This window comes from Haemaphysalis longicornis, unplaced genomic scaffold (assembly GCF_048455015.1).
Source record: "Haemaphysalis longicornis isolate Haplotype H1 unplaced genomic scaffold, Haemaphysalis longicornis Haplotype H1 scaffold_9, whole genome shotgun sequence".
Classification (NCBI taxonomy): domain Eukaryota; kingdom Metazoa; phylum Arthropoda; class Arachnida; order Ixodida; family Ixodidae; genus Haemaphysalis; species Haemaphysalis longicornis.
The window spans coordinates 78,121,687-78,193,032 of NW_027526460.1; the positions used below are offsets into that span (position 1 = coordinate 78,121,687).

General features: G+C 47.7%; 4 protein-coding genes across 4 annotated transcripts in view; 1 reads left to right on the forward strand and 3 right to left on the reverse strand.

The window, feature by feature from the left end:
* LOC144153272 (uncharacterized) overlaps window positions 1–12,550 on the reverse strand; it is a 25,201-nt gene extending 12,651 nt beyond the window's left edge. Inside the window, exons 1-7 of the mRNA XM_077684924.1 lie at window positions 12,459–12,550; window positions 8,493–8,560; window positions 7,616–7,777; window positions 4,155–4,280; window positions 3,116–3,209; window positions 2,788–2,996; window positions 621–945 (exon numbers count right to left, since the gene is read on the reverse strand). Of these exons, the coding sequence (XP_077541050.1) occupies window positions 621–945; window positions 2,788–2,996; window positions 3,116–3,209; window positions 4,155–4,280; window positions 7,616–7,777; window positions 8,493–8,560; window positions 12,459–12,550 (1,076 nt within the window). The remainder of the gene's footprint in view (window positions 1–620; window positions 946–2,787; window positions 2,997–3,115; window positions 3,210–4,154; window positions 4,281–7,615; window positions 7,778–8,492; window positions 8,561–12,458) is intronic.
* Window positions 12,551–23,498: 10,948 nt separating this feature from the next.
* LOC144153273 (uncharacterized) lies at window positions 23,499–24,735 on the reverse strand. The gene has a single exon (XM_077684925.1). The coding sequence runs from the start codon at window positions 24,717–24,719 to the stop codon at window positions 23,499–23,501; it is 1,221 nt and encodes a 406-aa protein (XP_077541051.1). The 5' UTR covers window positions 24,720–24,735.
* A 3,690-nt stretch (window positions 24,736–28,425) lies between these two features.
* LOC144153274 (uncharacterized) lies at window positions 28,426–50,460 on the forward strand. The gene is made up of 5 exons (XM_077684926.1): window positions 28,426–28,896; window positions 35,999–36,092; window positions 37,536–37,902; window positions 41,048–41,409; window positions 49,323–50,460. The coding sequence occupies exons 1-5, from the start codon at window positions 28,527–28,529 to the stop codon at window positions 49,471–49,473; spliced, it is 1,344 nt and encodes a 447-aa protein (XP_077541052.1). The 5' UTR covers window positions 28,426–28,526; the 3' UTR covers window positions 49,474–50,460.
* A 7,717-nt stretch (window positions 50,461–58,177) lies between these two features.
* LOC144153275 (uncharacterized) overlaps window positions 58,178–71,346 on the reverse strand; it is a 66,466-nt gene continuing 53,297 nt past the window's right edge. The window contains exons 7-9 of the mRNA XM_077684927.1: window positions 66,676–66,852; window positions 62,574–62,699; window positions 58,178–58,426 (exon numbers count right to left, since the gene is read on the reverse strand). Coding sequence (XP_077541053.1) covers window positions 58,178–58,426; window positions 62,574–62,699; window positions 66,676–66,852 — 552 coding nt within the window. The remainder of the gene's footprint in view (window positions 58,427–62,573; window positions 62,700–66,675; window positions 66,853–71,346) is intronic.

Consider the following 71,346-nt stretch of genomic DNA (forward strand, 5'->3'; position numbering starts at 1 on the left):
TTCTGCTTTGTTTTTGTGGATTTATTTTAAAGTTGCTATCTAAAAGCGTTCATTGCTGCAACTGAAGGAAAACTGGCCAACAGCCGCTACCGCTACATGGCCTTAGTGACGTAATCCGAGCCGTCGAAGAGCGTCAAGACCGGGAAAGAAAGAACTATCTTTTGAGGGAGTTTACAAGTTATCTGATGGGCATAGAGCAGTAATTTTTGGCTGAGGCACTTTGCGACTCCCTAATTTAAGTGCTGGGTTTGTTGGGTGAATGCGTTCTGCAAGCATTTAAGATTTCAAAAAAAGTTGAAAAAAGTGTTCCGGGGTCTCTTTAAAGTAAGATAGCTAGTTGGGCGATTTGGTGCGGGTTCATGGCACAACTACCACGCGAAAGACAAGACACAAAAGGAAGATAACAATACATGCGCTGACTCTCAATTGAATTTTTTTTTGAAAGTGCTTATTTTCAAGAATCATTTGCTTATGGTATAGTTAGAGCAACTTGTCGAATAAATTCTCAGTTGACAGCAAGCGCATTAGCTGTTTATCTTCCTTTAGTGTCTTGTCTTTCGTGCTGTAGTTATACCATTAACTGGAACAGCAGCCACAAATTAAGTTTGGGCATCCAGTACCTGTTGACTGAGATAGGCGCCACGGCTGCGCCAGACGAGTGCTCTCGCTGGACTTCCGGGTGACGGGATGCCGCTTCGATCTCCTCTCGGTGCGCCAGTTGCGCGTCTCCCGGAAGTGCTGGCTTCGTGTCGTACGCCGAAGAAACGACTTCCACGGGCCGGAAGTCATCGTTGTCAACAGTGGGACTCGCTTGGACCACGAGTCCGTCGGTGGGGGATCGCTCAGCCCATGCTGTCTGGGTATCCATGGCACCCACCATGATCTGGTTCTGCCTGGAGCGTACGTCATCAACCACCTCTCCTCCGGGAGGCGGCGCCTGTTCCTCTGGTAGCAAAAAAAGAAACAAACAAAAAAACCCAGGTCGGTCATACGCTGTAGGGAGAGGGGATAGGCGCTTGAAGCAGTTAAGGCCTTAGCACCTATGCTAATCAAATTACTTGGGTGTGGTAGCTGGTAGATAAGCGCCAGAAGGAGATTTGCGTGTTAGACGAGCAGAGGGAGCAGCAACGAATTGTATATGAAGATAGCTGACTTTACATTAACCCTGACAGTCTTAGTTTCTCCGGGATTGTTCGTTACTCGGGCGCTCATCATCATAATACCCTCAATTACCTGCACATGCCATCTCAAATGAACCCAAAAGAATTGACCATGACGCTGCTTGCTACGTGCTCAAGATAAAGTTGATTTCTCTCCGTGAGATACACACGTGAGGTATGCTCTAAGGAGGGGTGACTTGTTTTTTTTAGCATCCGTGAAGGTCCGAAAGTCTTTGGCTGCCAGAGGGGAATTCCAGCTAACCCGCTGCCGCAGTCACTTCCGTCATTCCTAAACTCACACGTATACCGCATACCGATTATAAAAAAAAACAGTGCTCGGACCTTCAAGGCCCGCTCTTCACGCCAGTGGACGAGGTGGCGGTACGCCTTGAGCAGAGGGAATATGATTCCTCTCATGAGCATAACAGAAATGACGTTCGTGATGAGTGCGAAAAGTCACTGTTCCGTCTTAGGAAATGGGTTTTAATAGCTCGCGTGCGTCAAAAAACATTGGTTGATTCCTCTGCCATGGGAATCAGTAAAACACGAAATTGAAATTTGCAGCGAAATCTGCAGCGAAATGAGCATGATTTGGGGGTCGGCGGCTGTCTTGTGGGTGTGCTTGGCGAGCGACGTCTTGCTGGCGGGTCACTTCGGCAAAGGTGTACGACGTCATTTCCGTGACCGATTTGACGCCAGTGAAATCTCGATGTACCCCGGCATAAAACCCGTTCATGTGAAAATAGAAAACCCGAAAACGGACAACCCTAACTATAACGTTCTCTTTAGTACTAAAGATTGCTTCCCCGCAAAAACACCAAGTGTGCAGGGGTGCCCCATTTACAGGCTGGTGGCTTCGTTGGGCTGCGTCATTTCCATGGTGAATCTGGGTGTATCCAGGCATAAAACACTTCGTATTAAAAACCTTTATGTTCTCATAGTCCAGTCACAGTAACGATGCTGTTCAATAGACCTGACTTAACGTGGGCTACCCGTAACGTTTGCGGAAAAACGCAAGGCGACAGTACTCGGCAGTGGGGTTCTTGAGAAAGGACTTGCCGCTCGAAGCTATGAATGCGAAACCGGGTCTCGTCACCGCCCATTTGTGGAAACGCGTGGTTTTTACATTTTTTTAAAAAGCCACTAATGCTACCTGTTTAAGACTTAAAGCTTCTAGGCGCTGCTTTGAGATTTGCCGGCAGCTATGTCACCACAGGTTTTGTATTCAGGGAACGTGCTTACCCGGCTCCCGTTACGCCACGACACCTGATGCGGTTCCAGTAATTGAGAGTTACAGCAGAGCAGAGAACCGGTCCCGGTACGGTACCCGATAGCCGACCAGCGCCACTGCACACGCGCAGAGGGGGAGGGACCGGTTGGGTGCATGCATAGGTGCACCGACCATGTACTGGAAGCCGTACCCGGAGCGCTTCTCCGCTCTTCTATAACTCTTTAATATGTCTTTGCGATGTTATTCCCATTTACTATGGCTTATACGCATAAAAGAATAGCTGTGGCGAAGCTTTCTCATCGTTTTGACTGATTTCTCCAACTCGAATTGACTCCGCAACTGACTTTTGATAATCAGCGGTGCTCCCTCTCAATCATCGTGTGACAACGGACCTACCCACAGGTGTAGGTTCAAGCTGCAGCTTCTGTTCGAGCGAGCCCTGGTAGCCCACAGCAGGGCCCAAGGGTGATGTCTTGGGCTGCAGCCGGGCCGCTGAGGACGTGGCATCCACGCCTCCCTTGGCCCCAGACCAAGAGCGCCGGCAGGCACCGGTGCCGCCCTCCGATATTTCGTCCTCATCCATGGCGTCTTCATCCTTGCGATACCTGCGATCCCCAGGCCACCAAGGAGACTTTGTTTGCACGGAGGTCGCCATCGCGATGACGGGAGAGGGACGGGTGTCCTGCCGTGGAGGGTATCTTGACGCGACACAGCTCCCTCTTACCGTGTGACGAAGACGGTACACGTCATCAGGAGCAAGATGGCGAACAGGAAAGCCAGCGGAGAGAGCCACGTTGACTTCGCGGGAGGCGGGACCTCTGCGTGAAGTTTCGCCGTAGTTAGACGCTCGATTGGAACGCCATTTACGCAAGGCAACTGAGCACGATGGGCGACGGGTGTATTTAGAAAGAACAGGAGAAAACCGGAGCTAAGCCCATTGACAGGATTTGGAAAGCGCCGCTCCCCGCTACTCAGAAATGTCGTTGGTGGTCTCTTGTGGGGTAAAGTTTAGCCCTTTACGTTGGCCCTGGTTAATGCTTAGTCCTTAAAGAATAAATCAAATAAGCTTGCAAGCATCTGCTGGTTCGAAACTTATACAAGTGAACAGAAAAGTGAACAGTCTGGCTCGGAATGTAGCGTGCTGGGACTAGGCTTCCGATGGGCAATTAGAATGATGCGAGTGATTTTGAAAAAAAAAATACAGGGGTGTAAGGCTCAAACGGATTGAAGAATAAAGCAACAAGAAGCTTTAAGAAACCGACAGCTGATGTTTTCTGCCTCTGCGCTCTTTAAGTGTTTTCACTCAAACGTACAACACGGACCCTGTAAGCGTTGCTCTACTATTAATAGGGGGGATATTTTTCTTCTCATATGAGTTTCTCTTAGGGCGCAGGATCCACTTTATTGTTCCTACAACGCACATCAATGCACACGTCAGGAAAATAAAGTAACTCTTAATTTGCGAATCAATGGAATCATGAAAGGTACAGGGATGTACGGTCAGGACACGTGTACGTTATGCCACAGCGTGTCATTTCTCTTGACTGGTTCACCGTTCATTGGTTGACAGGTCCAATGTTAGCTATGGTATTTTGCCATTGCTGCCGTCGCAGGCCAGGGTTGTATGATACAGGAACAAAATTTCTGGACGCGTACTTAACGATTCAAGGAAGAGACGCTCGTGACTGCAACAGCTTACCCTATGGGTTCGTTGTACTACAATATAACACGAAGAGCAAATAAGGTATTGCAACTATACGAACCATTTTGAGGAGGCTTGCAGCTGCCGTCTGCCTGGAAGACATTCGGCGGCACGCATTGACACTGCTTCTCGATGCACACGAAGAACGGTTTGCCGCAGTCCGTGTTCTGCTGGCAACCTTGCTGTTCTGCGCGTGCAGAAGAACGGGGACGGAAAAGCTACGCGTCAAAAATTTGCGCGGTAAGGGCAAAGCACTTTATGGACTCGCCTTGTCGTTGTAGCCCGCTGTCACAACGTCACGCGACCGCCGGAATCAGGCGGCGCCGCGAGGTAACGGACCCAAGTAAAGCCCCATGGCGTACCGTAACGGCGTAACACAGAGGCTTCGAAAACCAAGCGGTTTATATAGACATAACCATTCGAAACTCCTAAACCGCTGTCTCTAGTCATACATCTCCCCGTTGTTTAGCGTAGAAAAAACTGCAGGTTTATTTGAGGCAAAATCTGTGTATATAACCGCAAGCTCCCGCGTCCGTTGAGTGAGGAACGCAGATTCGGTTTGTTTTGTAGCGCAAGGTGCACTGCGCTACCTCGGGTAGTCTTCGCAGGGTGACCAGTTTTGCCCTTGAGCGCTAGAGGTTGAGGGCAAACCACAGCCCCTTCCGCAAACGCCCGGCATGGAGCAGCGGCCCGATAACGGGGAGGGATAGGCGGAAGGGGAGGGATAGGAGAGGAGGGAAAGGATACGTGCCGGAAACAACGCGCGGGACGTGGAGGAGGAAGGCGAGAGGCCTCCGCCGCAGCGATAAGCGTGAGCCACGAAGGAAGGCTACGTGCGGCGCAGAACCCTGTGTGATATAGGAAGACGAACATCCAGCGGTGGTCCCTTGTAGAGCGACGTGGCTTAAACAACGCCGTGAGGCGAAAAGAGGAAAAACGCTACTGCTCGGGACAGCTTCGCTACCTTCAAGTCTTACGCATTGGTGTGTGCTTCCTTTATTTTTTTTTACGATAGTAAGCGAACAAAGTGGCCGCCAAAAGCGACTCGTTCCAGACTGCGCAGTAAGGCGCCGTCAAGGGTGAGATCCCGCTCGCGCTGTTCCAGGCAGGCGGCGCACGAGCACTGCGAATTCTGGAAATTTGAATTGCGTTGTACAAACCTCCGTTCAATTCATCGAAAGAGCAGTGAGACATGGCGGCGAAGAGCGTGATGGGTGGCAGCAGTGGGCGGATAACGGCGCCAAAGCCCATTATGGCGAATAACCGCTCCGCACTTCCGTCGGCTTTTACATTAAGTGGAATGGTTCTAATTTTTTGTAGGTTCTCCTTCCTGATAGACATGCGCCGAAATAAAGGATTATATAAACAAAGTTAAGACGTTTATGATATGCCCTCACAAATTTTCTTTGTGGCTTGGAGTTTCTGAACACAGAATGGTCGATTTGAAACTCCGTGTATAGCGGCCACCACCACCATTACAACCACCAACACCACCATCATCATCATGATATTCCTTATCAGCTTGTTTATGTCCACTTCAGTACGACGGCCCCTCCCAACGATTTCTAGCCCCGTCTAACATTGGTAGGCCGAATCTGTTCTCTCTCCCCGAACTTTTGTTATTCACCGCTCCAAACGTGCTTCTGTTTCATTTTCGCTGAACTGGCACCCACTTTGTCAAAGGGACCCTGAAACACTTTTTTCAACCTCTTTCGAAATGTTATCTGCTTGCAGAACGTACTCAGCCAACACATCTAGTACTAAGATTAGAGGCTCGCAGGTAGCTCAGACAAAAATCACTGATCTGTGCCCACCAGAAAATTTAGAAATTTGCTCAAAAGATTTTTCTCTCATTCCTGGCCTCTCCGTTTTTAGACCGCTGGAATTACGTCATTACGGCGGGGTAGAAACTATTGACCCTCTTTTCTTCAGTTGCAGCAATGAACGCCTTCAACAGCCACTTTGAGAATTAGGTCAGAAAGGCAAAGCAGAAACGGAAGGCGTATCGTCTGCGTCGAGCAAATCACGCAGTGCCGCTCCGGGCTGGCGATTATAACTATAGATTTTGCAGTGCTTCCAGACCAGGAGGGGGAAGATGTTTATTGGAAGTGCTGCAAAGTCCCTTTAAAGAATGGTCCCCTTGTACATTGTACGCATAATATGTACGGCCCAAGCCGAGTTCTTTTATTTAATTCAAACTAGAATGTGGTCCACAGTATAGCCGACCAAATAGCCGATGTCGTACGCCTGCGTCAGCCCAAAAACTCGATGTCCGGCAGGATGTCTTCACCGCAGCGGTCCAGAACGACCAATTCAGGCTACCAAGTGGGCGAATTTGGCGAATTACGTGACCGAGCACTCAATGCGCGTGCAAAAGGGCATTCACAGCTTGCGTGTTGTCCCTGCAGACATGCCCTTTTTTTATTCAAATCATATGTTGGGCTTTGTCATTCGTCGAATTTCCCCACTTGGCCCCCTGACTTGGTCGTTCTGGAGCATGGTGGTGAAGACGACCTACGGGGACTTCTTAGAGTGCGTTTTACTTGGGTACCTCTGAGACCACCGTTGGAACAGTTTGTTATTTTTGCCTGGTTCTGGAAGACATTTAATAAACTTGCAAGATCGGAAGCTTGGGCGAGTTGGTAATACGTTGCAGTTGTGGGAAGCGCAAACTAACACGTAGACAAGAGAAGAAACAAAAAAAAATTACATAGACGACATGAAGCGCTTCTATCAACAGATTTTTTTTAGGGGCTGGGGCTCTTGGCGTCTCCTGTCGTTGTCGTCGTCCTAATCGTTGTTTCATGTAAACATGGTACTAAAACATCCGGACACTTTTTTACGCCTCGCGCTGGAGCGCTTCGTAACGCGTACTAAAAAGAACATGGGGACACTCGTTTACGCCGCGCGCTAGAAAGCTTCGTGCTTCAAAGACAAAAGACCTGTACACCAAAGCTGTATACCTCTACAACACCCCCCCCCCCCTGGCTCCATCTCCGTTGGCAAAAACACCAAGGCGCCAAGAATACACTTATACAATGCATGATTCGCCCCTCCCGAGGTTTCACGTCAGTGTAGATGGCCCGGGATTTTCTTTCGAAACAACACCGCTTATGTACACTAGCATGTTCGTCACGTAAAACAAGGACTTAATATCGCCGAGACTTAAAACATAGCCTTAAAAATACATTGCCAGTTGGAACACTAAGTCATTTGCATCTGTTAGCCACGAGTCGATAGATAGTGCAGTTCTTGTGTTAACAGTGACACAGAAGGAACGCTTACACACTGGTCACCTAACCTATGAATTTCCGCCGCTTCTATAATTCTTTGGGTGGTCTGATATCTGTGACTTCATAAAACCCTGCACTGTTCAAAACGTAGTCTGCAGCGGCACCGGAGGCAGCGCAAGCCCAAATGGCCACTAGCAGCATTTGATACGTTGTTGTGTTCGCGTAGCTTTTAATAAGGTCGAATGAGTTCGCGCAGATTTACCGAAAACGCGGCGCTTTTATAGCTTACCGGGAGGCTGGCACTGGCCCTGGGAGTCCTTGTTTGGCTTGTCGGGCGGGCAGCGGCAGTGCCCAGCCGCGTCGTTCGGCTTGCGCGCGCATACCCGACCGGTCTTTCGGTCGCAGTCGAGATCGTCCTGGCACTGTTCTTCCCGGTTCTCGCCGAAAAAGTCTGCGTGGCAAGAGATCATCAATCACTCAACGCTAAGCAAAGCAATTTGAGGGCTAGTTAGTTTTTTTGCTTGGTAGAATAAAATGCGCAAAAAAGACGGTACGAAGAGAACTACGTCGATGGATATAGAGTAACAGACAGACAGAAAGACAGACAGAGAGACAGACAGACAGACAGACAGACAGACAGACAGACAGACAGACAGACAGACAGACAGACAGACAGACAGACAGACAGATATGGACATTAGGACAGGCATAGTAATACTGGCAGACAGAAAAGACACCACGTCGAGGGATATAAAGTAGGAATCATTTAAGAGATGTTGAAACGCTTTTGCGCAGATCGGGCCTGGTTACTTGTGCGATCCTACACCGTATAAACCTTTCCTTCAGCTAATCTTCATGAAGATCAGAGCATGTTCTAGGCTCTCTTGCGCATGCGCAGTTTCATCTTGCTGTCGGATGCGCAAATTGTAGGGCTGCTAGCACAGTCCACTGATAAAATGGAAGCTCCAAGGACAAAGGAAAAAACGGTTGATATAACAGCCATAACTGAGACCTAACGATGCACTTAACAGCGCGGGATACCTCCATTAGTGCAAGGGCATCTCTGCAGAAAGGTACGTTGTATAGGTTTTTTTGCGCGACTATAGTAGCATTTATAAACGAGACTACAGGAAGGAAAAAAAACGCCCACGCCCAATAATCCTTACCAAAACGTTCAGGGTCTCGTTCAAGATGAGATTGCGCTTGTTCTGGTAGGGGTAACCCGATTTGTGGCCTGCAAAAGTAAAAAGCAAGGCATGGCGGAAATTGAAAGAAACTACTCGAGGTTTGCCGACGAGGATTACGAGTGTGTGATGAATTCATTTCTGTATATGTTTACCAAAAACTTTTCCCCTCCACTGTGTTTTTCAAGGGTGTTTTTTAAAGCGTGTTAGTTTTTTTTTCGCTTTTCCTTCTATTTTCTGGGGGAACTGCTGCTGTCGTTTTCTCACATGATGCTTCGATCACCCTTATCTTACACTAGATGAAGCAGGGCTCCCGTACTGCACCCGGGGACAGGGATAGGGAAGCGCCTATCTGCACAGGGCCCCTGGAAGCCCCATACTGCAAAATGATTTACACTCTTATAACTAACACCCTTACACCCTATCAGAAAACAAACAGCACTTTTTGACAAACTATGTAACGATAAAACTCTCTTTTTAAAAGGGTGTATTTTGCTTTTGCTAAGGTGTAAGGGTGTTATAAAAACACATTTAAGGGTGTTTTCCTCTGTTTTTATTGCTAGGGTGTCAATAATTGTAGGTTATGATTTACGCCGTTAAGGGTGGGAATCGTTTAACAGTGAAGGTCCCGTCTGTCAAGTTCTCTGCCCTTGGAACTGGTGGTATCGTCTCCGGGAAGACTGAGACGTTGTACGCTTCTCGTTGCGTCTCGTGTTTCTTGATTCACTCGACACGCCTCACCTACACATGCCGATTAGGGCAAGCTCTCCTACTGAGCAGAATGACATACGCCACGCCGTACCTTAACCTTCAGCAGCACGAAACCACCAAGCTTGATGCCTTAATTCGCAAGGCCTACAAGACGGCACTCAGCCTGCCCACCTATACATCAAATGATAAATTGCTAAAGTTGGGACTACATAACACCCTTGCTGAGCACATTTATGCACAACGCGCCTCTCAACTGCGAAGGCTAGCCCCCACCCCAGCAGGCCAGGCAGTGCTCCAAGCGCTGGGTTGACCATCACCGAATCATGCGGAGCAGCCCCAACGCCTCCCGCCTACCATCAGGACAAGACTGCGCGTTACTCCCATACCACAGCATATGCACCCCACCTACAACCGAGGCCGGCGGAAGGCACGAGTCCGTTGCATCAATAAGAAATATGAAGCCGACCCTCAGGTTCGTTACACAGGCGTCGCCCATGACCTCACATCAACCCGCACCACTCTTGTCGCTGTCAACTCCACAGGACAGATTGCAACAGCGGCTACATACCGCTTATGCAAGGTCGACACTGCCGATGCCCTAGCAATCGCCCACGCCGCAACAACCCACTCAAGCCTTCACTCCCTAACAATCATAGTGTTTTGAACAATAGTGTTTTCAAGAGGTCGAAATTTTGAGTGCAGTTGGCGTTTAATTAATGTGAAGAGGCACATCTTGGAAGCCAACCCAGAGTGTACGTTGGCGACGAATAGCTCGATTAAAAAAAGCAGTACTGATGATATACAATCCCGGCCCGTCTGTTGATAAGGAACAGTGATCTTTCATCTCACTCAACACTAGTGTTAGGAGGCAGTGAGGAGTGGCATCATTGTCTCTCTCTTTGCTATGATGAGTTCTGGATTGAGAACTGCCAGTGTGTGATCTTAAAAATGATCTGGAGCTTAGACGCACGGCTAAATCATTTGACAGGTACGCAGCCACGCTTCTAGCATCAATTGTGGGACAAAAGCCGACGAAGATATCAAAGCATGACGAACTAAAAGGTTCACGAGCGTGGCTGAAACAGTTTTTGAACTGGCACATTCGGCGAGGACAGTAATCTTCCGTACCGAAAAATGTCTGTGGTCCTTATACGCGGTGTCTCCCTGTTTGAAAGCTGTCGGCACAGCCTTAAACGTCTGGAAAATCCTAAAAATCGTACTGTGGTTTTTTAGTTTCATGATACCCGCGCTAATCGGACGTCACGTAGCCAACAAAGCAACTGATATAAACTTTCTGTTCGAGGCCTCTTTGCTGACCCCTTGGTGCAAGGGATTAGCCCAATCAAGCCATGGGTTCTCTCCCTGCGCACCATTTGTCCATCTTACATTGTCTAACAGACAGTGTTTGCCAGAAGGTAGTGTAGATCTATTATCACGGCAACCATGAGAATTAGTATCAGAAATTGCTCACTGTAGTCGCCTCTGATTGGCTAAACACGTCACCCGAAGATTCTCTGGAACAAATATTCCATAAAATCTCGTTTGTACAGCTCCTCCTGTTGGGCTGTGGTATAGTGCTTGCTTTTTAACACGAAGGCCCAGGTTCGAGTCCGGCATTGATGAAGATTTGTTTTTCAAAGCTTTCGCAATGTTTTCGCTCATCGTGACTTTGCTTTTTTATTCTGGTTATTACTATATCAAGAGATTGACGCACATGGCTTCTAGAATGGGTTGGATCAGGTTTAATATAGGTTGTGTTATGTGTCGTTGGGCTGGGTTAGGTTAGGTTAGGTTAGGTTGGGCTGGAGTTATGTAGGTGATGATACGTTCGATTAGGTTGCGTTAGGTTCGGTTAAGTTATGTTAGGTTACGTTGGGCGATATTTCTATTCAGTGAATTTTGGGCCAGCCACCATTTAAGAAACTGCCGTGAGAATTTCCCGGAGGTAATTCTCACGGCTGCCGGGAGATTAGAGTCAGCTCTGCCAGAAGGACAGTGACAACAGTATCCTCTGCCAACGGACGGAAAGTGTGGCAGTCTGGTAGTCGCTTCAGCCTCCAAACAGGCGTTTTCTGTGCACTTGCAGACGATGCACTACTGTGAATCTAGCGTAATCATAGAGTTTCTTAGTAAGTATACTAGAGAGGAAACTGCGCCTCATAAGCCATGTCGTCGTGGGGGTTCATTGGAAGACTCCCTTTTTGGTTTGGGCTTGGCATGACAACTGGATTCTTAAGCGGTTTTTGGGATTTGCTTTCTTCACTATGCATTAACACGTTTACGAGCTACAAGGAAGTCGAAATCCTCCCGTTTCTGTTGTATCCACGTTCAGTGAAACAGCAGGCAGTGCGTGATCGCACCTGACGTTGCTCATGCCGAAGTCGAAGGACGTATGACTGAGCGGGTAATATGCCGTCGCGAAATTTGTAGCCGACGAAAAGAAGAAACAAAACGTACTTCGACGAAGACAAGATACGGCAGATACGGGCGCTTGTATGCGTCCTATCTTGTCATCGTCCACGACTGTTTAACGCCACGTTTTCATTTTTCTTGTTAAACTAGCTGGCAGTCGTGGTGCACCGGTTCACCGCGAAGGCAAGGTTTTCATAGGCACACTCAAAAAACTTTCGAAACTCTTCAAACAACTTATTATTTGAAATAATGGTAAAATTAATAAAATCAGTCTCTAATGAGTTACCCCCAAATATTAACATTGTTCGTAACTACAACCTTGGCCTGCGGAATACAGGCACAACCGTTCCGGCAAAAAAGACGCTTTACTTCTTTATTCCTTAGTTTTAAACAGCCTGTTTTTATTTTCCACTTACATAATTGCACACTATTCTTCGCGTTTTTGTGGCACTTTGTTTAAATTTGCGGTCACAAACGTTTCAATCCAAGCCAATGATGAAACTAAGGCGAGCGCGATGTATAATGGCGGCCCATGACGACACAGACGACCTTGATGTGAGCCGCATAGACACTAGCGCCAGATTCCTCTCTAGTATATACTGTAAGAAACTCTATGAGCGTATTACACTGAAACGGTCATAGAATGACCTTAGGCACTGGTAGATATAGTTGCTTTCGCCGGACATGTTATCATTATAGATGCGCACGCCAATAGCCGCGGGTGAGCATTTACGCGCTCAGCATTGAAGTCGTATGCGGCGCTTCCCGGTAAATGAGGAGACGCCACAGTAACCATCATGTATCCTTTCGGACTTCGAAACTCACCTCTGCTGTTCAGGGGAGACTTGCGCCTGGGCGAGAGCGCCGGCCGCAGCGAGGCAAGCGAGGGCCACGGCGGGCCAGCCGGCCCAGCGCATCGCTGAGCGGACCGGGGCTCGCCGTCTTCCACTATGATGAAACCCCCTTCAGCCGATCCTTGTCGTCTTCGCTCTCCGGAGCGTGGTGGTAGTGGTACCAGTGAAATGGCTCATGCCCACTCAGGGGGATTGGGCTGGAAATGGGCGACTTGCCGAAAAAAATTATGTGATTTTTGAAGGGAAAGAAAAATATTTAAATATTATAATGGCTTAGCAGTGGATGACTGGAGAAATAAAAGTAAGGAGATTAGAGAAAGAAATAAATAAAGGTAAAAACGAACACCATTGAATGAAAATTGGAAGTAAGCATCACGAAGAAAGAATGTGGTACAGACGAAGCAGTGAGCTTGGCGCGCATATACTTGGCAGGGGAATCCAGCAGGGCCAAATGATATCTAACACGCAGACGACCTGATTCCAGGATGAATGAGTGCAACGCACGGCAAAGATCCCCGTTGCAGAATCTCAGTTCCTTCGCCCCGAATGACAAAATCAGTGTAGAAGACTGTAGCAGTGTAGCAGTGTATCACTGTAGCAGTGTTGCAGGAGGTGTAGCCGGCTGCATGTGCCTTCTACGTACTCTCGTCTGATAGAGGAGAACCGTCGACAGGAGAAGAAGAAATGGTCGGTCGTTTCCGGTTCATTGCAGAAAGCGCATAACGACGACAGGACCAGATTAGAGCGGTGCAAGTAATAATTTAAATTTGGCACGCGACAGCGAAAGCTAGTGGGGGTGACTTCGCAAGCTCGCGGCTGGCTTATGCTGCACTTCCATACGTACCGGAGGTGTTCGAGCTCCGAGTCTTCGTAAGCAGAATAAGGCAGACTTTGATGTAAGCACAGCCTACGGAAGCGAGCCGAAGTTATGAGGGAAATGGGTGGCAGAACCTCCACTACTCGACCGCCCAATGCCATTCCCGCCAGAGCATCCGCCGATTCGTTAAACCAGATACCTGCATGTCCAGGCACGTTGACCAAACGAAGTTCACGAAGGGAGGAAGGCGATAAAGAAGTAAGGGATCGACGTAGGGGGGATGAAGTTGAAGAAGTAAGGGCAGAACAAACAGAAAATGAATCCGTGAGAATTATTGCCTGTCGTTTCGAAGAACCAAGCTTACGAAGGGCCAAGACTATTGCGAGAAATGCTGCGTGGAAAGACGTAGTGAAGTTGGGAAGCCGGAGGGAAAAGACCCAAACTAGACCGGGAGAAAAAATACCCACGTCTGCTTTCTACTTCCGGACAGAATTCATCGGTTGCAATAATGACGTGGAAAGGGAAACCATTCACATGATCCTGTAGGAGGCCTGTTGAAAGGTTCAGAGGGAGTAATTTAGTGTTAGAGGGAAAAATGTCCTCAAAAGAAGTACGTAAGGGCGGCACTCTGCCAAGTACGGAAGTTGACAAAGGGCCACATTTAAAGGGACCCAGAAAAGCCTTCTGTAAAAGTTACAAAAGGCATGTATTGTCACGTAACACCAATATAGCGATGCAATGCCGTTGGAATTATTGATCTACATTCAGTATTAGCTGCTCCAGAAGCAATTAAATGCACCTCTCCCCACTTGCCGATCGACTCCTCCTCCCTCTCTGCCTCCTTCAAAGCAGCTAGCTACATTCCTGCGCCTAGGCTCGCGTCAATCACTGCGGACCCGCCTTGGCCGCCTTTGCCTCGGGATCGCGCAGGAAGAAGAAAGAGCAGCCGGAAGCCAATGGCAGTAACGCCGCCGGCGGCCGACCTTGCCCGCGATTGGGCGAATCAGGGGGCGCCTTCGCCGTTGCGTCAGCAGCGATCGCCGTTGCGTCACCCGCGGTCGCCGTTGCGTCAGCCGCGGTCGGCTCGCTGCGGCGTCGCGCTCATCGGCTGAGAAAGGCGATCTTCAAAAATTGTTTACAAATTATCTGTACAACGTATGGGGCTCACAGTTGGCTCAAAAATCCCCCGTTATGTGTTCTACCACCTGAATGCATTTGATTGCCACCTTCACAAAGCTTTTCGGGGTCCCTTTAAGGGGTCAAGCAGAGATTGTGCGAAGACTGCCTGTGGTTGTTTGAACCGCGGCCATGGACTACCGAAGAACAACGAAGGCTGTTTGAGGCCTGGATATGGGTGATTCCATAACTCGTCAAAATGCATCTACGGTGAGGGCATGCATGCGTGAGATTAATTGAGGAATTTGGGCTTCCATGTATAAAATTTTTATCGGTACATAACGGGGAAGGCCCACATAACCGTAGAGCTTGTCTTTCGAGCATTATCAACGGCCGAAGTTTGTAGTGGGGACTTCCGGAGAACAGCACAAATCCTAATTCTTGAATTGGCAGGACGTACATGTTTTAAATCATTAGTAGTGTGTCACGACTCATACGCAATCGTTTGTGACTTAGCCCTCTCAAGAATGACATGGCCCGAGCCCTTTTAGCAGCAATGTAATCTTTGTGTGGACGCCAATTGAGGGTATATTCGTATCAAATTCCTAGATATTTTAAGGAATTGACCTGAGGAATGTCCTGTTGCCGGCAAGTACGAGATATGAAAACTGGGCCGGTCACTGGGAATGGAAGTAGAGCACATTTGCTCACATTAGGTTCAAGCCTCGAAGGCGCTTAAATACGACTGCATATGCCGATAAAACATGTTAATATCTCTGTCCGAAGTGAAAAAAAAAATGCAATATCATCCGCGTAAATATACACCTGAATGTCTGGATTTACCGGAACCGAACTCATTAAAATATTAAACAGCACGAAAGGCGGAACAGAGCCCTGGGGAACACATCGAGTTTGACTATATATAGGAGAGGACAGGCCTTGCTGTGAACAAAAGAATTTTCTATCCGACAAAAAAGTGCCAATCCACGAAACAATGTAGTCTGGAAAAGAATAACGCTGGATTGTGGCGAAAAAGAATTTTGTATTCAATCCTATAGTAAGCTTTGGTAATATCCATGGTAACCAACACGCCAACTTATTACTTTGGCGCGCCAGCTGAGTGCGGCTTTCCAAATCAATGTGGGCCGACCAGATTAAGCAGCCAGGCCTGAATCCTATCTGTTTAGGGTTCAAGACGTTCTCGCGTTCTAACACGTTTTCAATTCGATGAAGCAAAATTATTTCTTCTAGTTTTACGAAATTCGATGTAAGGGCTAAGGCGTCTGATATTATCTAACGCGTATCTCAGACCTTGTTTTTTAAGGAGGGGAACGATCTTTGGCAGCCGCCACTCAGATTGGACCCATGAATGCCGTAGAGAGTGGTTAACTACTTGCAGCAGTGAGTCGGGGGACTCGTTGAACAAGAGCTTTAGCATGTGGGCTGTGATACCGTCACGTCCAGGAGCCGCATCAGGGACACAGCGCAATCCCTTCTCGATCTCATGCAAGGTCACCTCCTCAAAGTTGTATTGACAGAGTCCCGTAAGGACAGGGGGTAATGCTGAAGTGTAACCTGCATGTAAGCCCTGCGCAATCTGGTTAATAAAATCCTGGGTTTCATCCGGGGAGCGGATAACTGAGCCAATGTTTTGCTCTGGAGGAGCCACATTCCAACTGCGCAAAAATCGAAATAGGTTTCTTTTTTTCCGTGGGTCCGAGAGTAAAGCAAAGCGGCGCGACTTATACTCCTCTTTTGCCTTATTGATAGTCCGCTTAAATATAGCGCGGATGAATTTGAAGCTACTCCAATTCGCAGGGCACTGATTACGGAGCAGTCTTTTCCACGCAGCATTCCTGCGTCTGTGTGCATACGTACACTCCTCGTTCCGCCACGGGCTGATCGTATCCCTAGTTACCGAGACTGTGAATTTGGAACTCACGGCTGCATTGTTAATCGATTTTAAAACCTCTGCGGCCGTATGCTCTTCATCTCCTTGGGCCATCGTAGACAGGGCAACTCGTAATTCCTTAGCAAAGCGGTTCATATTTACGAATGCGTGTATTTTGCGGCTGGGAGTACGCACGGGGAATAAAATTTCGAAAAGCACAGGAACATGATCACTATTGGTTGCATCCTAGATAGTTTCCCAATTAACTACCAGGCCTGGCTTTGAAAAAATCAAGTCCAAAGCCAAGCGGGCGGATCAGCAGTTTTCAGGTGTAGACCGCGAGGCTTTTCAAGCGGACGAGCTTATTCATAAGATTTTTATATGAAAGTTCTTCCGGAGCAAAATTTTTAATCAGCCCCACGCGGGATACTTGTTTCTCTTATGGTTTTTTTGTTGTTTCCCGTCGTTTAAAACACTTTATTTGCAATTTCTGCATTGTGCCCCTGTTCGTTGTATTTTTTTCTATGCGTGAAGTTCTCAGCTGCAGTATCGCACACGTATACAATGCAGCATTGGTCCGGTCCGTTGTTGCGAAGGGCCCAGGCTTCCGCTCAAGTGAGAAGTCTGCTAGAGCAAACAACAAAAAAAATCAATCAATGCATTGTGCCTTTGTTTTGCCGACCCATTTCCAGATTTAAATGCACATGCCTGCGGTGTGCTACTGTTTATTAAGTGTCTCTATGCTTACATTTATTGGACACAGCGATCTCATAGTGATTGAAAGGACGCTTACCCCGAATCCCTTCAAGTTATTTTGACTAGGGAGTGGCCATCACCCCAAAAATTATGGTTGGGATTCCCGGCGCAAACACTAACATCAGTTACTGTAACATCGGGGTTTTTGGGTGTCAGCGCTTGGGTGATTTACCACCAAAGGGCTGAGCTAAAGTTACAATAGGTGACACCATTTTGAAAGAGCCTTTCTTCTTTCTTTGGATTTGCACCATTATCTATTGGCGCAGCCAATTCGGGGTATACGAAAAGGGATATATAGATATAGTTGTATTCAAGCTTTCATTTCTGCTTCACGCCGCTTGAATTGCTCTAGGGTACTAATTAATGGGTAATTTTGGTTTTAATCAAAATGGAGTTTCATTTTATGGCTCTGTCTTCTTGGAAATAAATTAGTTTTTTCAGGTCCTCACGAATTTCAACAAGTGAGTTATCCCTGCCAATCCCCCTGGTGGGACCATGCCAAAAAATTGGCGGGCATCATCATCATCATCATCATCATCGTCGTCGTCGTCGTCGTCGTCGTTATCGGCACCATCATCATGATCACTTTAACCGATTACTTTTTCCCGTTCAGCACTTCGCGGCCGTCGCGTTGCGACACAACAGTTGGATACCCTCCGGCTTGCCCGCCGTTAACTCAGTAACAGCTGTGCGACACATGTATTGAGGAGGAATACAATCTACAATGCGATATCATAACGCCTCGCTCAATGAGACGACCTGGCTCCCGTCTCAGTCATCTCATCGAAGCTCCCATACCGCGCTCTATTCATATCCCTGACTTGTCAGAACATGGTGGTTTCCCTGGCGGTAGACTCTCCTCTTGTACCATGGTACTGCTTTTGTCAGAGGTGGATTTGAGCCCTTTCGAAAGGGTTTGTGCCGGCTTACAGAGAACATTTGCAAATGAAGCCTTACTACACCTTGAACAATGGCTACTCAAACAAGGACAGTGCACGTTGCGCCCAGCTTGCATTATTATTCTCCGAAACCTTTGAAGAGGCAATGTGGTGCAGTTTTAAACGGAACCGTGTTATGTGGATTACAAACAAAGAAAGGAGCGAAATTTCGTCCCAAAGCAAGCCGTTTTCCCATTGAATGCGTGTGTAAAAAGAAGGAAAGATTCCGAAGTTTTGCGATTATCTGTTGAATGTGCCTCCGGGCACCACAGGTCTAACAGGCGATGAGCTTTGTCGCTGAAAAATTGCACCTCGGTGACATTAAGATAGCAATGTAAATATTTGGTACTCTTGTTAGGTGTACAGGTAGATTTCCTACTCAGAGAAATTGATACCAGAAAAGAGAACAGACCAGTCACCTTAGACACCATTACATTTAACGTTATTGATTCTAAAGTTTTCATAAGTAAGAGGGAGAGAAGGACGGCACAATGGGGAAGGTGTACAACTGTGGCAGAGGGAGTCGGTTAACGGAGAATAGAAAGTTAATGTTGCTGATGGGCATGTCGGCGCTGATCATTTAAAATATCTGTGGCGCGAGTAAGCTCCAGCGTCTAGTGTTCGGGGCGTTGCAAAAGACACAGACCTTCCCAGCCCTGCGCGGGGCGTTCATGTGTCGAACGCCGCACCTCTGACAACCCTCTGAGGCGCATCACTCGATGAGCAACACCCTCAAAGTTTAGCAGAATTGTCCGGCAGCGTATATTCTCCGAAGTTTCGGAGCAGTACGCGTCCAAAGGCGCAGTTAGAGGAGGCCCGGTAGTGTCCGCCCACGGCCAGCTGACAGGTTCCGGAACATTTACCCGATTCCGGTTTCCCTACCAGCATCTGGAAGCAGTGGTCATGAATCGTCGTAATGTTGACATTTTTAACCACACCAAGGGCCTTGTGGTCGATGCCCAAGCCGACACACTCGTGAAGCTGGACGTGGTGGGCGGAGTGGACGGGTAGCTCCATTTCCGAGGGCAGGTCACTCAAAAGTATTTCGTTGATGGGCGGCCGCACCATGTCGAGCCGCTGCTTACCACGCTGCGTGAGGAGTAACTCTGTGACAACGTGGGAATACGCAAGCTCAGTGGCGCTGCAGCAGAGCTTGTCATGGTCCAGATGCATGGAATCGAACCCAAAGCTGTGTGGCCAAAGATGGACGCTGTCGACACCTCCAGACAGGACGTTGCAGTACTGGACGTGGCACGTGGCTGCGGGCTTTCAGTGTAGGCTTGGCACAGGGCACGAATCTATGCGCGAGCTTAGGCTGTGAACCACCGACTGCAGAAAGCTCCCGAGAAGACGGCGGTTTGGAAACGTTGGCACGGCAGATTCTTATGCCGTCAACCACATCTCCGGAGGTCAATGACATCCCCGGAGAAATGTAGGGTAGACCACCGCTGCCGAGAGTTGACATGGAACGGTGGTTTTGACCACCGCTGCCGAGAGTTGACATGGAACGGTGGTTTTTAAGGGCGAATGCACTTTATAAGCGACCCCGAACCTTCCGCCGTCCGCATAGCAACAGCTGCGGGTGCGCGCGCTTTTCGTCTTCCTTAGCAACGGGGGGAGATGGGCGCGCGCTGCCTGGCCGCTGACATGGCACATACCCACGTGGGAGATTGGCCAGGAATAAGTGGGAATGCACTTCTTAAGCGAGCCTGGATCGTCGCGCTCGCATAGCGCCTCCTCTCCCCCCTCGCCTACTCTCCTAAAGCCCCTTTACTACTCTCCAGCTCGCAACACCCTCGCTCGGCGCGCCAGCCAGGCCACTACACTATATATATAAAAAAAAAACAGCATCCGCCGCCAGGTTTCGATCTGCGGACTTCGCGGCCGCAGCGCGACGCTCTACCGACTAAGCCACGGACGCTTTTTTTTTGTATTTATTGCCTGTCTTTGACAATTCACAACAGATTACATCTCAACATTGCAAATATGTACACATACAAGAGGTGGAGTTGCCAGCCACTACAGGGCTGACTTTGTCCATTTAAAATGCCCTCATATTGATTAGTTGCTCTATTTGCGGCAGCCAATCAGGTAGTTCCTGGTGGAACTTAATAACTTCAACAAATCGCCCAATGCTCTCTTTGAAATACTCCCTTGCACATCGCGCATCAACATCATTGTACAACCTTGCTGTACGAGAGCGCCATATACTGTGGAGACCCAGTGCCATGACTAAATCGTAAGGCACTCCATCCTCATTGTCTATTGCAAGGAAACGTATACCGTGAGGATCTAGTGGAAAATCTTTGTGTAATGTCCTCTGTAGCACATCCCAAAAATATACTCCCTCCCAACAATGCAAAAATACATGATCTATTGTCTCGGGGGATTTACAACTAAAACAATCTGTCCCCCATGGTAGGAATAACCCCCTTTCTTCCATAAATGTTCGTACTAATAATGTTCTTGTGTGTAACCTAAACATAAAGGATTTGACCCCTCGTTGAATCTGCATTCTTTTAACCCTCTTAAGCACATCGCTGCCGGGCCTTCCAAAGTACATAGCCCTGTACCTGGGAACAGGGAACACAACATCGACAATATCATGGTACAATTTCTTACGCGCAACCGTACTTAAATACTCTTTTGAAAATCTTGCGTTTAAAAACTTTACGCTGGCCACGACCTCCTTAAAATATCCAAAGATACCTCCCGTCATGTATTCAGTCGTAATCACAAAATCGGGGAGAACCCTGCGTAGCCTTAATTGACACTCTGTACGAAGAAAAGGGTCCCTTACTTCTCTCAAAAAAAGAAATCTATTTACTAGTTGTCGCACAAATAAATGCGCTAGCCCCACTCCTCCATCTTTCACACGCCTAAAAAGGTTGTTACGACTGCACCTCTCCCAATTCGAGGCCCAAACAAAAACAGCGAACACTCTATGCAACTTTTGCACGTTTGTGCGTGAGCAGTGCAACACCTGCATCACATACCACAATTTGCATACTAAGAACAAATTACACACAGTCGCCCTAGCAAACGTGGACAAATAAGCCCCTTTCCATTTGTCCGCTTTCGCGCGAGTTTCTTTTGTCTGTTCTCGCCAATATGGTTCGCTATCCCTATAAAACTGTAGGGGGGCTCCCAGATACCTAACTGGGGTTGTCGACCAGGCCACGTTGGCAAAAACGCTGGGGGTGGATTGCCATTCGCCATGCCAGAAATCAAGACATTTTCCCCAATTTACTAGGCTTCCGGTTGTGGTACTGAACCGTTCTGTGACCTGGACTACTCTATAAATGCTCTCTTTGTTTTCACAGAACACAGGAATGTCATCCGCATAAGCCAGCAGTTTCACTTCGGTCTCCAGGAGGCGGAATCCACGAATCTCTACGTCATTTTGGATACGCAAACACAAAGTTTCAATGTAAATACAAAACAATAGTGGGCTAAGTGGGCATCCCTGGCGCACCGAGCGTTGCACGTAAATGGGCGCTGCCAATGTCTTATTCACCACTAACCGCGTAGTGCAATTTCGGTACGCCAGAGCCACCCCATCTTTGATAACAGAACCTACATTGATATAATCCAGTATACAAAGCAACACTTCATGTGACACGCAATCAAAAGCCTTCTCGAGATCCAGCTGAAGAACCGCGACACCTACTTTTGCGGCATCGCTACACTCAAGCACGCACCTGGCCTTGTGAATGTTAGTACATATAGATCTCCCTCGTATACCGCAGGTTTGATGAGAGCCTACTATTTTATGGATCACTCCCTGAAGTCTACTTGCTAATATTTTCATAAAAATTTTATAATCAACATTCGTGAGTGAAATGGGCCTGTATGAAGTCACTTGTTTAAGTTTTTCCCCATCCTCTGTTTTTGGGATTAATATCATGTGAGCGGATCCATAAGAAGGTGGCAGGACATTCAAATCAAACGTTTCATTGAAAACGGCAGTTAGGACTGTAGCTATTTCACTTTTAAATTCTTTGTAGAATGCCGCACTTAAACCGTCCGGCCCTGGCGACTTCCCCGGGTTTAAATTGTCAATAGCTTCTTCAACTTCTCTTACTGTTATTGGCTGCTGTAACAGCTCCTTCGTTTCATCATCCAGTCTTGGCATGTTGCCAAGGAATTCTTTCTTGAAGTTTTCAATATCAACTTCCCGGAAAGCGAAAAGCGATTTGTAGTACTCGAAGAATGCTCGCTCAATGTGACTGTTATCGTCTGATGTAACGCCATTCCAATCAATCTCACTTATATGGTTCCGACTAGCGTGCGCCTTCTCAAACCCCAAAGCCCTCTTTGTAGGCCTTTCACCCGCTATCACCTGTTCTGCTCTTGCTCGCACTAGCGCTCCTTGATAACGTTCCTCATCTATTATTTCTAGTTTTTGTTTTGTTTGTCTTATGTCGTCTCTGTAAGCCCCCGGCTGTTTGCTTTCTTGTTCTGTTAATGTTTGCAGCAAAGCTCGTAGCGATGTTTCCTTCTTATTTTGTTCGTACTTTATGCAGCTGCCCCTTTCGATAGCTTTAATTTTGACTGCTTGTTTAGTTAGTTCCCACATTGCCGCCACCGTAATTTGGCCGTCCTGTTCAATTTTGCTAAGTTTGTCCGTGACTAAGCTAGTGAAAGATTCGTCTTTTAAAAGCTTTGCATTTAACTTCCATATGTCCCATGTGAAACTATTACTCCGTTTTTTGCACCCAATCCTACACTTGACCATACAATGGTCAGAAAAGGACATTGGCAGAACACTGTAGTTGCAGCACTTCGGAACCAGTTCTAAAGTTATGTATATCCGGTCTAGCCGGGCGTGGCTTGTACCCTGGAAGTGGGTGTATTGTACGCTTCTGGCTCCCTCCATACATTCAGCAACATCCTCCATCCCGTATTCAACAATCTGCTGATGTAACAACTCAGTCCTCGCATCCTTAAAAGGCCGGCTGCTTGTCTTATCACGTGCGGTTAAAACACAGTTAAAGTCCCCTAATAATATTATCATCCTATCATTAGATAAATGCCTGCCTATATTCGCAAAAAAATCTACCCGCTCGTCGACTAAATTCGGCGCATAAACACACACAATACGCCACTCAACCTTACAGAAAGACAGATCGCACACAACAAACCGTCCAGACGCACAAGCGATAACAGATTGAACCACTAAACCCGGCAGCTTTCGCACAAAAAGCGCACAACCCGCCGAGGTTCCGACTGCATGACTAACGCACACATAGTATCTCGCCATGAACCGTCGCACCATGCTCTCAGTCTCTGCCTCCCCCTGAATTTTGGATTCCTGAACGGCTAACACATCAACGTCATGCTCAGTTAACAGTCTGTGCACTTGACTTTGCTTTCTTTTGCTTGCCAATCCCCTGACGTTAAGCGTAGCTATGTTCAGGGCGGGGTCCTGGGCCATTTCAGTTCAGTTTGAGGCCGAGAGCATGGCGCCTACCTTTCGCGTCACGGGACGCGCTACGCGTTCTCTCCCGCTGTTGCACTGTCACTCGGGCTGCTTTGCCCGGGCGGCGTTTCGGCAGGGTTCCTATCCGGTGGGATAGTGGGCCTGGGCCTCAACGAAAGCCGTCGCCCTTGAGTCGCTTCCACTGGTGGCTCTCCGATGTGCGCGTCTCCTGCGTCGTTTTTCTCTTCAACGTGCGGACGCTTGGCTGAACCCGCCGCAGTCACAGCCATGTCCGCGTCCATGGTTTCCTCCCCTTGCACCAACGCATCCCCGGAGGCCCCGGCGTTCGAGCGTCTTTCGTCGCTCTTATCCGCGCCCTCCTCCTCGCTGGTCAGCGTTCCGCGTGAGTCCTCAGCGTCTCCTTCCTCCGCGTCAGCGTCGGCTTCACTCGGTGTCGTCGCGGTAGTTCCCGGGGTCTCGCTGCCACCCGTTCCTTGCGCTGCTTCCTCTGCTTCGGCGACGTCCATGAGGTGCTCAGCAGACGCATCGGGGTCAGCGCGCCCCGTTACCGACGCGTACGAGGGCACGCACTGCGCGGCGAGATGTCCGAATCGCCGGCACTGGGTACAACGCGGCACCTTACACTCACGGCGCACATGTCCCTGTCCATTGCAGCGAAGACACTGCATAGGCCGGCCCGGCACCACCACAAGGGCGAGCTCTCCCGCGACTCTTATCTGATGTGGCAAGTCGTCCAGCTTGATGCCTCTTTTCAGCTTGAGCAGCACCGTCCTCGTCGTTGACCCCTTGTCTGTAACGCCTTGGACACGCCAGCGTTCGCGGTTTACTTCGGCCACTTTGCCGTACGGCGCGAGGGCGGCTCGAATGTCTTCGTCGGCGACGCCGTGCAGCAGCCAATGCAGTTTCAGTCGTACCTGTTGGTCTTGCGGGTCAATGATGAGGCACCGCCGGCCCTTCACCTGTAGCTCGGTGACTGCTAACATCCTCTTCGTCGATTCGGCACTGTTGAATGTTATCGCCCCCACGTGGTTTATTTGGTAGGCTCCCAAGGCGACAACCTCGGAGAGCAAACCAGTCCGTGCAAGCGCGTCCCTGAAGTCTTCGACCTTGAATGGTCTTGCTTTCACATCACCGTGCAAAAATAACGTGTTCACGACAATACAACCGGTGGGCAGTTGGGGCAGTATTACCTGATATTCCTCGCTGACGCTTCCGTTAGGCCTGTTTCCGCGGCTCTGCTGAGCCGCCATTACCGCTCCGCCGGAGCTCATGATTCGCACGTCCGAACGCTAGGGCGACCGGAAGTAGAATGACTAAGCCACGGACGCGACGTTGATATCAGTGTTAGTAATGCGCCTTATATCTTTAACGCATTCAAACTACGTCGTCAGCGGCGTGCGTTGGCGACTCAGCGGCGTTATAGCGGCTTGATAACTGCGTGGTGTACACGTGATACTACAAACCCGCTAGTTCTGCATTCTCTCACGTGACTGCGCCTCCTCTCCCTTCACTCCGGTCGGCGCTTCGCAGCTGCGGTGCGCTGCGGTGCGGTGCGCTCCTCCTCTGGAACATACACGTTAATTCACCAAGATTTCCGCAGAGGGACAAACGAGGCGTGTTAAGCCGAACGTGATCACGAGGGGGTGTTAATGTAACTAACGGGCAAAATGCCACCAAACTTAAACAAACTCCCCCTCATAGCATCACCCCGTGCTTCGCACTTCCTCATACTCCCCTTCGGGGAAATGCGGGGGAATTTTTTTGCAGCCAGCTTTCGCATTGGAGAGTTCTTCCGCACTACCGCGAGCAAAGAGCGTGAGCGACGACGTCGAAGAAAGGCAAACAACGCGTGCACTTTTTCTTATTTTACATGGAGGAATCGATATCCACACAGGAGATTGGTTTAAGCAAGCACATTTTCTTGAAGAATAATATTCGAAAACAACAAGAGCGAAAGAAGTCAGCAGTGGTCGATCTTTTATTGTCCCCGCGGAAGAGCTGGTAACATTGATCTCACTACAAGGTGCTTTTGAAAACAAGGACCAGAGGCAAAAAGGCGCGTCTTTCAACACTATATTCCTCTCCCCCGGATCTGGTAAGAGGATCGATCGAACATTTTTGGCGCACGCCTGGACATAGTGACGAGCGGGATTAGTCCTTACTCCCTTTTATGTAGATTCATTGAACTTTTTATTCGCCTTTCAACGCGGAGCGAGCAATCCCCCATTTACTGAAAATCGAGTCGTGATTGTATCGACGATGCGCGCTTTGGAGCGACGCGTTACCCTAAAGCGTTACCCATCGTGATTATCCTCATCCACGCTATTTGTTAAAACGGCGGTGGTAGCCTCAGACCCAGCGGACGTACTAACAAAAATATTGCTTTGAATAAGGCAGGCATAAAGTAATACAATAGATTCGTATAATTGTGATGATGGTGATGATGAATGTACCGATAACCGAAATTATAATAGCTAATACCCGCAGTCAATAGAATAGGAGGAGAAGGTGGATGTTTGAACGATATAATAACGCAACATGGCTTATGAGTGGCAATTTCGTTAAAGCATACTCACAATAAATAATACACAGAAAATTAAAAAACGAGCAAGGAGCGAGAGAGTTCTCAAGGCGTTTTTCCTGCGCTCCACGCGTGCCCTTCTTCCTACGTGTGGGTGGAACATTGCTGGCGGTTGAACCTGTAGGGAGGAGGTGGCGCTTCGTAGAATCCGTGCGGGAACATTTTTGGCCCCGGCGATAAATACCTCATGGAGGATGCAAGTTCCCCCGGGAGAATGTCCTTTCTGTACAGCTCTGCCAATGAATCAACTCTAAACCGCCTCTTGGGGTCATGTCCGGGTCTTGAGTCCGCACGAATTTGCCTCATGAGGGTCCTCGGGTATCACCCAGGATGACCACCTGACCTTCGCCGCTGGACGCACAGTCCCAAAAGCGAACCCTCCTGAACTTCATTGTGGAGGCGGGACCACTCAACTACATTTATTTTATGCCGAAGGGTGCACTTTTGCAATAAAAAAAGAGAATGAGAGATTGGTCAGCGTATGCAGTCTCGGCTCGTTGACCGGCTTCGCTCGGGCCAAGCCACTCGAGCAGCCACAGATGCAGTCGATGGGGCTGGCCGCGGCGCCATGGCGCTCGTATCGCCCGGCAGCTGGCCAGCGCTGTTGGTTCTGCTGCTGGTGCCACCCGCTACGGCAGCTGCTCAAGGCGGCTCGCTTCGACAAGCAGCGTGAGTGCTCACGGTTCTTCCCCGCGTTCTGCCGTCTCGTCAAACAAGTGGTGCTTTTCAGAAAGCGTGAGCGGCTTAAGGTTGTTAGTCCAGCGCAGCTACGCTCTTCATTCAGAAACCTTGGCGCGTGATGTCATTCAAAAAGTAGTGCGCTGCGAACCGCGTCTTGTTATTCCAAAAGGCAGAAGGGGCTTGTGCATATCGTGCGAACGGTGATCTCATTTGCATGTGCGACATCTGTACTCGCAGGAAATGCGTTTCGTATACACTAATGCTACACGAACAACATCGTGTGCCCCCCCCTCCCCCCTCAGCAGTGGCTGCACTAGCGATCGCATTGTACTCAGTAATGCATGCTGTTGGGCTAGTTGATTCATCATACCTATACCTAAAACTGTGCATACGTACGGGACAAGGACTGCGCTCATCCTGTCGCTTCTTTTCCTTGTCCCGTCCGTATGCGCAGTTTTACGTATACGCTGTACTCTTCAGCATCGGTTACGCAGGAGTGCCTGCTTGAATATTTGGTGTCATGGTACTTGCCTGTGGCTTCTGTACAGCAACTACGGGTTTAAATCCTAACTTTCTCGGGTTTCTCTACGCAGGCTAGCTTTTTCTAAGTTGGCCACATAATTTATTATATTTGTACTCATTATTTTTCGTTGCTCGAGTGAGATGATAAAAGATCCGCGCTGGAACTAAGGAACCGCGTACCCCTGATTTCTGAAGCCGTAGTCTTGAAGCCGACCTCACTGCAGAATGAGGCAAAGCCTATCGTGGATGCCTGTGTAATTTCTGGCCGGTTCGTTTTTGTTAGTGTGAATCAAGAAATTATTCTGCTCATTTTGCCGAAGAATATCAGTGGGAAGACACGGAATGGTTAAGAAAGCGTGCGGGAAAATCGGAAAGCTTTGAAAGTGAATATATTGAGCTCTATATAAAGTTCTAAAGGGCAGTACAGGCACTCTGATTTTATAACTGTACTTGAGGAAACCTGTGGCCTTAGCTCCTGCCTGTCCCCGTACCGCCAACGTTGCTTGATCCAAGCCTTGAAGCAGTTTTCCGTGCTCAAACCTGACATCGTGAAACAGAGAAAAGTTAAAACTCACCAAAGAAATTGGCAGGGCTAGTTCGTGTTGTGACATGATAGCACAACATGCGCGAAAAGCACGGAAGGAGGAGGAAGAAGAAACTTTACTGAGCAAAAATAAATTGTGGGGTGGCTTCCTAGTCGGGAAGCCCATGGGAAATCCTGGCTCTGTCCGCTCGGTTAACCAAGATCATCTGGTCGTCCAGGATCGAGCTGGATCACATACTCTCCCACTGCTCACGGGAAGGGTTGGTAACGGGGGCAAGGTCGGGGTTTCGGTCGCATTGCCAGACAATGTGATAGAATGTGCCTGAATTGCCGCAAAACGCACACTCCGGGGAGTATTGTGTGGGGAATAGATCATTTGGTCGTATTAGATTTGGGAACGTGTTTGTTTGAATTCGTCTTAATGTGATTTCCTGCATTCTAGATAAACTGCGTTGGGCGGGGGGAAAGGTACTCCTACCGAGCCTATAATATTGGGCTATTTCCTGGGAGGTCTCAATCGGCGTTAGACTGTGCTCCCCCTCTCGGGCCAGGTTGGTGTGAGCGCGGGCCAATGCATGGGCTGTGTCGTTGCCCGGTAGATCGGTGTGGGCAGGGCTCCAGACGATTCTGACGGGACGAACAAAAAGAAGGCACCAGGTGGCCCAGCAGTGGTGTCGCCATCAACTGCGCGCATGGTGTCTTCTTTCACTTAATGCCGTCCTTCTTGCGCATGTTATGCTGTCGTGTTGAATGCCGCCCAAGGTGGCGCCACCCACGGTTGAACTCTTCAGTGCAGCTGCCGACTCACGGAACTCGAGCGCCGCCCCAGACGGCAACGCGTCCTTCACCTTCCCGTCTTGCGGGGCGGACACGGCCTGTCCCGGGGCTCTGCATTGCCTCGAAGGGACGTGCGGCTGTCCTTCGGCGAGGCCCGTGCTCGTGCTGGGCACCGCGAGCAGCAAGCACGCACTGGGTCCGCTCTGCGAGCCCGTCCGGCGACTGGCCGAGTCGTGCGTGTGGGCAGAGCAGTGCAGCGCTTCGGACCCTGGACTCGTGTGCAGAAGTGGCAGCTGCCAGTGCATCATCAGGCCAGCGCCCTGGGGAGGCGTCTGCGGCTACAGTGAGCAACCTTTGCTTTGCGGCGGAGTTCAGGTCTTGGAGGACCGTTGTATCTAAGGCGACACCGCCTTGAGAATGCTGTAGTCAGCGATGCGCACAACGATCGCATTTAAAAACCAGTACGCTGTTTCGCCCCTGTGCGGAGCTCCATAGACGGGAGTGGCCTTATTCGCACGAAGTCATTAATATGTGGTGATTGTGTTTAGGTGTTCACACGTCGAAAATCCCGGCGTGCAATAGGGTCTTTGGGTTGTTTCTAGGCAAGAGTAGGACATGAGACATACGTTATTGCATTCTGGTAATGCGGTACGACTAGTTGATTTTGGTTTAAAGCGAAGCTTTATTAATCCCGTCGAGTGGCTTTTTGCCTTTTCCGGCTATCTACCCTTAACGTAATGTTAAATAAAGTGGTACTACTATACCACTATTCTCGTGATAGATTCTTTGGTTGGCCAATCTCACGCTGCGAGTATGTGCCACTCTGGACATACGCGTTACTTTTCTAGAATACCCACAGCAACACTCCAATGTGCCTTCCGTAGGCCTAACGTTTGGGTTTGGTGTGTGGGGTGCGAATCCGTACCTCCTGCTTGGCGTTCTCTTCGACCTTGTCAAAATGGAGCACTCGGATAGATGCTGGCTTCATAACGCGAAAGACCCAGACACGATTCCGGCCGCTGGAAGCGTTTTCTTGTTTCGCTTCACCCACGATCATTCATAATCATTGTCAGAGAAAGTAATATTTCCTACAGGGTGTATTGGCGTACAACGGCATCAGCTACGTAGTGGCTCTGATGAAGATCGAATAGGACAAACTAAGTTTTGAGAATTTGAAAGGTTTAATAATTGAGAAAACTGAGGTTACAGTGGATCAGGACAGAGGAGCACGGGGAGAAAACGTGGGACGCATTGCACAGGCTCGGGGCGACTCCCTGCGAGAAGCCACGCACACGAGAGAGAGAGTGAAACGGAATGCAAACATTGGCGATGCGTCTGGCGTCGCCTAATGTTCTCGGGCATAGCGCACCCGAGTCAGGGGTCCGTTCGTGCTTTCCAGGAGCTCTGGGCCTTTTGGCGCGGCGTGGCAGTAAATTGCGCTTTTCTGGGCGTATCCGGGCGGCAGCTTCGGTCGTGTCGAGTGGCTAAGTGCTTCGTGGTCGACCGTTTTCGTTTCTCGGCGGAGATAATTCTTCGAATCGTCGGAGCTAGCTGACAACAGCATCCGTGAGGACACTAAAGTTTCGCACCAATAAATAAAAAGAAATTTGGATTCGAGTGGGATTTCAACCTGGAGCGCCAGAGTAGTATCTAAATGCAATACCACTGCGCTAACCCGGGACCATTCCAGAAAAAAAAAAAAAAAACGAAAATTAGCCCGATGCGTGCCCCGTAAGAGGTGAGCGTGATGTCACGTGAGTAAAACATTTGCACGTTGAGGAGAGGTCTGTGGGGAAGCCTGCATGTGAATTGAGGCCATTCTGCCTCTTTGAGAAGCTTCGCGTTAATAGACGACGAAACGCAAGCGAAGATGCGGAAACCCGACGTAGCTGTAAATAAAGCCTTGATAATCACAAACTTGTATTTCACTTCGAACACTCGTAAGTTGAATGAAGTTCCCGAGGAATTTTCTTTCTTTTTTTTGGAATCTTGCCGCTTCTTCAATATATAGAACAATAATTCGGTGAAACAGCGGAGCTGTGGGTTGCCTTTACGAAGATTGCGTTTAGCTTCGGATTCCTCCTTGTGCTCAATGTTAGAGTTGCCTTAGCGGATAATGGTGATATAATTTATTGTCGTATAGTTCCGGTAAAATAACACTTACTGCCATTTTCTATAACCATACCCCTCACTTGACGGTCGTGTATTCACAGCTGACAGTAATTCTCTAACTGTGAACTAACTAATCGTGAAAAGTAAATGAAACCCCACATAATGGCAGAGTATTCTTAGCGGCTAATGGCCATGCAATTTGTTTCGTGATAATTTTGATAACACAAGAGTTAGAGCCATTTTATCTAATCACACTCCCTCCGCAGGTGGTCATGCTTCACTGCGCAACAGGAAATATGGGAAAGCCGGTTCACAAAAACCAAGTTTACACAGATTTATTTAAAGTCGGCTTCGCCTTTAAACACAAGGAATCGCTGGGAAAACATCTTAAGGGCAGCATAAGTCTGCTAATATCAAAATATTCAGGCCGTGGGACCTTTTTAAAACTTTTTATCAGGGTGTAGAACCGAAAAAAATACTGGTTCGGTTACGGTTCGGGTTCGGGTGAAATCATTTCGTTCCGTTTCAGTTCCGGTTCGACAAAGTCACGTACCGAACCGGTTCGCGAACCGGTTCGGGAGCTTGAACCGGTTCGCGAACCGGTTCGGTGAGTTGAATTATCACTGAAATTAGAAAAAAAAAAACATTTAATAGTTTCGAACGATCGTCAAATCAAAACACAAACCAACATTCAAAATACTGCTGGTCCCCAAAGGCAGTGGCGCAATTGCAAAGGAAACGTTAAACAATTAGGAGATATTAGGAAAACACATGAAGTGGCGACGATTTACCACCTTCTTTATCACTCAGACTTTATGTTGTCCTAGCAACTATTCATAAAGCCAACGCCAAGAGATATGATGGTGGGATATATTTTCTGTCCTTTCCTTTTTTTGTTGAAATCGCAATTGTCGCTATGCAATCGCCCATTACGCTAACCTTGAACCCTTAAATTTAGTCCTGCGTGCTGGCGTGTTCAAATACCAGCGCTTAATACCAATGGCGCACATTTTTTATAGTTGTAACAAAACAGAAAAATTCTACAACAGGCACATAAATACTACCAATGAATTAGAATATTTGGTCTCCCTGAATAATTTGTTAGCTGTCACCTTATCGATTGTGTTAGCCACACTTTTGTTAAAAGTAAGCTTTAGTTAACGCTCAGTCACTGCATTATTGCTCTGACCACTGCAATTACTTTTGCGATACCGAAAGTGTGCATTACAATCAGTATGTCATCGTACCGCCTGAACCCCTACCATCGTTCCGTGTGCTACATTGCGGAATCTTGTAACAGATAATGCGGTTACAAAATGAAAGGGAAATTTGACACGTGCAGCATGAGATGGGACTTTTTGGGTAGACGCTCTTTAATTCGTTCACAGCAGTACTCCCCTCCGGAACGAGTAGCAGTAGAAGCAATGTAGCGAGTTGGGCAAACGGCTTAGCAAACGGCTTAGCCACTGAGCAGCTCCTGCGGTCACACTTGTCAAGTATTAATAATTTGCAGGTGTCGGACCTGTTAAACAAATTATGAAATGCAAAAAGTTTGCACACATCGGGTGTGAGCTTTCGCTGTTGCGCAGTGGGGCACTCCTGCTGCCTGATTGCTCCAATGAAGTCGCAGCTAGGGAAAAGCAACGTCGTTTTATATCCCCTGCAAGCTGCCGAGAATGACATTTCGTTTGGTCAGCTTGCACTACGCTCGCGCTTCCAGCAGCAACAGACCAATGCTACATTGGTGCTCATTCATTTCCCCTGTTGTTACATAGAGCGTGATAGTGTTCAATTGTCTGGAGGGGAAAGTGCGCGAGCAAGTACGAAGTTGATGGTACGTGAAAGAAAAAAAGACCTGAATTGCATTGACTGTGCAATATCAACAACAAAAGGTCGAACCGTTTCGGCATGAACCGGTAACCGTTATTTCTTTTTCCGGTTCAGTTCCGGTTCGGGTTCAGCGTGCTCAAAAAATAACGGTTCGGATTCGGGTTCAGTTCCGGAAAAAATACCGGTTCGGTTCCGGTTTTCGGTTCGGTTCGGTTCCGGTTCGACACCCTGCTTTTTATGAATGTTTCTCCTCTGGGAACCGGTTTTCGCCATCTGGGTCTCAGCTGTTGGCATTGCAGCGGACGATAGGGACGGGGAACATGGCGGCCTCGTGAACAGCTCCTCCTCTAAAACTAAAGCGTTCTGATTTTCAAGTGGGAGTGGTTACACGCCGTTCTTTCACGGCGTCAACACTCCTTTCTTAACAGTGCAGACACCCATTGCTATCTCACACACATCGTAAATCGTTTTGGTTACGACAGAATAAAATGATAACAAACAAGTTCAGTCTGCGAACAGAAATGCAATACCTGAAATGCACGCTTCATTCGGCCGGTTGAGGTGTCGGCGTAACGCCAGACAGTTACCGGCCTCTGTCCCCCCTCCCCCCCCCCCCCCAACAATCACTTCATCATCATCATCACGCTTCATGGGCCCAATTAGGTGTAACAGTTCGGTATCGTAGCGATGTGCTGGGTGGCTTATTTATTTTTGTCCACGCAAATGCTTTTATGCACCAAGATTACTGCCTGCGCTAAAGCTTTCTTAATCGGAGATGACGTTATTTGTAAGCAAGTCTGCGAATGGCAGAGTTTGGGCATGGAATGTTGGGTTCACGATTTAGTTTTTACAGCGAATCTGCGTATGGCTACAATCCAGCATTCCTCTCAGCGGCAGATCGAGCCCATGCCGATTTTCACTTGATTAAATAAATTCACAAAAAAATGTGGTTTATTGCTCTGTCATAGCAATTGGTAAAGCACGAAAGTGAACTGTGCAGCGGAATCTGCAGCTGAGCAGGATTTGTGGGTTTGGCGGCTGTATTGTGGGTTTTTTCTTGGCGAGTGACGTCCTGCTGGCGGGTCGCTTCGGCAAAGTGTACTGGTGCCATTTCCGTGATGGGTATGACGTCAGTGAAATCTTGATGTATCTCGGCATAAAACACTTTCGTATAAAAATATAAAACCCGAAAGCGAACAAGCTTAAGTTTAACGTACTCTTTGGTTCTAAAGATTGCTTCCCCGTAAGAAGACACTGTGTGCAGGGGGGCACCCTTTACAGTCCGCTTGCTTCGTTGTACTGGCGTCATTTCCGGGACGTATATGACATCAGTGAAATCTTGGTGTATCCCAGAATAGAACATTTGCGTGTTAAAAAGAAACAAAAGGTCGTAGGGCCTCCATATTTTGATACAGGATGGGTTATATTGCCCCCCCAAAATGTCTTCCCAGCAATGTAGCTGTGTTTAGTGGTAAAACAGATTTGGGGTGTATTAGTACAAGCTTGGTCATTGCGAGCTGGCTTTCCAACATTGTGTGTTGCGCAGTCAATCATGGTCATCTACGGAGAACGTGCCCCACTTATACCCCTCTCCCCCAGCACCACCTCTTCCTCCGAGTCGTGTATTCTCGTCCCCACGCGCGGCGTCTCTCTGCCACCTGCCATTGCGCAATTCCGTGCGCTCCTCGGCGGCCACCTGTGCCGCGCCCTAGAGCCCGCGCCGTGATTGGCGTAGCCACGCGCTACACTAAAGCGCTACTGTCTCTACCCACCAGCTGTGTGTTCCCTAAGCCTGTAACGTACAAATATCGCGCCGCTGGCCTTGTAATTCAAGATAGCAAATCCCCAATGCAGCAAAACCTCAACAATGCACGTCGCACCAGAGCGCCAGCTCCGCTGAAATTTACACTTCACCAGGTGGAATGGCTCTGAATGTTTGTAAATACTTTCGGTTACCACGAATGTAACTATAATGCTTAATTATTTCACTATAGCCTATTTATCAAGCGATGTTACCGGCGCACGACGGTGATTGTCTCGGGACGCTGGGATGCTGGGACCTGCGATGCCTCGGCAACAATAGCACTGGGCGCTGACTGTGGTGTGCGAAACAGCTACGCCCACGGCGTTCCCTTCTTGCGAAGAAAGGCGTGTTGTTAAGCGTTAAAGCTATTGGGGATTCCGTACATTACAAAACGCCATGGTCAGGTTCTTTAGTTTTGAAAGAATGTTTTGTAGGTTTACAAAGGTTTTTCGGGATGCCTCTCTCTCAACTGGATGCCGTGCGTAAGCCAGTACGCAAAGATATATTGCCGTATCACAGCTACGGCCAAGGGCGTCCGCAGAACTTTTTGCAAGGGGGGGCATCCATAGCGATAGGGGGGGGGGGATTGTACGGTTGGATAGCACCAAAAAGGTGCTATTTGTGGTTGCAAACAGTACAAACAGCGAATTAGAACCAGACTTGGAGGTAATACGTTGGAGTTTATTACCGAACAAAGAAATAGAGTTGATAAAGAAAAGGCGAAAAGTTACTCTCACTTTGTAAAGAAGAGTGGCCAGTCTCGCTGGGTGAGGGTTCTAGACTCACGCCAACTGATCACCAGCACACAGTACAATACATACATGCCACTAGAAAAGGATCAACAACAACAACAACAACAACATTCACATACATAGAACTACACTCCGTCAATCTTCCTTGAGTAGCAGCTGCAGTCGCCTCGGGTTTTTCTGGGCAAATTGCGAGGTGACATTTGTGATGAAGTCTGTTGAAATGGCTCACGCAATAAAGATACTACTCGCCTCCCTGGCTTTCAATGCAGTACGGGCGTACAAGCGTTTTGAGGGGCTGATTTATAGGTTTTGTTTCGGGGCTTGGGTGGTGCCAACATTTCGCAATTTCGAAGGAAAGGGTGTACAAAGTGATGGGACGGCACGGGATGATGTTACACTTTCCCTACTAGGCGTAGCGGTGAAGATTGTTTGCTAGATATAGCTGCAACTTTGTCCAAAAACTGAAGCTCTTAAGGTAAGACTGCATAAATCTAGAGCTTAAAAAAAAAGTCAAACCTTTCAGAATTGTTTGCTATATTCAATAGCCAGCACAGGCAGTCTGTTTCACTGCTGTCACATGACCGGCAATGTTAGTGTCTAAAGTGCAATGTTGACCGCAGTCCTGAAGGGTGTTCCATACAGATACGCAGGACCTGAGTGTTCTAATCATTTGAGTAGCATGGATTGTTGTGCTAGTTGGTTCACGTACATAACTAAAAAAACTTTTATCAAGGGCAGGACAAAGGAGAGGACGTCGGTGTCGTTCTCTCCTCTCTTCTGTCCTTCAGGGCAAAGTTATTTGAAATATGGGCCAACCAAGCTGGACAGCTTTTTTGGAGTGCATCAAAATATCCGAATTTCCAAGGGGGGGCAGTTGCCCCCCCTTGCCCCCCCTTCCGGAGGCCCATGGCTACGGCACATACAAACGCTACGCCTTGTTTTTTCAGGGAGCGTCAGGAAGCCGCTCATCTGGGCGTCCTGCTTCTCAATCACTGCCATCGTCATTGCTGGCCTGATGTTCTGCCTGGCTCAGTCGCCGAGGTAAGCGTCGAAAATGTCATGCCACCTCCAGCTGTGTTATATAGAAGCCAGCGTAAGCTGTATTCAGGAAATTCAACGCAATCTTTGTGTGTGCTTGATGGTATGAACCCTGTGACAAAGACTAGTTGGCAGAAAATCCACACGAGGCATCCAGCCCATGCCATTATTGTGTGTATTCATACGCTAGAAAAAAAGAAGCGCCCCATCTATTGTAGAAGTCGTTGCGGAACTTCGCAAGCGAGCGTAAGGCCTTGATGAGCTCGCAGAGTGAAGGAGGGGGCATTGCAGGGAATCATGGTGTGCTTTTCTTTTCACGTTCATCGCCATCACATACATTTTAATATTCACTTCCAGATTTCCCATGCAGCCGAAGTTTAGCAAAGTTTTGTGCGGCACATTGCTTTTGTCGTATTCAGTGGGGCTCCTTATGGTTCAATCTGTTCGTTGCCAGAAATGCCCTCGCACAAACGTTCTCAGTTCAAGTAACTTGTGAGAGGCAATGCGGAGTTGGTGCCAAATAAACGTTCTTGATAGCAATAAAGAGACCTTAAATCTAATTGGGCGAAGCTGCCTAAAACTTGTATGACAAAGCCGAATCTATTTGCGCCGAATAGCTTTGAAGTGAAGTTTTCAACTTCAAGCACGTAATTTTTGTTCCATACCAGCATGAACAGAAACTCACCACTTAAACTACCATTAATGGAATAGGGGTTAACGCGCCGACCCAACACAGGCGTTGAGGCGCGTCGTAGTGGAGGGCTCCGGATTAATTTTGACCACCTGGGGATCCTTAACGTGCGCTGAAATCTCGTACACACGTGCGTTTTTTCTTTTCGCCTCCATCACAAAAGCGGCCGCCCCGGCCGGGAATCGAACCCGCGTCCTCGTGCTCAGAAGCACAACGCCTTAGCCACTGAGCCACCGCGCGGGTACCACTTAAATTTCACCAGCAGCATGTACTAATTTTTGCTGAGATTATGTGTACAGTATTTATCCTCCTTGTCCGAAAAAGGAAATTCAATATGAGAAATACAAAACTACGGCAGCGTGGAGGAAAACAGATATACAATTGACGGCAGTGCACAAAGGAAGAGAAAAAAAAAGAAAATACTATTAAGGAGTATTATAAGCAAGACAGGGGGCCCAGGATAGAACCAAGTTGCTGATTCCTCACTGACTCTCATATGCTGTTTGCGCTGCCCGGGCTCCGGCCACCAGCTGAAGCTGGGTAGGCAGAGAGAGGACGAAAGGCAACATCTCCCAATTCTCTAGTTGAGAAGTCGACGAGAGCAGGGGACGGTGCTCGGAGCAAGATTGGCACACTATGATTACACGGCGGAGTGTACCTACTGCAGAGCAATCCACAAACAGAACGAACCATGCACTTATTTGCACTTAGGTCGTCCCCGCAGTAAGTGGGTTTCAACGCGTTCCTTCACGCAGCCGCGTGAAATCTGCCTGCTTTTCCGAGTCCTGCTTGCTCACGACGACAGAGGGTACCGTCTTGCCCAACCCTGCCGCCCAGCGGATCCTCTTCTCGCGTCGCAACATCGAGGGCCCAATGGAAGCCAATCGCGGCCTGGGTTGTTCCCCGACAGGCCGCCACAGCGGTGGCGGAATAGCCTCTGCAGCAGGCAGGGCGGGGCCTCTGCCCAGGGGATTCTTGTCGTGCCATGGCCTGCAGCAGCCGCTGGAGGACCCGAGGGGCGACCTGGGCAGAAGTTCGTGCAGCATCGCCGCTGAGGGCCCCGCTGAGGGCTGGCCACCTGTGCCAATCCTGGAAAGGTCTGAACAGAGCCTTGAGCTTCAGGTAAGCCGCCTGCAACATTCACCGGCACATTTGAACACAGCGATGAGCTGTTCAACGTTCTCGAACAGTGTCTGTGCTGACGACTTGTAAGCGCGTACGTATGAGGTCGCTTGCCGAGTGAACGTGTCACTCGCTGAATGTACGGAGGCTGGACGAAGCGCTGGTGAGTACATAGTGTCGTGGTGTTCCCAGTTTCCAGCACGAAACACTTTCTCGTTGTCGTCAAGCCATGCCTTTATTGTGTACGGTCCTTTTCTCCTCTGTTTCAGTAGGAACACCGTTACTTCCTTTCTTTCTCCCCATCCCCACGATTATTGAGCTTTCTTGTACCTACATGGGTCTAGGCGTGTGGAGCCTGCTTTTTGGTGCGGACAATTTCTGTCCCCGGCCACGACGGAACTGCATTTTGTTACCCTGTTATCCTATTATCCCAAAACCGAACCCTTCTTGCGTACGGCCCCTCTCTCCTCTCTTTCGCGGCACCACTCCAACCTTCCTCTCCTACCTGTCTCCCCACCTCCGCGTCTTTGTGCTTTTTTACACCTCTGTGTGTCTGGTCGCGTGCAGCCTACTTTCTATTGCGTACATTTGCTTGCCCCGCCCACAACAGAAATGTATTTAAACCCGATTGGTCTGCACTAGCAGTACCTTTGAAAAAGACCGGTCGCCGGTCGAAACGTTAGAAACTTATTTATATTTTTTCGAGGTGACTACTAGTTAATCGTATAGAACCTTTTTCTAATATATATATATATATATATATATATATATATATATATATATATATATATATATATATATATATATATATATATATATATAAACAGACATACGTGAAAAACGTCTAACAAATGAAATTGACTACTAATGTTTCAGAAAGAAGACTTCCTTTCTTCCTTTTTTACTGTGAAGAAAGCTAGTTCTATTCCTGAAACGTAAGTAGTGCATTTCATTTGTTAGAGGCACGCTGAAGTGATTAGTAAATATTGCGGGATTACTAGCGCAAATTATAGTGTGGAGTCTCTAGGCCATGTTTCGACCACTTTCGTTGCGTTTACGCGACGTTATTCAGTAGAAAAGACAATTCTAAAGTGGTGTCTAACCTCTCTCCGTCATCCTTGGCGATTTCCTATGACGTTTCATAAGACGTTTAAATGCGATGGCTTGGCCTGACTACGCTACTGCACGGTTCGAGGACCCTCCGACAGAATCAGTCGGCTCAGCGTTTAGTCGGCTGGCCACCGGCATGTCATCGCAGTTCATTCACCCAGTTGAAACTAAGCCACGACACATTTGTGCCTGGAAGAATGTGCCTTTAGTTTCTTAGTTTGTAGGATGTATCAAGCTCTAAGTCCAAGTAGCTCCACATCGGGCGCACCTGCCACGCTTCGCTGACGGGTACTCTAGAAGAGTCAGCGAAGTACTAAAAAAATTAAAATCAACCAAAACTTTTATTTACAGCGTAAAATCAAGGTGCGGAGAGCACTTTTTCCGCTGGGTGAACTAGCACAGCGGACAGCAGCACGACCACACATTTGAGATGGTTGTTATGCCTAGGCAATACAGAAGCTAGAGATGATGTATTTGTAAGAATTTGGGGGACGCTTAATGCACGAGCGTTAACGAAGAAATAGTTATCTAACCTGCAGGAAATGTGAAAACTAAAGAACGTTCACAGGCTACACATTGTACAATTAATATTTTGATACTGACAACGCTCTCTTACGGCCCCGGGGTCTGCAGCACTAGGTCTCTTGTTATGCAACTCGCAAGCTGGAATCCCTGGTATCGTTTTTTGAAGCTGATTTATCTGTTTTTGGGCAGTATTTTCTGCACCGAATTCACCATTATTGCGCTGTAACGTTCATTGCTCCACGAGCGAGTTCGCAGAACGCGTGCGGACGGACACTGACGCGCTGGCGAGTTGTCGTTGGCGTGGTGTTACCATACACACCGATTGCTTGCGGGCCCAGTCCCGAATCAGCCGACCCTTGGCCTGGTGTGAACACGCCTCTTACGATACAGGCATGAGTGAGGCAAGGTCCAAATATGGGGCAAAAGTGTGTGGCATTTGAGCGTCTGCGGTGACGCGGAGGGCGTTCATCTACTGCGTAAGCCTCGGATAGTGATCGCTACGATCCCCAGCCGTGCTGGCACGCTTATCTGACGCATTTTACAGTAGACACGGCGGAAGCGCGGTATACCGATTGCTGAGATATGGAGAATGCCCAGCCAACGATAACGTCGGATGCAAAGCATGTCGAACTTTCACATCTTTTGTTTCCTCGGGAACTCAGTTAAATTTATTAATTTGAACGACTTCTGATCATCCGAGGCAGACTTGCCGTAAATAAATGCTTCCAAAAAGCATTCTTCAAAACATTCTTCCAAAAAGAGCCTTAAGAATTACGGTATCAGCTTCAGAGACTTCACCCTCCGCACCAATTTTTAATGAACTTAGCATAATACCTTTTAACCTAGTTCGTGACTACGAAACGGCCGTTTTCGTCAACAGAGTTTTGACTCTATACACACCTTACCCGTCATCAGTTTTTTTATTGCCCTTGCGGTATACGCGACCTGCATGCCATGACAACTCCAATTTCCCAAAGTGTAAAATGTATATGCTCGTCGTCTAATATATTTTATTGGGTTCAAAATATGAAACGACTTACCTATAGATATTAAGTGTATGCCAAATTTTTCATTATCGTTAAAGAAGTACCTTTTTTCCGAGTGTTATACTTCTCCTAACCTATAAAGTGTTATTGTTTATCTTAGCTATCCTGTTTTTATTATTGTTTACTATCTAAGCAATCCTGAAGGGATTGTGCACAAACACCATTTTCTAATGGTTCTTCCGTACTAGCCTTGTCTGCTAAGGACCCAGATGCATAATTCACAGTTTTGTTATGTATCTTTTGGAATAAAGCATATTCGTCTTCTTCTTCTTCTTCTTCTTCTTCTTCTTCTTCTTCTTCTTTTTCTTCGTCTTGTATCCCTTTTAAGTAACACAGTGATGACAAACAAACTGGGCTAGAATACATGATCCAAGACGCGAAGTTGTTCCTTATAAAGAAGCCCACTTTTCTCTTTGTCACTCTTTGAAATACACTGTATCAGAGACTCACTTCATGGGCTGCAGGTGATATCCCTGGACACCCTCAGCGCGCCCGCCGCTTCAGTGCACTCCCTGAGGCGGGCCAGTGCTCCCGCCCTGGTGGCCAGCCCCGCGATCGTTGCAGACGCGTCCCTGGCAGCCCTGGCAACTCCAGTGGGGCGCTCCGAAGGAGGCGAGCCGGGCGCCGCCGTGTACGCGGCTGCGCGCCACACGCCCGACGACGCGGTACACGACTGGGTGTCCAAGCTGGGCGAGCAACTGGCCAACGAGTCGTACGGCTTCACTCTGGACACCTCCCAGTCGTCGCTGCCGGCTGTGCTGCCGACAGAAGCGGCGTCCATTGACAGCGGGCACCGTCGCGCTAGTAGACAAAGCCGGCTCCGAAAGTACGTGCACCACTTAGGAGCGTCTAAGGAAAAGTTACTTTGCAGATTAATCCGAAACACTGATGATGATGACAATGAATTTTTTTTATTTACTATCAATCAATGTGGTTTTTAAAACCCTTGCTAGGAGTCGGCCAGTATCCCTTGGTATCTGGCGGCTGCCTGAACTTGATAGATGATCTTCCGTTGGGCTGCTTGGTCACAGCTGAGCATCAGAGCCTCCCAAGTGTCTATGGTGTGTGCGCCGCCTTATATCTGTGGGCACGTCCATATCAAGTAGTCCATGCTTGCCAGGCTTTCGCAATGCTTCCATTTGGGTTCAAATTGACCTGGGTAGAGTTTAATAAGCAGTAGAGGATATGGGTAGGTTCCAACCTGTAATTTTCGCCAGATTGCCTCTTCCTTCTTGCTGAGTTAGCGGTCTGCGTCCGGGTATTCTTTTCTTGTTCGTCTATAGTATTGCGTTATTTTTCGGTAGGTGAACAACTGGAAACGAACACACAAATCGAGGCGTGCTCTAAGCTTAGCTAGTTGAATAATTCTGAGGTTTGACGCGCCGACGCTGCGCAGGCGATGAGGCGCTTCGTAGGGGAGGGGTCCGGAACAATTTTGACCAGCAGGGGATCTTTTAGGTGCGCCGATATCTCAAACGCTTCGGCGTTTTCGGTCTTCGCCTCGAAGCGTAATTGCTGGTGAGACCGGAACCAACGTCCGATGTTCGGAGAACTGGAGCGTTGGATGGCCACAAAATATCCGAGCACAATAGTACTGCTAATAGTACAGATAACTGGGGAAACAACTCAAAATGTTTTGATTCTTTCAAGTCTCTTAAACGTCCGTGGATTCTTTGAGTTCTGATATGTCACCGCGCAAGCAATGTTGCCCCTTCCTTTCCGGGCAGTAATGAGTGCTCGATAGGTGCTCAGCCAAAAAACCTTACCAAGAGAAACCCATGCAATAAAAAAAACATCGCTGCCGCTTGCGAATCACGGAGCTGGATTCTGTGCTTATGATATAGTCGTTCCAGACATGTCGGAAACAGGAATGTTTATAACCCCCTGTTGTACGGCTCTTTGAAAGGATTATGTGCTGAACGAAAGGTACCGGTAGCATGGCCCTGGCCGGAGGACGGGTCATAGCGATACCTATTCGAGCAATAGGCGCTGGGAATCATTGCCGAGAAAATTAAATAACTAGGACTGCAACGATATTTAGCTGCTTTGGTCTACGACCTAATCCGGATTTTTGTACCGCTAAACGAATGGTGTCAATAACAATTCAATACGAATGCTTGCGTATTGCCTCCTTTCAATTTCTATTCTGCCGTGCAAGAGAGGGAAGTGACATTTTATGCGATCAGCCAAAACAAGCGAATGAAGACTGCGAAAGCAAGAAAAAAAAAAAAAAATCCCGGGCCATGTCTACTAACGTGAAATCTCTGGAGGGGCGACGCATGCAGTGTTTTAGGTGTATTCTTTGCGCCTTGGCGTTTTTGCTAACGGAGATGAAACCATTGGGGGGTAGAGGTATACAGCTTTGCTGTAACCGTCTGGTGTCTTTGAAGCACGAAGCGTTCTAGCGCGAGGCGTAAACGAGGGTCCGGGTGTTTTTCTATACGTGTTACGAAGAGTTCCAGCTCGAGGCGTAAACGAGTGTCCCGGTGTTTTTCTAGTACTGGTTACGCGAGGCATAAGCGAGTGTCCCGCTGTTTTTCTAGAACGCGTTACGAAGCGTCCCAGCGTGAGACGTAAACGAGTGTACCGGTGTTTTAGTACCGTGACTACATGAGACGACGGCTACGACGACGACATGAGACGGCAACAGCCCGTGCCCTTAAGTGGCTTCACCCCTAATTTTTTGGAGGCTAACCGATGAAAGAGCAGAGTTGACACGACAAACGCCTAGCCTCTGTGCATGTAGTTCTGTCATTGATTCTATCGGGCAGCGGTGTGACGGAGGCTGACACTCGTTCCCAGGCTGTTTCCTTATTATTGCGTGAGCAATACAAGGCCTCTGTCAACAAAAAATCGTCGTTGTCGATCCGTGGGCGGAAAACGACCGAAGAACAGAGAACGACCGGGCGCGTGCGGAAGGGGTGACGTGAGCCGTGCAAGCTCCGTTGCGGTCGCGCAGATGCTGGCTTGTCGCTGTAGAAGCGGCAGCCCTTTGCGGCCTCACGTGCGCGTCGCTTGGCGTACATGTGAAAAACGGAGTGTGAACCGAGCGCAGGGCCGAGCAGGCGGCAAAAGAGTATCGAATTGGAAAGGCGGCCGGATACGAAATGCCTTTTCCGGCGAACAACTGAAGGACCGATAGGCAGCCGATGCCACTTTTAAAGGGAGCAAATGTGGCCAATGAGAATGTCTGAACGCACAGCGTGGTTGGCCCGACGCCCAAGGGGCGTGCGAGAAACGCCGTGTTGGGGGCTTCTAGAGCCAGTGAAAGGCGAGCTATACCATAGGTTCGTGAGGGAAGGGGACGAGTTGCTCACACATTCCGAAATTCCTCCGCCGGCATTCGTATTAGTTTTATTTCCCGCTCTTAAGGTGAGCAGTGCCGCATTATCTTTCAGTCGGGGTTCCGTGGGTTCTGCATGGGCCGTCTACAGCTGAGCGTATTAGTGCCGGGGATTTGAAAAATTGATAAGTGCATACCTCATTTTCGGGTAACAAAATCCTAGCCTCTTTATGAAGAGAAATACGGTTAAACGCGAAGTAGTTTTCTCCCATGCAACATGAGTCAAAGTCAAAGTACAAATTCCAAGCTGGTTTCACTGTGTCTGAATGACGCAATCGAGTATGCGTCGGCTTCATAACGCGAGGGACTCAGGTTCAATTCCTACCACGGGAAGCGTTCTTGTCTTAAGGCGCTTGCATAAGTTGGCCTTCCTGCAGTGTGTTTTGGCGTAACGATGGACGACAACAGTGCGGCATAAAAAGCTTCGCTTTAAAAATTTAAGCTTTGATACTGAGTGCGTTCCAAGGCGATCCTGGACGCAACTCTGTCTTGAACGCGTGATAGAAACGATCACTTGATGGCATTCCCTGCGCTTAAGCCGGATTTGAGGTTACTACTCCGGCCCGTGCGCACGCTGACGTGCGACCTCCACCTGCATTGCTTGGCATTCAAGGATGCTCACAACCATTCATGTCGTGGTAACTAAGTTCTTTGTTTGTCCGCTGTAAATAATCAAGACATGGCTTTAACTAGGCCACCTTACTAACAGTTATCACCCGTGTTTACTTCCAAGGAGCCGCTGTGTCTACAGTCATTATCATTGGTTTAATTACAAATGAAGCACAGAATACTTTTTCAAGGGAGTGTTTTTAAAACCTAATAGAACCATGCTATCTTATTTTATACACGAGCCGCACTGGTGGAGCGAGTGGGCGACTTTACAGCCAAGTTTTCGATGTCACAATTCCGGAGTGTGGACAGGGCGAGTGGAAGTTCGTGCGCAACCGTGGTGTAAAAATAGCACGGCGAAACGTTAACCGACCCCACACGCCATGATGGCTGAATGGTTAAGGCGCCGTGCTGTTAGGGCGGAGAACCCACTGTCCGGTTTTCAAATGGAGTTCTACAAACAAAAACGCCCCTGTGTCGAGATTTCGGCGCGGTGAGGTAAACAACACTTGCTCGCGTAATGGACCTGTTTCACACCTTTATCTGCGCGTGCCCTTGCAACAGCCGGCCATTATTGTAGTGAGCGCAACAATGACCCTAATCTCGCCGCTTCGCTGTGAGCGGTGGCCGCACCTAGGTTCCCTAGCTGGAAGCGGTTGCTAGGGAACCTAGCGATTCCCTAGCCTCCGCAGTTGGCAGCGCCACTCGCCACGCCAAAAAAAAAAAGAGAAAATAAAATAAACAGCAAAAGAATAAAAACTAAAAAACGCAAAAATGAAAAGAATAAAGAATAAAAAAGAAAGAAAAGTTGTTCATATAGAAGGGGTGGCGCGATGGCATTCGTCGCCAGGCTTCGTCGTCGGAACAAAACCATGAGGAGGCAGCGAGCCGAGGAGACGGAGGAAGAACGAGACGCACTCCTCGAGAAGCGTCGTAAACGTACAGAGAACGAAATTCAACAATAACATTAACCGTACCTCTCGTTACGCACACCCAGGTATAACGGAGTTAAGCCACAGCCAATTTTGCTGCTGGAACATTCTGTAATGCAGTCGTCTCCTTGTAGGTTATCTATGGGATAATGCGCTTGACTGTGTTCGAAGCCCTTAGTTTTGTCAAAAAAATACGATTCGGCGCGTTCGTCTAAAACCGCATAGCAGTTTCTCTCTTGTTTAAATGGGCCCTAAGCAGGGTTCTAAAGGTTGCGATTTTACGTGGGCAATCACTGGAGCACTATCCAAGGAACGTCGTGTAGGAGAAATTGGCCCCGTATCTGCTCCTTTCGTTGCAAATTTCGTCAAAAGACGATAGTCTTTGTAGATATTTGCCAAGGAAATGCCCCCCTTTGCTTTCCCCCTCACCTCTCATGCTGTTCCTGTACCGTCGCGCTCATCGCAAGGTAAACACATTAAAGGTTTGCTCAAGGGGATTTGAATTTATCACGTTCCACTGCTACATGCCGGGTTCCTCGATGCCGGCGCTGCAGTACGGCGGAGACGCGCGTGAATCGAGGCGGCCGACTACAATGTTTATAGAACCATGTGGCCGTGCTCCGCGTGCGTTCCAAGCAGAACATGGAACCTAGCTAGTGGAGCCTTTCTATGCTGTTGCCGCGTGATTTTCATATGCCGCCAGGAGGCGGTGGTTTTCTGCAGTAGATGTAGAATATCATTTGTTATAAAAAAACTAAGCATCCGTGAATTTTTTGATAAAGGAACACTGTAAATATCCCTTGTGTACTAATTTCCTTTCTTATATTTGCGTAATGTCTTGTTCTTGTTCAACAAAGTTGACAAGTATGAACATATAAACCGGGCTAAGACGTTTACCTTTGGCTGTGAGTATATCAGACTATTGCGCAATATCTATTTTACTTTGGCCTGGTGGCTGAATCAAGTCAGACAGACAGACAGACAGACAGACAGACCAAAATTTCTGGGTTTAAAGGAGCCATGAAGAGAAAATGCAAGTTGGTTTTATTCGAAAGATTTCGTGTTTTATAGTGCCCCCAGCGCTTGTCCGGATACAAACGGTGCTTTATTCACTGAGAAATTTAACAATTTAGGTTAAAATTTTGATTTTCCCGCTCAATCGTGCGTTTTCGTGGTCCCAAGTGACATCACGGGAACCGACCGCTCTGCAGGCTAGAGTACCTTCATTCACGCATCCGCCGTACAGGGTAGAGACACGTAACGCTGGCGCCGCCATGTTCGGTTGCTCGCTCTCCGCCGAAGCAAGTCATTGTGTCAAAACCGCGCTAAAATTATCGCCGCAACGCGGTTTACTGAAGAAGTTTGAATCATATTGTCTGTTTCGCGTTGCTAGGTCTCGTGGGAAACGAAAAGAATAACGCGTTGAGCCCGTTGGCCCAATTGCGGCGGCACGGGACCGTTCAAAGGTTGTCCCCACCCTGTACAGCGGTGTTGGCTTGTTCCCGCGTTTCTTTACGTTCCGTAACCTAGATGGCGCCACCATACCGTGGCAAGCGTTTGGTTTGTTTTTGCCCGCATTTAAACCTGGCTTGTTTTTGTTCTGGGAGAAAATATTCGTTCCCTGAAACAGTACTCGCTCGACAAATGGGGTCACGTAAGACACCGTTGCTTGCGTCAATCGGCCAGTGTCGTCTGAGACAACCCCAAGCCCCGTAGTGCTGTGCAGCTAAACCAAAGCATGCTGTGCGCAGTACGAACAGCAGAACACATCAGTACTTCTATGTTTACATGTGCTTTCGTAACATCCACTGTTTGTCCCATCATTCTTATTGCTTTGTAAAGAATGTGCCCTAAATTTAAGCGCAAATCGCTCGTTCGTCTAGATTGTAAGCTCTACCTAATTTGCGTCTGCTTCTGCCAGCCTCCGCCAATCGCAGAGCTTAGCCCATGTGACATCACAGGTTCTGTTGCGGGAAATGAGCTGGTGGGTCGCATGACCATTCCCGTTTTTCCTAATTATGTAGCTTATTTGAGCGAAGTTTACGTTAAAAGTGGTGTCAGTATGATTCTAACGACACAATCTTTTGAATGAACCAAACTTGTGTTTTCTCTTCATGGCTCCTTTAAGTAACCCAAGTCTATGGTTTAGAAGCGTTGAGTATTAGCCGAGTTATCGTTAATTAAAAAAAAGCGAGCAAAAACGCCAGGAGCTCCTACCCTGTCATCGCGCCTCCAAAGCACTGTGGAAGTTGTGACGTCACCGACCAGGCTCACCACCACCTAGAGAAACAGGGCAGGGTTCTAGATGCGCGCATCGGCTACGCTCGGTGGTACGTCACGCTTTTTATTTAGCAGCTGTCGCGCAGGCTCCTCTTAGAACTGTCGAACGAGGTCGGTCGGCCCGCTCTAACTGCCCGACGACCGTGCTCCTCTCGTCGGCCGTGGTCGTGTCGGCACGTCAGTTTTAGAATAAAAGAAACGAGCGTTTGAAGGCCAGACAGGGGGTCCCAAACACAATATGCTCGGTGGCGACAGTAATGGAAGATTTACACCGACTACTACGCGACACGCTAGCGTTTGCGCAGGCACTGTCGCGGCGAACAGCGAGTCCTCGCTAAACTGAGCGCTTGTAAAAGGCTTAACATTGCCGCAGTTATTCAGCAACCCTTTATGAAGCCGCCCCGACAACTGTCACCAGCGCAATCTTTCCCTGCGCTGTCACCCCCTCTCAGTCATTTATAAGCTGAAATTCAGAAATAGTCCCGCTCTGGCGGATGGTTACAAGTTTTAGCTGCTGCGGTGTATGCCGTACCATGCACACACCGCTGTGTGGGCTCCTTGTCGACCGTGCAGGCAGATGCTTGCCGCAGTCGCGCGGGTAGCGGCATTTCTGCCTGCAGAGACTCTTCTTGTTTGTAAGCACTATTCGTACGTTGTAAACGACGCGCTATATCTGCACACTCAGCTAAGCGTGTGTGACGGATAGCGACAATCGACATTTGTCCCTACTAAGACACGCCGTGCCGCCGGTGCCGAGCTTTGCTTGCCGGAACCGCACCCGCGTTTCCCTCAGAGCTGGTTACGCTGATTAGCTACAGCACTAAAGCGGCCCCGTACTGTTCAGTTCGTGCGTCATAGAGGCTACGTCAGAGCAATCTGCCGTACGCCAGCGCGCGGCAGTATGTATGGCGGCGAGGAAGTGGTAGATAAACAAGGAAAGAAACAAGCAAACTTTTTTCGTGGTTGTACGGCCCTTGCTTTACGCAGAGGTGTAATGTTACAGATGGCATTCGTTGATAAGTTTAGCTGTAAATTTCTTCGCTTGGCAACACTGGAGACGGCAACAGACATGACCGATGCGGCACAGACATGGAGCGGCTTGGGCCACTGCGCCCGCATGCCCAAGAAAAAAAAAAAAAAAAAAAAAACATCGGCGTGCGTCGTGAGCTCCGTTTCGACCCGATTCTCAACGGGGGTGTCAACAGAGATGTTATTAATCGCACTCACAGTGAATTCGAGGCAATACTTTGCGTTTGGTGAGGCAGATTTTGTAACGCGCAACACCACAGTCATGTGCTTAGCATGGACAAGTACCGCCATCCCGCGGGCCCGACGTAACGAGTGACGGCGCACTCATGCGGTTGCCTGTATGCGCACCTCGCCAGTGAATACAAGCAATACGTTATCGTGAAGGGGTACTCTGGCGATTGCGTGATTGAAATGATGACCTCCAGAGGCCTATTTAGGGCCGCTTTAAGGATAATGTAGGTTTACTTCGGCTAGGGGCGACTTAATGTTCACCCTACGCCTGCATGTCAGGAGGTTGTTTCCATGACACGGGCGTTGTTTTTGCAGGAACATCTCCGAGTCCTTGCGGCGAGAACTAGCCGAGGCCTGGCGCTGCAGCGGGGGCCTGCCATCGCCTCAGTTGCTCCTGCAGCCACCGGCGTTTCTCACGGCCGGAGCGAACACGGCGGCCATAGAAGCCTCGCCCAGAAGCGACTGAAGTACAACGACGGTGGATCCTTCTCACGCTCGGAGGTGGCGCGAGCCGAATGAACGCATCGGGGAGAACCCGACGGAAGAAGTGCGAGAACATTAATGAACGCCGTCACGCAGGGGGCGCCACTTGAATTGCGCTTCGCTTTCAAGAGAGTGTACTGTCATTCAAACTGCTGGGGAAAGCTGGAAAAGGGTCAGGCGTCTTCTTTCTGTGCAAAGACGTTGTATGTGCTTCCATTTCTGCTCATCACTGACGCCTCACAAGCAGTTATTCTACACCGGTGTCCGTCATAAGCTGCTGCGTTACGGGGCGCTTCCGTCGCTCTCTACGTTTCACGCATGTGAAGCAACGCCTTCGCTATGTTGCTGTAATACGACGATTGTGCAATACGACAATAATACGATTGTCGTTGTCGCGGGATGTGTATGTTGTGTCGCATGTAGCTCGGGCGGGTAAGCCAGAATGACGATTTTAAAACACGTGTTTCGCGAACATTGTTGCGTACGCTGTATCGGCAGTGGTCGCGCATACAACAGTAATGTGTACGAAGCGTCCTTGCAAAAAAGGTTTCGAAATGCCATTAAACGAAAACATTTTCGAAGCAGGAGAAAAAGTGGGGGAATTTGCGTGGAAACATGGTGATAACTTCGTGTGCTTTTTTTCTCCTGCGCAAATCCTTCGTATGTAATAATAATAATAATAATGTTTATTCACCCTTCCAAATTACAGAACATTATCCAGCCCGCATAAGCCACATGGCCTGTGTTACGTCGGTGGGCAGTCACAGGAGGAAGGAGGATGCGAACTGGGACACCTTTGAAATAGAAAGCTCAAAGAGCCAAACAATCGCAAGGAAAATATCTGAGCAACTACCGTGCCCAGAAAAAAAAGTAACAAAAAATAAAATAACAGGATACAGGAGAGAAAATAAACACCTTAAAACGCCACTTTTCACCTACATACATACGAAAGACATTTAAGACTCTACTCAGCCGCACTTGAAATTGTTACAATGGTTTTAGGTACACCCAAAACAGCGCAATGCATTCATTTCATGTTTGCAATAAATGACATCAAAGATGTTTTTACCTGCTTCATATTAGTGACTACTGGCTCGGTTTTAATTGCGTTAAATAAATATCGGACATAAAAGGCACGGGTTCTTTTACCGTAACAAGTGTGCACATGTGGTTATACAAATTTTTCAATGTTTCTCAGAGGCCTAGCTCTAACATTCATAACTTTAAATTGCTTCTGATAAAAGTGCTTGCACAAAGCATCAAACATAAATTACTTTGACACAGGCAAAAGATCAAAATGTTTCACAACATCGTCTATTGGTTCACCATGGTGCTTTGTACTATAAGCGAGGCTGTAAGTAATTATAAGGAGGATGGAGTTCAGAATATTGAGCTTATAAGAAGATGCAAGACCGTATATTAAAATTCCGTATTTGATAATGGACTCTCCTAAACGTTTATATACCAGTTTTTAAACCGGTATGTGTAGGGGCATTGTACGCGTCGTCGGCGCACACTGAGCCCTCGGCATTTAATTAATGTTTATCTACAAGGCTGGAATAGCAGAAACGTGTTTCCAGTATCGTCAATTTTATAAGGCAGTGTGGGAAAAAACAATTGCGCTTTGTAGAATCCCAACTAAGACAAATGCCAGCTGCTCAACCATTTTTATTGTAATTAACAAAGCCGAGAAACTCGTCATTGTGTCATATTTCATAGGGCAAGCAGTTGGTCGGTCAACCACCAGAAAAATATTCGTGTTTTGAAGCCTGGCACATCGTTAGTTACCTAGAGAGTTGAAAATGTCCGAACAGGTATATTGAACAACCTTCATAAATTGGTCATTGAATCCAATCACTTCTGTATGCGAACTTTAATGAAGCAATAAAATAAGGGCTCAAGCACTGCGAGTGTTGACCTTAAAAAAGTGTCATCGTCACTTACCTGGAGAGTTGAAAATGCCCGAACAAATATATTGAACAACCCTTCATAAAATGGCCATTAAACCCAATCACTTCACTATGCCAAGAAGTTTAATAAGCAATAAAATAAGAAGTGCTCAAGCACTACGAGTGATGACCTTACAAAAGTGCCTGTTTTATGGCGTAATAAGAGAGTACAGGACAGGGGCAATTGGAGATTAATGGGAGAGGCCTTTGCCCTGCAGTGGGCGTAGATAGGCTGGTGATGATGATGGTGTTAATGATAAGAGAGTACAGAGGAAGTTACAGAAAGGAAGCAGCAGGGCAGGCGGTGTCCTGCTTCTCCTTTTCTTTATCCCCCGTCTGTGTGCGATGTTAGTAAACGCTCGCAATTATCCTTTCTGGTGAAATCTGTGCGTAATCTTAACGGAACCATGAGAAAAAATTACAACTTTATTCACTTCGAAAGAAATAGACTTTGGTAATTCACTCCGCCCACTCCAACCACGAAATATATTTTTGAACCACATTTTCGGACCGGAAAGAAAACGCAAGAAATCTAAAAAAAAAAGTCTGGTTGATTCCTATGTTATAAGAATCGGTGAAACACGAAAGTTAAATGTGGGTGAAATCTGCAGCTGAGCATGATTTGCGGGTCGGCGGCCGTCTTGTGGGTGTGCTTGGCGAGCGACGTCCTGCTGGCGGGTTGCTTCGACAAAGGCGTACTGGCGTCATTTCCGTGACGGATATGACGTCACTGAAATCTTGGTGCGTACCTGAATAAAACACCTTGGTGTTAAAAATATAAAACCCGAAAACGAACAACCATAAGTATAACGTACTCTTCAGTACTAAAGGCTCTTCCGCGCAAGAAGACCCTGTGTGCAGGGGTGCACCCTTTACAGGCCGCTTGCTTTGTTGTACTGGCGTCATTTCCATGACAGGTATGATGTCAGTGGAAGCTTGATGTATCCCGACATAAAACACTTTCGTGTTAAAATATAAAACCCGAAAAGAACAACCCTAAGTATAACAGGTGGAACCTTTACAGGCCGCTTGCTTCGTTGTGCTGGCGTCATTTCCGTGACAAATATGACGTCAGTCAAATCTTCGTGTATCCTGGAATAAATCACTTTTGTGTTAAAAATTGAGATTTCGCGCCATAGTGACGTAATGTGGGCAGGAGTGGCGTTTTATGGGCAAGCACTAAAACGTTATCAGTGTGTTAACTGCGCGTTAGCTTGCAAATGGAACTAAAGGTCCCACTACAATGACAAAGGTACGTCTGATACTAATAATTTCGGTCGGCGTCCGCCAATCGCGCAGACAAGATTTTGTGACGTCATAAAAAATTGCCTGATAGTGGCAGTAAAGTCACTGTTGTAGAATGTGTTTTCTTGAATATTTCGATTATTTTTCTGAAGTTTGAGATGATATTTGTTGTAGTGTTATCGTGACAAAGCGGCCTTTCTAATGAACCGAAATTGTATTTTGTCTTCATGGCTTCTTTAAGTTCAGCGCAGTATCACACACTCACAACGCACCAGACACGAGCAGAGATGTACTGTACAACGCTTTTTATAGGCAGGAATTTATTTTGCGTTTGTTGTACCCACGTAAAGAGAACAATAAAGACAGATTTGAACCTACTTAATGGTGCCAATGAACCAAGTGAGGCTTGCTTGAGCACCTAGAATAAATCAGCATCAGTTCCTCGCTTCCTTGGTTGCGTTGGCCACTGCACACATCGACGCTGGTGATTCTGCTCTGGGCTCATGTCCTCTGCATGACGCTGTTAGTTGCAAACTTCGTGACGTGTATGTTGCACTAAATTAAAAAGTAGTTGCTGCAGCAAGCCATTATCAATACGTGGACCGGAACAAGAAACTGACACAGCTCCAGAGCATAGCAATGAGCCTTGTGCGCTGCTTGTCTGTTTTCTCAGTGTTAGCATGGCCACTGTCGTCAACAGGCGAGTGTCCCTTGCGACCAAAATAATTCTTCAAATGGCCTGCGGCAACTCTGCTCGCTCAGTATCCGAATCGCAATTACCATCATCAACAGCGAAACCTCCATTGCCGACAAATGAATCCTTACCATATGTGTTTGGAAGTGAGGCTCATTTTAAGGATGTCAGTGAACAATTGGTTTTGTAAGCTAGCTTTCACACATGAACTGTTACACAGTGAAGCCTACGCATAAAAAAAAATTACATGCGAACGGGGCCCCACAGCAGCGGCATGAGTGTGATCGTAAACGGTGTGCCGATGCTACCGATGCTAATGCGACGTCCGACGAAAGTACCCGCGTAACGGCACTGAACGAAAGCGACAAGCGCGAATCAACGACGCATATAGTGTGTCAGGGAATGCCATGAAGCGCATTCGGCGTCAAGATGCCGACCTGAAAGAGTTGAAAGGCACGTGCGCCAGGTTCCAAATACACGTTATCGATTGTCGTTTCTGCTAAAACTGCAACGGGTGCGACAGGCTGTGCTTCAATAGCGACCTTACCGCAGACACGAAAGCCCGACGCAGATTCGGGGGGAAGCGTTGCATTGCACCCCCCAACGTACGCATATCCCCAGGGCAACCACCTGCTCTTACGATTCAGCGCGCCACTATTCTGTTCGCGCGTACTGCAAGCTTCGCACAGGGCTCCTGTGTATTCTGGCAAAGTGACCACTACGTACGCCTTCCGCGTGGCCGCCTCGCTGTAGGTGATTCAAACCGTTGCAGCGACAGCCAACGGATCTTCAATTTGAAACTTCCCCAGGCGGGGTGGATGGCGCGGCCGAGTGTTCTTCTCCCCCTCGTCCAGACTAACGAGTGCCGCTGCTGCCGGTCCCTCACGAACTGCGGAAAGGGTCTTGTGTGTGCCTGTACTATTTGCGGGTTGCGTGCACAAAAGCATTAAGAAAACCGCGTGGCCGTTAAGGTTTCTGTCTACCGCCACTACTACCCTCCCTCGCAAACTCGGAAAGGGTGTTGTGTGTGTCTGTACTATTTGCGGCCAGTGTGCAGAGTACCTTTGGAAATGCCATGGAGCCGTTACGGCTATTGTGTATAAAACCGCTCTTAGGTGAATAGTTCGCATTTGGGTTTCAGCGGCGAATCCATGCTGTCGCTGTGTTCGGGTAGGCTGTAACTTTCTCGGGAAGGGTATTGTTCCTGTGTTGCTTTGGCTCCTCTCTCGTAATGCAGTAAACCAGATAAATTTTGCCTTCGGCTTGTTGTCGTCTTCACTAAAGCAGTAACTTTTCCTGGCCGCTCACCACCACGCTACCTCCCATGACGGAGGTGACGAAGCTCGGTTCGGGGACGCCTTCTCGCTGACGGTAGCATTGCATAGAGTGGAATGGTCGGTGAATTGTGAACTTTCTCCCGACGACATCACATCTAAGTTTAATCTTTACCCCAGCACATGCATCCCACACTTAACTCAGGTCGACGTTACGCTCGTAGCCAAGCCCTTACAGGGCATATAGCAAACGCCCCATCTCATACACAGCTATAAGGCCTTACCCCACCCTATCTCAACATAAGGCAGTGGTCACTACTCCCGATAAATTCGTCACTTGCCCCTCCACCTGGTTCGTCGAATAATCCGCTATAGATCTGGCAATAAAATGAAACAAAGTTCCTGATCATACTCACAGAATGGGATCGCAGGCTGGCTGGCGTAGCTTTTTGTCGGGTGAAGTGGCCTTCAAAACACACCAGCTACTCAGCCATCGTCAGTGCAACCGGGACATTGACTTCTCTGGACACCAGTCACTACTCAGAGGCGGGAAACAATTGCGCTTAAAAGCAACGCCCTTTCCTTCCAGGCTACCGAGTGCGATTTGTACAGCCAAGCGTTGGTCCCCTTCCAAGACATCACCGAGCATTACCGCACCCTGACACAATTCCTCCCACCTCCTTATTTCTTATCCTACTAAACACAAAGAAACTACCCTCCATAGAATTCACATGAACACTTTCCCTCAGCCCACCTGGCTACACCGCCTGGCTACACACCCTGGCTACACTGGCCTCCAGGGCAGAAATCGCCAGGTCGTCACTTGGGCTCCCGGACAGACGAATACCACCCATTTCTCTGCAAGATAAAGTTTTCTACTGATACCACGGTCAACTCAAATGAATTGAAATGCGGAAACAATAGTTTGATAGTATGGGGTATTAGGACGTGTAACAAAGAACTGTGCTGCAGGCAATCAGTATGAGAAAACTTTTTTGACAGGATTTAAATTATACCAACGTTAAGATGTGTTCATGCACCTTGCACTTCAGCATTCACGTTCTGATTTGTATCGCCAGTAGTCGAAACACGTTATTGTGTAACAGAGAATGTCTATTGCTTGGAAACCATTAAAGCCTTATTCGAAATGTACCATAAAGAAGAAATGTGTGCTGTAGAACATATATCACCGTCAGCAACCGACTTTGAAGGTGAGGAAGCGGTGTGCGGCCACGACAGACTTTGTGTAATAGCATCGTTTCCCGATCTCAAGTTTGTCTCGTTTGCTCTGCAGCCATGTAGCAAGTAGGTTCGGTATTACATTGAAGGTAATTTACAACAACAACAAAAAAACTCATGTAAACTACAAAACGCCATTCACGATGCAAAAATTAGACATGTTTCGTGGTCTGATTTTGTTGGTCTTATTGCAAGGTTGTTTCACGTAAGGCTTGTCAGGGTTGCAAAAATCTCTCCACTAGAAGTAACTCAACAAGCATTTTTGTCTCCAATATATGTACATACTGAAGGAACCTCCTCCATGTGCGAATTGTTCGCAAGCCTGACCCCGCCCGACGAAGTGACGCCGACGCGAAAGAAACAGAAATTGCCGGTTTATTCCGGCACAGCAAAACAAAAATGACATGAATAGAAACAGCAGCTCGTAACACATACGGTCATGTAAACAACACGACACTGAAATATGGTCTATAGTTTCCCGATCACTGCCGCAGCATGCACACGTTTCATCCTGCTGCCTGTAGCTACCCGTGTATGCCCGGGTTCTCAGGCACCCTGCCCGTGCCTCGAAGAGCAACGCACTGCCTCTCGTATTGCCATAGAATCCCTCCTTCTTAATTTCCAGTTTCTCTGCCCTATAAGACATCCCCCTCGCGAGGGGCACGATCAAATGCACAGCATTTCCGAGGGGGAGCGCCGGCAAGTCGTATCTCTCGATCGCGGGACCCGTGTCGCCATCTTTTGGAGGCGCGGGACAACTTGTGGCGCTTTCGAAACAAACGAGAAATGAGTGAAGGAATTAAGGCGCGTTCGGTGCATCGAAATCTGTGTCGGTTTCGTGGCTCGGTCGGTAGCGCGCCGGGCACTTTGCGTTCCGCCCGCGGCGTCATGGGTTCGAAACCGGGCGCAGGAAACTGTTATTTCTTGTATAGTGTAGTGGCCTGGCTGCGGACTACGACAAGGCGCGCCTGCGGACTACGACAAGACGCGCATGCGGACTACGACAAGACGCGCATGCGGACTACGACAAGGCACGCCAACGCCGCGTGACATTGTGAGTTACTAAAATGCTATGCATTTAAAACGCACTGCACCGATTGTGCAGAAAAATAATAAGGCGCTCCGCTCTACACTCATGAACCCGTTCGAGTCCTTGTACCAAGCCACCCCCATGTGCGTCCTTGTGCGTCCACCCCATATGCAGGTTAGTCCGAGCTCGCCCGCGGTTGTAGGTCCGGTTGTCGGCCTCTTGCTGCTCCCATCCTGGTTCCGCTTCCGCAGAGCTGTTCCGTCTAACTCCTCCCTACCACACCCGTGAGAGCAGTCTTTATACCAGACATTGTGCGCATGTTCCGGGCTTGGTACGCACCCCATGTGTTTCATGTCCGCCAACTGTTTATTGCACACGCACGCACGGGAACATGGCGCACTGACGTCACTATCGGTGTACGACGCGCGCTCGCTGCACTGCAATCACTTACGCGGGCGCACGTGGGGCACGTATATATATATATATATATATATATATATATATATATATATAGGGAGAGAGAGAGAGAGAGAGAGAGAGAGAGAGAGAGAGAGAAATTTATACTACCGGTGAGCAGGAGGATGTTAGGGCCTCCACCCAGTGAGAGACACACTTATTCTTAGATGCCTTGTTGCTGGCTGGTGCCCGGACCGATCCACCAATCGGCATGAGCGAGGAATGTAAAACCAGTGCTACGGAATCTGCGTCATAGATGGCTTTGTTCATGAAGGGAAGTTGCGTTGGCTGGTAAGGGAAAACCCAGTAGACTGGTTCAAGCAGGCCTATATAGAGGTCAGACTAACCTGTAGTGCCTGGTTTTTCGGCGGGGTGCGGACGTAACGTGTGAATGTTGGAAAAAACACTTTCACAAATCTAAGTACCGTTCAATGCGCTCACAAAATATATTTTGCTGCACGTCTAGTTCAGAGCGCCATCATTGTCCTCGCACATTCAAGGAGAATAGTTTGAAAATAGCTTGTGCATTGCGGCTTACATACGCGGATGCACAGCACCGTGAGTGGGGCTTACGAACATAACGAGGCAGCAGGGTTGCCCTGTCTCTTACGCAGGGTGGTGTAGCCTTGTTGAAAGGAACTGCCTCTTGCTCGCGCGGATACGCGCTCAAGTTTCAGTGCTGCGGGAAACATACGTGCACTTACACTGACTCCACGCCGATATTTCTGGTGCTATTGTTTTGTAAACTCTTTGAGAAAACTTGGATTTATTGGGGCCTTGAATGAACAGCTGGCGAAGTGTCAAAATACGAGAGCATATTCAGGATCATTGGAAACGTCTGCAGCGTCTTTGTCTCGCAAATCTGCCTTAGCCAGAGTAGCTGCCACCTTCAGCCTGTAATAGGCAGCCGCTTCTTTTCTACCAGAGTTTTTTCCGGGGCCCCAGTAGGCGGCGCATTCACCGTGACAGTCCTCCAAGTCGATGTCGAAAAAAGCCCAGCCAAACATGTTTGATGTAGAAGGGTCCAGAGCATGCGCCACTGATTGAATCTGCAATCGCACGCGGAGTGTGGTAAGACACCTGAATGCAAGCTATTTTGGATTGCCACGATAAATATATAAACGACATTCCAATACCCAACCCTAGGCGAACTTCCGATGAGCATCATGATATTGAAACCAGGGGAACGAGATACCGAAGAAGAAACTTTTTATTCTATTTCTCTTTGGATACATACATGCATACATACATACATACGTACATACATGCATACTTACGCAAATACATACGTACATGTATTCACAAATTCACATACATATATACATGCATACACCCACACATGCATACACACATGCATACATACAGACCATTCATACATACATACGTACATGTATACATAAATTCACGTATATACGCCTCGAGCGCTGCCTGTAGGGGCGCCACTGAAATCCCCCTAGCGGCCCGTTTCGAAAGCAGTCGCGGGAGTTGCCGGCCCGCTCACCACTGTCGCCGTTGCTTTTGAGGCACGTTCGCGACTGATATTTTCCGTTTGTATGCGTTGGAAATACATATTTATGCGGAGCAGTCACTCTGTTCACAAATGTGGTGCATTTACGGGAGTGTAAATGCTTCTGACGCGATCTTACTGTGGTATATTCGGTCCGCATAAGCGCCAGGTGTGCGTCACAAGCTGGCGTCACGAAATCGGCATATATCATGGATCTGATTGTAATTACACTTCCCTGAAATTTACTAACAGTAACTCCGTAAGCAGCGTTCTTTCATAATCTAGCGGAGCACTCATACCTGACAGCCCGCCAGTTACGCTTCATATCTCGGATATTGATCACTACCCTGAACAAGCCAATGTGGCATGAATATCACGGTCATTCCACGCAATAAGTAATATTGATAATGCAAAATTACATGCGGGAGTCAGCACCAAGAATTTACGGCTGGGTCGTCTTGTCGCGAGGTGAGCTTCCCCAAACAGTCATCGGTTACATATATCCTCCGCTTATATCCGCGGCCGTGACTAAACGCTTTTTCGAAACATCATCATATGAAACAGGGAGCCTGCCGAATTTAGCACAAAAGTGAAATCAGGGGACCCTACTCAATCCAACGACAGCTTTTATCGCCTGTGAACTTCCTTACTGTACTTCAAAAATTGTGTCCGCCGAGTGATCCCCTGCTCGTTAAAGTCGAAAAACAAAATAAAGGTGAACGCGCAGCTTGTGTGTGATTTTCTAAAACGGTCTTTCCTTGATTTCGCTCCGCATTTGTACACAACGATAGTTAAGCGCCCCTCCTCCTCCTCCCCCCCCCTCCCCCGTCTTGGAAAACATCAGAACTTTTCGAATCTAGTTGGTCTAGTGAGTTCAACCTTGCTTGAGGTAAGACGAATGTCTGTAGGATTTGCGAAGCTGCACTGTTTTTTTTATTCTCGCACGAGCTATTACATTGCTTCCAGACTTGGCAGACCATTTATTTTTCCGTGGTTTCATTAACTCCCCTCGGTCCGTTCTATCAGGCGGGAGTGGGCACATATTTAACGACCCATACACTTGGAATATACTTAACATGTTCGCATGGCCTCCATTTTTATAAAACGCACAAGTTATTGCCAGGTATATTAGGTAATCAACTCCCCGAATGATATTTTTGGACGATGTATACATTCAAAACAAGGCTGGATTTGTTGTCCGCGCTGCAAAACGAAACCTACCTCTCACTGTGCCAATATCAGGACTAAACGAGGCGTCAATAGAATGCACTTGCGCCTGAGATATTCGGAGGTGACAGTGGTGATATGCCGCTGCCGTCGCCGACGCCCGTAAGAGCGGCGAAGAAGCGCGCAGTACCGCATCCCCGGTTAGCTCTTGTCGGCTTTCGAGCACTCTTACAACTCTAATCAGGACGCAGCTGTTTTTTAAAGTGCCCTAAACGTACTATTTGCTTACAGACATCAGAATAACACGATGTTTAGGGCGCGGAAAGGCAAAAAGAAGCGAAAGAGAACCAAAACACTGCATGGGCCGCCATCAGCTGCGCTGCGGACATCCCGTAAGCGCCGCGGAGAAGCGGCGGCAGGCGGCGCAGCGATCGCGAAGCTCGAGGCGTATACATGGATGCATACACAAATGCATACGCACATACATACATACATACATACCCTACCCATATATACATACACATATATACACATTCCCATATATACATACGTACAGGGGTGCCGTCAAAAGTAACTGGAACACAACCTCGTAAATATACGCGAATTTCTTCCGGAGACTGCCTGGCGGCACTGGTGTGCGTTTAAAAATTGTCCTACCTAACCGAAAAAGCTTCCTATAAACTGGTAATAGCTGCTATAAATCCACTAAGACAAATATTTTGTGATATTCACAAAAGCTTGTTCCAATTACTTATAACAGCACCTGTACAGTCTGCCAAATCTTTAACTAGCTTACGCGAGCTGCGATTTTTCACTCTTACGACACTCTTAGGAAGGAACAGCATAGCAGACAATGGGCCTGTTTGCAACTTGGCTTCCGTCCTGTTTGGAACTCGACCTGTTTGAAACTTGGATTCTTGTCATACGCCACTGACGTATGAAACGTCGCAGCTACCAAACACTAGTAAAAGTTTAGGCCGATTGTACATACCTGCACATACATACATACATACATACATACATACATACATACATACATACATACATACATACATACATACATACATACATACATACATACATACATACATGTGGAGGGGAGCACAGTCCCGCCGGTAGCGCAGTGGTCATCGCACTGGAAGCGTATTCTGAAGATCGCGGGTTCGGATTCCACCCGTCAGGCATGTTCTCTCCACTTTATTTTTAATCTTTCAAACGCTATATCGTTTCTAAGAACAGTAAATGGCCGACCACATTTTCTTGACTACCTATCCTTGTTTCTGTTTGCAAAAATATATACTGCAAAATATATCACTCGCCTTGAGGCAAGTAAAATATTTTAATTTCCCGAAGAGGCATAGAGTGAAGGAAAGGGAGGTTTATACAGTTCATGTGGCCCAACACTAAAAAAATTGCACATTTAAAAAAATTAATTCATGTACCACGTTGCACAATGCCTGTCTGGGGCTTATTAATTCCTTTAAAATGAAAAGAAGGAATAAAACGGGTAATTATGCACATAAGGTAAAACGGCTTGCACCGGACAAAGAATCAGTAAGATCATAAGTGAGTCGGGAAGGATGTACAGCCATGACGAAGTTTAGCTTGCATGATGGAGGCGTCTTTACATATTGAATCAGACTTGGCAGAAATGAATAAACAGTAATTAAATTACAGTATTTGAGTTACTTTTTGCTGTAATGAGTAATGTAATGAATTACTTTTGAGTGCTGCGAATTTAGCAATGTAATAAATTACTTCAGGCCAGTAATTTCATAGAAATTACTCATTACTTTCACAATTCCTTTTGACTGCAATAAAGCTTGTCCGCTTCTCCTACAGCATAAAAAGCTGTCCAAGAATAGTTGACCAAATAGAGTTCCAATGCCCAGAGAGTCTCTGGGCACTGGAACTCTACGAACGCGAAGGAAACAACGCTTCGATGAGAGCTCTGCCTGCTTTCTCGTCCCTCTTCGTTCCCTTTTCATGCGTTCCGGGAATGCCGTGGCGACAGCCAGTCGGGTTAAAGAAAAACAGGTTGCGTTCGAGGCTTCATTACACTGGTCACTGGTTTAAGCCCGCTTCAGGGAATGGCCGTTTTTTTAATCCGGTGGAGATAAGAACCAAAGCGCGCAAACCGTTTGTCTTTTGCCGCTGGAACGCATTGTTCGAGTACCTTGAAATGCTTTGAGCCCGCGCGGTCTTGAGAGGCTTAACCATCGCATAAGTGACGAACTCAAACGTAATTTAAAAAGTACTTTTATTACTTTTGAAAAGTAATAGTAATGTAATGTCATTACTGACGGCCACCTGTAATTTATAATTTAACTTAATTTTATGTTATAAAATTCCAGGAAAGGAGTGAGTAATGTAATTTATTTCCTTTTTAGAAGTAATTCTTCCATCTCTGTATTGAATTTGCAAAGCGCAAAACGTGAGAGACATTGCTATGGATCCTCCACTAAAATGACAAGAAGACAGTCTCAACAAATCTCATACGTGCCAGAAGAAGCACCACTTACTTCCTTAAGCATGTCCAGGGACGTCTTGTAGGTTCTCCACCTACCATTCTTGGGGTCGTCGTCGTAGTGGCAAAACGTTGGCGTTTGGTGTTTGCCACGTATATAGGTAGAGGTGGAGTTACATACCTTTCGGAAACAAAACACACAACAAAATCAAATTGCCTTTCTTTTTTTTTTTTTTTGCTTTCACAGACCAAACGTCAAGAATTTATCTTAATGACACAGAAACACGTTGAAATGGTTCAGATATGACCGTGTCACAGGCCCACTCCTGCAAGGATTGAACCCAGACTTGGTGACCTGAATCCGACGAACATTACAGTGGCATAAGAACAGCCGCGTTCAGCATGAGGCACTGCTAACTCCGAAGAACAGCATGCGGCGTTGTATCACTGCTTCTTCGTGACAATTCTCTTCAGGAGAGCAGGTACAATTGCAAAAAAAAATCCTCGGTGCACTTGTCCTGGCAATACTAACCAACAATTTATGTACGGACATTCTGTTTTTTGCGTCTCTTTCTTCAATTTCGCTGTTTCAACTACTGGCGCGAACAACTTGGGCAGGCATCTTCCCTGCTACGCAGTGCTTGCATCTCTTTGTGAGTTTCGTTACTACGTCACTTAAGTGCGAGAACTTTAGGATCCCGGTTTATCGTCGTAGCTGGTCTGGGGTGACGGCATCACGCACCCAAACAGAGGCTTCTAAAGGAAAACCCTTTCCCCTGGTCCGGATTGGACCCGGGTCCCTCGCGTTATGAAGCTAATGTTCTATCCCATCGCGCCACACACGCGCACGTTACTGGTATGCAATGTGTTATGGGGGATCGTTGCGCTGCGCCGCTGACACAGAAGCTGCCATTGCTAGGCCGCAGATAAGTACACAATATTATAAAATAACGAACATATCATAAATTTAGGAATTAATTATCCCAAATTGAGGAAAACTCCGTCCAGTGTTTTTTTATAGATCTTTTCAGGAGCTGAGGTGCCATTTCTTGACTAGTAGTGGTGCCAGCGGCTGGCTGGTCTCGAAACTAGTCGAGAGAGGGCGCACAGCTCCTCTTGGTTGGGGAGTAGGGCCTGTATTAGGCAATTGTATACAGGTGGCGTTGCAAAAAACAACACAAATACAAGGTATTCACAAGAACGTCACGCGCCCTTCCGTCAAATGACGATGGTTGAACGCGAAGCTTCCTCGTGACAGATTCTGTGATTGTGGTCTGCGTTTTCTAAGCCGCTTCTGCCATGTCGAAATTGAGCAATTGGATTGACGCTGGCTTCATACTGCGAGGCACACAGGTTCAATTCTGGCAGCGGGAAGCGTTTTTACTTTCTATAAAACTTCGATTTGATTACACAAGGGAAACACTGGCGAGTCCCTGCTCCGCGCTTCCGATATTTTTAAGGTTGGGTGGAACTGCTTTAATTTTTGAGGCAATAGACGCGGTGTTACATGCCATAGCTTCCGCGAAATAAGAGTTGTGTGCCGCAACAGTGCGCCTGTTCCACTCACGTGCCGTAACGTTTCCCTGTCACGTAAGCACGCACTTGTTCAGCTTTTCTTCCACCGCCAGCCTCGTGCGGAAATAGCGCAGTGGTAATTCCCTGGGCCCCTGCTCTGGAGACCCGTGTTGAAATCTTACACGCACTCAGCCGTGTTTTTATTTACTTTTTACTGCATCGGTTGTTTTGTGTACGGAACAACCACCACCACTACCACCACCACATCCACCACCACCACCAACAATAACAACAACAACGGTTTTTCGTACAATGCGGCACATAAGGCTTTCGACTTAAAGTAAAAAATAGCCATTACGTACGATGTTTCATTTTCGTTTCGACTTATAACGCAACCTAACAGGTACGATGTACGTGTACGACTAATCCTATGGACGGAGCTGAGCGAACAGGTCATCCGAGAACGACCAGCGCTAAAAGGGATACGAAAAAATTGAATCCGTTCCACTCAATGTGAAATCTGTCGGAAGTGCACAGCAGTTGTTCGCCATAATGGGCTGTAGCGCCGTTATCCGCTCACTGCTGCCAACCAATGCATTTCAAATTTCTCGCCTTCACAGTGCTCGCGCGCCCCCTCTCTTAAACTGGGCCATCGGGAGTTCTGTTCTTTTTGTGCTTGCTCTTACTTCCGCACGTGCCGGCGTTGCACTGCCACTTTTTTTCGCTTACTATCGTGAAAACCAACTCAAGGAGAATTCCTAACTAAATGAACGCAGGCGATGCTGGTTAATTACGTAAATTTTTCCTCAAATGTACCTAGTTTTCTTTCCGCTAAACAACGGTGATGTATGACAACCGCCAGCAGTTCACGAATTTCAAACGCTTATGACTATATAAAGCGCTTGGCTTTCGAAGCCTCTTGGTTACGACGTGACGACGGAACTCCGCGTGGAGATCTACTTGGGTCCAGCGAGTGAGATACGACGACAAGGCGAGCCCCTAAAGCGCTCTGCACTTAAGAAGGCTATACAGGCAGCTTCCCGATATCATAGCGGGTCCGCAGAAACGTTCTAGATATGGTCACGTTTGTGTAGAGCAGCCTGGCTGGTGTCTAAGGATGTTACTTTTTACCGGACTATGCAGCAACCTAAATCCTGGCATGTCGCATTGGCTTTGTGTTGCTCGGACGCCGTTCTTATAAGCACTACTCAAAATGTTAAAACAGCTTATATTGCAAAAACCTGTAATTAGGCAATAATTTTATGGATAAACAGACACTGTGCCGAGGGCCGAGAGAATCACAATATACTATTCAGGCACACATTTCAATTAACTGCGAGCTTTCATTCGCCGATGCATGCATACGAGGAAAGAGAGAAACTGAATATCAAAAAAACGGCTATTGGAACAGGAAAGTATGCGGGGCTGTAAACAATAGGAGTAATTATACTATATTTCTGTATAAAAAGATGAGATTGATGAATATATGGCTCAAAGCTTCACAGATAATCAAGCAGGTACAAATTTGATTGGCCCAGGATCTTTTTCTCCTTGCAGCGAGTAGGCTCAGGTGAAGAAACGAAGTGAGCAGAAAAATTTGAAACACAAAAATCACGTTAATTTAGGTCGGAATTTGAATGGATATCTTTAGACCGACACAATTTTCCTGTGCCGCATTTTTGCTAGTAATTTTGTTTTCTTCGGGAGCATGTATGTTCCTATAATCTCATACGTCGTTGAACGAAATAAAATACTTTCCAAAAATATATGACCCATTTCCCTCTCATCAGTGCTATAATGAGCTGTCCCTGCACGCGTAGCTATGCTGATGTGCTCCCTTAGCGTGTAATGTCTGGTTAAGGGTGCACGGTACTTGCTGTTCTCAATACAAAATGGCTGTGTGGGCCTAAGCACAAAAAATGGCCTCTGATAACGCCCATAAAGACGCCAGGCTGTTGTTTTGCTTTGCGAAACACTGTACCCACTGTGGTAAATTCTTGCCTCAGGTGCATAGGCCATGTAAGGCTCTACGGAACCATTTTGATTTTATAAAGGCACCCAAACAAATCTAAGTAAATTTGCTCGTTTCTACAAACTTTTCCAGAAGAGATATTTTGTGGGAAAGTATTACATTCACAGAGTACTTATGATTAACGTTGGTGCATAACAGAAGGAACAGTCGTATCGCACCTATGATTAACGTTGTGGGCATCACAGGAGGAGGTCATAATTTGTCTCTGAGGCTAAATTGTTGATTTCGCGGTTATGCTGTAAAAAAACACTTAGAAGTTACCCCAGCAAACTAGCGGAGAAGCTTCAGCCTGTTTAGCGGAGAAGCTTCAGCCTGTTTAGTGTTTCCACCTGGCGACCAAGGTCGAAGAACTGCTGTACTGATAAGACCTTCCCTCCAGCATGCGTTCATAATTATCCCCAGTTTTAGGGTTTATAAAGGTTTATCTCTGCCGTAAGCACTTCATATAGGTGCCATTAGTTCAAGCCGAAGGGATTTTTTACAGCTGTTACATTACGCTTAGGAGCAGGAGACAGATTAAAAAAGTGTGCCCAAAACTTCCTGTGGTTCGCTAAGATGTACCTCGCACTCCCAATCACGCCACGTTGCACAGCTTCGCGCTACAACCTACTGTGGCAAAGGGCACCAGTGCGGCCTTGGAGCACTTGAGGTTGCGCAGACGGGCCTCCTCGACCTTAAGGCCCTGCTCGACGGTGTATTCCACAACGGCCAGGGACTGGGACAGCAGCAGCGGCAGTTTCACGCCTCGGTCCAGGAAGGTATAATTTACGACGCTGGCAGCTTCTTTCTGCGGGGACAAGGGCCCACTTATTTCATGTGCAAATCAGCCTTTTCCGACACATCCTGGTTAAGAATCTCGCCAAACCGCCTGTTTTGTGCCCACTGTCAGATTAACGCTTCTCTCATGTACTGGAAACTTCTAACTTGTGCCTTACGAATCCATTCTGTCCAGCAAATTTCTTCCTCCAATCCCTCAGTCGAGCTACCGGTCTTTCCCACTTTTCCTCCAGTATAGTGTAGCCACTACCTCTTACAGAGTGAGTTGACACTTTATAGACTTGATATCACAACGTGCAACCGGCATTTCAGGGCATCGTAAGAACGTTGAGAAGCTCAAGTAGTGACCACGACCACGAAGTAGTGACCACGACTGTTCAACCCTCAAGGCCCATCTGTCATTCGTTGTCAGGAGGTCCCGTTGTATCGCCGTTGGCTGCGACCCGACCAACCACCGGCAGTGCCAGAACCCACAGCGAGGAAGCAGTATAAGGTGAGCTACTAGTCCTCGCCCACATCCTACTAATGAGGACAAGCCGGCCGCACCAGCCTTCCCTGCCCCTACAAGCGATTCTGTGGGCAAAGTTTTCCTCTCGACAACCCACGCCACCATTCCAGCCAGGCGTTGGCAACAACACATATAACAAGTTGCGCGGCATGGTTTGCGGCATTAACCCTGTCTAAGTGGACATCATTCCGATGTGCCGCCATTCTTTGGTGAACAAACACAGGCTTCGCGCGAAGAAGACAGCACATACAGGAAGAACGGGACAAGCACAAACTCTCAACTCGGCGCAAGCAGAAATTATCAACAAGAACCGACTCCCAACTAGAGTTAAGAATATGTGCGTGTACCGTTCTTCCTGGATGTGCTGTATTTTTCGCGCAGAGCCCATGTTTGTTCACCAAAAATGCACCAAGTCGCCCAACAGCAAGTTTTTCTAAACTGTGCTGCCATTCGCAGCGATATGTCAGACACACCGAGCTTCCACGTAAAGAAATTACAGAGCAGGAGAACTGCGTACAAGTCCTTGGGAAGCCCTGCAATAAATATTGTAAGTTGTTGAAGCTAGAGTGAAGAACGGAAGGCAGATTGTCTGGTGAAACTACACGCGATCGATGTTTGTTTGAAAAATGGAGTAACATATATATATATGAGAGCGCCCAATACGGTTTCCGAAGCGATGTTAAGCATATATGTTTTTGAGCCAGCAGTACTTGCCGTTGGGCACTGTTCTTTTTAATTGTTTCGAACACAGCGAGTTTGCATGACATAGATACTGATGTTCAAAACGAATGAATTGTCTTACTGGAAGCAGCTATGGTTTCGCCCTCGCATCAACGTCGCGATACCCCCCCACCTAGCATAATGTAATCGGCTACTCTTGTAAACACTGCGGAGGCCAACTGCACTAAACATTACGAAAACAATAAAAATATACTAGCGTGTGTTATGCACAGCTAGAAACATGAATGGCTGTAACTGGAAAACACGGCGTTCTAAATAGGAACACATAAATGACCACTGAAAGTTTCCATTGTTGAAACAAACTGGAATAAATGTGCCCATTCAGTACTTAGAGATGGTTCACCAGCAAAGCTGTGACGTGCGGTTCCGACCGCGCTGCCACCGCCTCTGCCAGCCGTCGTCGCTTGAGCGGTGTTTCGCTCAGTAGCTCGTTGCGCGTGCGCTCTGCTGCGAGAGAGATTGTCTTTCGCTCCGTCCGATGCGCCGTTCCCACTTACGAGTGTCGGTAGATGGGAGAGGGCAGGTACGTCATCTATAAACCCCGCCAATCTCTCCGCCCTTTCACCTAACTTACTTTGAACCCAATTCTCTTAGTGCGTGCGTATGAGGTTGTGCGGTAGCAGATTTCTACGCACACGGGGCCGCCGGATTTTCATTTCGCATGTTAGCACTATAAAGCTTCGCTTTAAAATAGTTGGTCATTACAGGTGGCGGAGTGATTTTCATGCGATAACTGGAGCGGGTGAACCGGTAGTGGCGGCCGCTCATTGCCGCTGTTGTGAAAGAAGTTCCGCGATTCCCGCGGATGCTGTAATTATCATCATAATTATGTAAATAGAATCTATTGTTCTCTCTGCACGTCCCAGCGCTTTGTCTTCCGGTTTTGCACAACACTGGTGCAAGAAACCCGGAAACGAAACCCCCTCGACGACTAGGAAGTGTCCGACCTTGGGTTCAAGAACGATGGAGGCCAGAGACCCCACTGATGCCGACGGACGTGCCTACATACTGAAGGGCCCATGAGAAACGTTGACCACAGTGGAAGCTCATCGCCGCTGCGGAATCTTGGTGAATGAATCGAGAGCCGCATCTTCACTACACGACAATATGATGGCTGACGCAGAAAAAGAGGACAGTTTGTTGAAGCTTCGTGCATTAATACAGAACATTCACGACGAAGCCGTTGCCGCTGTCAACTGCCAGCGTGCCACTGAACTAATGCTGAAAATCCTTATGTACCGACTCCAAGAACACGAAGCCAAGCTGAAATTATTGGACAAGGACCTTGAGCCATACATACCCACAGATTGTCTCGAAGAGGAATTTACCACACGATTTAAATGGAAAGAGATCATAATCGACACCAGAACCAGATGCGCTTTAAAAGGACTGAAAACCGGATCTCAGCGTACTACTGATGCACTATCCGGCATCTCCGAGTCTTCGTAAAGAAGTCTACGAGGGAACTGTAGGAACATCGACTTCCGCATCATTCAGTTCTTACGTCGCCTTACTTGATCAGGGCCGCTATCAATACAGCCAGTTCTGGCGGCTCTTCAGAAGAAGATTTTCAAACTGCGAAGCCTGAATCCATTCGTCAACAGCACTCAGAGAAAACGCATAACCACAGGGACCAATGAGAGTGTGAGCTACCTTCAGCTGTCCTCAGCCAGAAGCAACTCCCACGGGACACAGATTACGACGTGCTTCAACCTGCACATACCACAAACAAGGCAACCGCAAAGGGAGGCCTGAACAAACAACCTCAAGACGTTTGTACCCGCAAAACAACGCGCATCGACCCGAACGTTTTGTAGAAGTTTGACCGATTTGACAATCTAACTGAGGAAGCGGATCAATGGCTGGGAAATGTACTAAGGCGAAAATTTGGGAGAACACCGAAGTTATTGATAAGGGGCACGAAACAGACGCAGCATCGGACGTGACAAAAGCGTTTGTTCAGTAAACGCAGAAGACCAAAGATGGTCAATAAAACCAACAGGTGTGATCTACACAGGTTTCATCATAAATGGCTTGAGATGAATCTGAAGAAAATCGTCGACCCTCATATGAAAACTCCTCTCGTAAAACAATTTAGGTTGCTTTCTACAACTGCACCTCCCTACAGACGTCTGCCTCGCGGAAGCGCCATCGACGCTACAAACACCGCTGGAAGATCAAGCTATCCGAAAACGGAACTGGATGAAATATCTGAAAGTGACTGTCCCAGTGAACCAGACTACAGTTATTGGACAACCACTATACTCACTCTGTTGGGGTGGGGTGGATATTGAGAAAGAATAAGTGCCCTGATTCCCGCGGATGCTGTAATTACCATCATCATTATGTAAATAGAATATCCATAGTTCCCTCTGCACGTCTCGGCCCTTTGTCTTCCGCTTTTCCGTAACAGCCGCCTTAGAATGCGAGTAGTGATCGGTGTGTTTCGCATCGTCGTTTGTACACATACCTTGGCAGCGCCTAATGAAGATATATGCAAAACAATGGAAAGGGCGATACTGCGTTGCCAAGAACAAAGGCGCAATAGCAGACCCTTGAAAGTGTACAACTTTGAATCCACACTTGCATTCAACCAATATATGAAAACCAATCAAATCTCGGTAATAGGACGCACCTTTCTTCTGTATTCTTTTGGCCATTCCAGATTGAACACAGTTTTTTAGTTTTGTTCTTCTGTATTCCTTATTTGTGATCGTCAGGTAAATGTTTGCGCTTAGGGTGACTGCAAATGTATGAAGTTTTGCCTCGGGTTTTAAAATTTATTTCTAAAGAACTATATACCCAAGCCCAAAACCCAATAACTTGAACAGTGTCATTATTTGCATGGGCCTCTAAGCGCCCACTTTGCAGGAAGACAAAAAAGTGGTGTTTCCGTATGAAATATCCTCAATGAGATCCCTCGGGCCTGGAATAGCTTTTTTTTTGCAAATTTCCACACCATACTGCCTACTTCTAAAAATTTATGCACTAAATTGTTGAACTCGGGAAATGGATTTTGAAAACGTTCCTCTGCTTCTTTACCTTCTATTTCAGGAATCCTAAATGAAAGCACACTAGTTATTTTGAGTGGGCCTGAGCATTTATCTCCATGATTGCAAGAACCTAAAACCAACGCTCCTTTTGAACCCATTATTAAAAAGGCTACGTTCAGCAAACATGCACACCGAAGGCACTGTTCCGTGGTGGTCATGCTAGAAAAGAAACCCATCTTTAATAACCATCGATGATATGCAA

Coding starts and splice junctions, on each gene's coding strand:
- LOC144153274 (XM_077684926.1), top strand. CDS start 28,527: ATGCCGCCCAAGGTGGCGCCACCCACGGTTGAACTCTTCAGTGCAGCT. Junction 36,093..37,535: donor TGCCTGGCTCAGTCGCCGAG/GTAAGCGTCGAA, acceptor TCCTTCACGCAG/CCGCGTGAAATCTGCCTGCT. Junction 41,410..49,322: donor AGACAAAGCCGGCTCCGAAA/GTACGTGCACCA, acceptor TTGTTTTTGCAG/GAACATCTCCGAGTCCTTGC.
- LOC144153273 (XM_077684925.1), bottom strand. CDS start 24,719: ATGAGCTCCGGCGGAGCGGTAATGGCGGCTCAGCAGAGCCGCGGAAAC.